The sequence below is a fragment of the Ranitomeya variabilis genome, chromosome 1, assembly GCF_051348905.1.
Source record: "Ranitomeya variabilis isolate aRanVar5 chromosome 1, aRanVar5.hap1, whole genome shotgun sequence".
In the NCBI taxonomy this organism is placed as follows: Eukaryota; Metazoa; Chordata; class Amphibia; order Anura; family Dendrobatidae; genus Ranitomeya; species Ranitomeya variabilis.
The window spans coordinates 250,606,203-250,678,291 of NC_135232.1; the positions used below are offsets into that span (position 1 = coordinate 250,606,203).

A 72,089-nucleotide genomic window follows, 5' to 3' on the forward strand; every position below is an offset into this window, starting at 1 on the left:
GAAGTCCCTGAGTTCTTGTCGGATTACCGGGATGTATTTGATGAGCCCAAATCCAGTGCCCTACCTCCTCATAGGGATTGCGATTGTGCAATTAATTTGATTCCTGGTAGTAAGTTTCCGAAGGGCTGACTGTTCAATTTGTTTGTGCCAGAACACGCCGCTATGCGGAGTTACATAAAGGAGTCCTTGGAGAAAGGGCATATTCGCCCGTCGTCGTCACCGTTGGGAGCAAGGTTCTTTTTTGTGGCCAAGAAGGATGGTTCTCTGAGACCTTGTATAGATTACCGCCTTCTCAATAAAATCACCGTCAAATTTCAGTACCCTTTGCCTCTGCTGTCTGATTTGTTTGCTCGGATTAAGGGGGCTAGTTGGTTCACTAAGATAGATCTTCGAGGGGCGTATAACCTTGTGCGTATTAAACAGGGCGATGAATGGAAAACAGCATTTAATACGCCCGAGGGCCATTTTGAGTACCTGGTGATGCCATTCGGGCTTTCTAATGCTCCATCTGTGTTTCAGTCCTTTATGCATGACATCTTCTGAAAGTACCTGGATAGATTCATGATTGTATATTTGGATGATATTTTGGTCTTTTCGGACGATTGGGAGTCTCATGTGAAGCAGGTCAGAATGGTGTTCCTGATCCTTCGTGCTAATTCCTTGTTTGTGAAGGGATCTAAATGTCTCTTTGGAGTTCAGAAGGTTTCATTTTTGGGCTTCATTTTTTCCCCTTCTACTATCGAGATGGACCCTGTTAAAGTTCAGGCCATTTATGATTGGACTCAGCCTACTTCTGTGAAGAGCCTTCAGAAATTTCTGGGCTTTGCTAATTTTTACCGTCGCTTTATCGCTAATTTTTCTAGTGTTAAACCATTGACTGATTTGACCAAGAAAGGTGCTGATGTGGTCAATTGGTCCTCTGCGGCCGTTGAGGCTTTTCAGGAGTTGAAGCGTCGTTTTTCTTCTGCCCCTGTGTTGTGTCAGCCAGATGTTTCGCTCCCGTTTCAGGTCGAGGTGGATGCTTCTGAGATTGGAGCAGGGGCTGTTCTATCTCAAAGAAGTTTTGATGGCTCGGTGATGAAACCATGTGCTTTCTTTTCTAGAAAGTTTTCGCCTGCTGAGCGCAATTATGATGTGGGCAATCGAGAGTTGTTGGCTATGAAGTGGGCGTTCGAGGAGTGGCGACATTGGCTTGAAGGAGCCAAGCATCGCGTGGTGGTCTTGACGGATCACAAGAATCTGACTTATCTCGAGTCTGCCAAGCGGTTGAATCCTAGACAGGCTCGATGGTCGCTGTTTTTCTCCCGCTTCGATTTTGTGGTTTCGTACCTTCCGGGTTCTAAGAATGTGAAGGCTGATGCCCTTTCAAGGAGTTTTGTGCCTGATTCTCCGGGAGTTCCTGAGCCGGCTGGTATTCTCAAAGAGGGGGTAATTTTGTCTGCCATCTCCCCTGATTTGCGGCGGGTGCTGCAGGAGTTTCAGGCTGATAGACCTGACCGTTGTCCAGCGGAGAAACTGTTTGTCCCTGATAGATGGACTAGCAGAGTTATCTCTGAGGTTCATTGTTCGGTGTTGGCTGGTCATCCTGGAATCTTTGGTACCAGAGATTTGGTGGCTAGATCCTTTTGGTGGCCTTCCTTGTCACGGGATGTGCGTTCTTTTGTGCAGTCCTGTGGGATTTGTGCTCGGGCTAAGCCCTGCTGTTCTCGTGCCAGTGGGTTGCTTTTGCCCTTGCCGGTCCCGAAAAGGCCCTGGACGCATATTTCCATGGATTTTATTTCGGATCTCCCTGTCTCTCAAAGGATGTCGGTCATCTGGGTAGTTTGTGATCGCTTCTCTAAGATGGTCCATTTGGTACCTTTGCCTAAATTGCCTTCCTCCTCTGATTTGGTTCCATTATTTTTCCAGCATGTGGTTCGTTTGCATGGTATTCCGGAGAACATCGTGTCGGACAGAGGTTCCCAGTTTGTTTCAAGGTTTTGGCGGTCCTTTTGTGCTAAGATGGGCATTGATTTGTCTTTTTCTTCAGCTTTCCATCCTCAGACAAATGGCCAAACAGAACGAACCAATCAGACTTTGGAAGCATATCTGAGATGCTTTGTTTCTGCTGATCAGGATGATTGGGTGTCCTTCTTGCCTTTGGCTGAGTTCGCCCTTAATAATCGGGCCATCTTGGCCACTTTGGTTTCGCCCTTTTTCTGTAATTCTGGTTTCCATCCTCGTTTTTCTTCAGGGCAGGTTGAGCCTTCGGACTGTCCTGGTGTGGATTCTGTGGTGGACAGGTTGCAGCAAATTTGGACTCACGTGGTGGACAATTTGACATTGTCCCAGGAGAAGGCTCAACGTTTCGCTAACCGCCGTCGCTGTGTTGGTCCCCGACTTCGTGTTGGGGATTTGGTTTGGTTGTCGTCTCGTTATGTTCCTATGAAGGTTTCGTCTCCTAAGTTTAAGCCTCGGTTCATTGGTCCTTATAAGATTTCTGAAATTCTTAATCCTGTGTCATTTTGTTTGGACCTTCCAGCTTCTTTCGCCATCCATAATGTGTTCCATAGGTCATTATTGCGGAGATATGTGGCTCCTATGGTTCCCTCCCTTGACCCTCCTGCCCCGGTGTTGGTTGAGGGGGAGTTGGAGTATGTGGTGGAGAAGATTTTGGATTCTCGTATTTCGAGACGGAAACTTCAGTACCTGGTCAAGTGGAAAGGTTATGGTCAGGAGGATAATTCCTGGGTTGTTGCCTCTGATGTTCATGCTGCCGATCTGGTTCGTGCCTTTCATTTGGCTCGTCCTGATCGGCCTGGGGGCTCTGGTGAGGGTTCGGTGACCCCTCCTCAAGGGGGGGGGGGTACTGTTGTGAATTCTATTCTCGAACTCCCTCCTGTGGTCATGAATGGTACTTCGGCGAGTTCTGTCCATGGACTCCCTCTGGTGGCTGTGGGTGGAGCTGCTGGTTCTGAGGTTCCTTCTCCAGCTGACCTCATTTAGTTCTAGGCTGGCTGCTCTATTTAACTTCACTCAGATCGTTACTTGATGCCAGCTGTCAATGTTCTAGTACTGGTTCAGTTCTCTCTTGGATCTTGCAGATGACCTGTCTACTCCAGCAAAAGCTAAGTCCCTGCTAGTTAAATTGTTTATCTCTGTTTTCTGTCCAGCTTGCTATCATGATTTTGCCAAGCTAGCTGGAAGCTCTGGGATGCAGAGTGGCACCTCCGCACCGTGAGTCGGTGCGGGGGTCTCTTTTGCACACTCTGCGTGGTTTTTATAGTTTTTTGTGCTGATCGCAAAGTTGCCTTTTCTATCCTCAGTTTGATTAGTTAAGTCTGGCCTCCTTTGCTGAAACCTATTTCATTCCTGTGTTTGTGACTTCCATCTTAACTCACAGTTAATATTTGTGGGGGGCTGCCTGTTTTCTTTGGGGAATTTCTCTGAGGCAAGGTAGGCTTTATTTTCTATCTTTAGGGGTAGTTAGCTCTTAGGCTGTGAAGAGGCGTCTAGGCAGAGTCAGGTACGCTCCACGGCTATTTCTAGTTGTTGTGATAGGATTAGGCTGGTTGCGGTCAGCAGAGCTCCCACTTCCCAGAGCTGGTCCTGTATTACTAGTTTGCTCATCAGGTCATTCCTAGTGCTCCTAACCACCAGGTCACCATAACAGAAAACTACTGTTTGGGTGCACAGCAGAGCTCGAAAGGGAAGGAGCAGCATTTGAATTTTGGAGTGCCATTTTGGTGGTATGACGCTGAGTCACTACTCACGGGCAAGCTGTGAGGAAGGGTAGTCAGCAGGTCTGAGGTCAGCTACCAGGAGGGCTCGTAGAACAGAGGGGTAAGTCAAAGGCATGATCAGGAAACAGTCCGAGGTCAAATGCCAGAAGGGTATGTCAAAACCAGGGAGTACAACAAACAAAGTCAGAGGCCAAGTCGGGATCAAATACCTGAAGTCAGAGAGCATCAAAAGCAGAAGGCATAATCCACAAGAAATGTCACAACAGATCCAAGATCATAAGCAAGATCAGATGTCAGACATAGGGCTAAGCACACACACCTACTTAGTGCAAAGCTAGAAATGACAATCTGCTGCTCACTGCAAACCAGATAAATACCTAGCAAATAATCTGAGAAGGGAGGCACCTGGGGAAACCCCCGCAGACCAGATTAAGAAAGCAGGGTTGTCAATCAAAATGCTGACAATCCAGCACACCCCAGGACCAGATTGGATGACTGGACTGTCACTCACAAAACATACAGTCCAGCACATTTCAAATTCCATTGGGTGGCTGAGCTGCCACTCACAGCATTTCCAGGCCACTGTCAGTTATGAAACCGTGACAGATGGAAATAGATTGGGGACACCATTTGAAGAGCTCCTGAAATGCCAAAACCGCATAAGACCCGCACAAGTAACCCTATTTTGGAAACTACACCTTTTGAGAAATTCATCTAGGTGTGTAGTGAGCAGTTTTAAACCTCAGGCGATTCGCAGAATTTTATAACATTGGGTTGAGCAAATGGAAAATTACCATTTTTTTCACGGAAATATTGCATTGGCCCCAAGTTTTTAATTTTCAGAATGGGTAATAGGAGAAAACAAATGTGACAATTTGTTATGCAAATTCTCCTGAGTGCACCAATACCTCATATGTGGTCAAAAACTACATTTGAGGCACAGTGCAAAGTTCAGAAGGAGAGCCATATTTGAGAGCAGATTTTGTTGGACTGGTTTGAGGGTGTCATGTTGCATTGAAAGAGCTCCTGACATGCCAGAAAATCAACATGAGCATGAATGACCTCGGGGAGATCAAAACATCCAACACCACGGAGACACCATCACGTGTTTCTCAACGCAGTGATCCAGAACACTGCCCCCATCCCTTATGGGAAATATGCAAATGCGTGTAGATGGCTCCTAATAGCCAGTTTCCTACTCCACACTGATGAGGGGCAATATCCGAAACAGCTGTCTGTGGATGGATACCATGTTTTGGCATAGGTGGTTTTCCTTTATTGGATGCTGCCCTTCCCGTGGTTGTTCCTTCCCGGTGAAAGACCTGGCTATTCATTGCTTGCGTTGAGAAACACTTGATGGTGTCTCCGCGGCTTTTCTACATGCCAGAAAATCAGACTTCCCCCCGATAAGTAACTCTACTTTACAAACTACAACCCCCCCCAAAGGATTAATCTAGAGGGACAGTGACCATGTTGACAGCACATGTGCCTTACAGAATGTTTTACCATTGCGTAATGAAGAATTAAAAATTAAATTTTTAACCCAAGAAGAGCCCCAAGTTTTTAATTTTTATAAAGGCTAATATGAAAAAATGGACCTCACAGTTAAACAAAAGAAGCAGTTGAGAAAAACCAGCATCAAACAACGTTTAGCATACCTTCTAGAGCTTAATCATTGGACCAGCAGGGAGTGGGCTTTCATAATCACAGGTGCAGCACCTGAAACGCACGGCGTTGTGAAAACTCCAAGCCAGAGAGAAATTAATAGGTGGCACTCCGTGATCCAATAAAACAGTTCTTTATTCGGGACAATCATTACATTGATGCAATTAAAAACAGGTATTTTAACACGTGAGGAGCAGATATAAATTGTGTTGATGTCTGGTGAAATCAGTACCCGGGTCATTGCAGCAGATTTCAATGCAAGACACCCTACGCAAGAAAACTGTCACCATTCCCATTTGATTTAGGTGCATCCATATAAATGGCCCACCCAAAAAAGTTTGCCTTATCGTTGAACATAATGTTCTGTGTAAACTGAGGGTCCTGTTCCAATTTTTGTATTGTCCATTCTGCAAATTCAGCGCGCCGATCTCGCATCGGTCGAACATCCCTTCGGCAGATATTAGCTGCTCACAAATGGCACCATTACAAAATCCAGCTGCTGCAGCCTCTCAATGAGAATGACCCAGATCGGGCACTGAATTTGCAGAATGGCCAAAACAAAAATTGGGACAGGACCCTCGGTATACACAGAACATTATGTTCAGTGATGAGGCAAACTTTTTTGGGTGGGCCATTTATATGGATACACCTAAATAACATGGGAATGGTGACAGTTTTCTTGCGTAGGGTGTCTTGCATTGAAATCTGCTGCAATGACCCGGGCACTGCGTTCACCAGACATAAACACAATTTCTATCCGCTCCTCACGTGTTAACCCCTGCGACATGTCAATGGCTGTAAACAAAGGGAGACTTGTAAATAACTCATGAAAGAATAAAGTTATGTTAAAACCAAGCACACCATTGTTTTTCTTGTGAAATTCTCAATAAGTTTGTCGTGTCACATGACTCTCTTCCCATTGGAAAAAATACAGTTGGATCCAAAATGGCTGACTTCAAATTGGCCGCCATGGTCACCACCAATCTTGAAAAGTTTTCCCCCTCCCATATACTAATGCACCACCCTGTGTGCTCATAGCAAGTCTGTAATTCTACTACCTAGGAGCAATCTGAGCATCGCTCCTATGTAGCTGAGCCGATCAAGTGGTGCCAGCTTCTAGTCTCCCATGGAGGCTATGGAAGCATGGCAAAAGTAAATTAAAAAAAATGTTTTAAAAATTATGAAAATAATTAAAACAAAATAAAAGTTTAAATCACCCCCCTTTCGCCCCATTCAAAATAAAACAAAAAAAATCAATCATACACATATTTGGTATCGCCGCGTTCAGAATCGCCCGATCTATCAATAAAAAAAAAAAGCATTAACCTGATCGCTAAACAGCGTAGCGAGAAAAAAATTAGAGACGCCAGAATTACTTTTCTTGGTTGCCGCGACATTGCATTAAAATGCAAAAAACGGGCGATCAAAAGAACGTATCTGCACCAAAATGGTATCATTAAAAACGCCAGCTCGGCACGCAAAAACTAAGCCCTCAACCGACCCCAGATCATGAAAAATGGAGACGCTACGGGTATCGGAAAATGGCGCAATTTTTTTTTTTTACCAAAGTTTGGAATTTATTATCACCACTTAGATAAGAAAGAACCTAGACATGTTTGGTGTCCATGAACTCGTAATGACCTGGAGAATCATAATGGCAGGTTAGTTTTAGCATTTAGTAAACCTAGCAAAAAAGCCAAGCAAAAAACAAGTGTGGGATTGCACTTTTTTTGCAATTTCACTGCACTTCGATTTTTTTCCCGTTTTCTAGTACACGACATGGTAAAACCAATGAGGTCGTTCAAAAGTACAACTCGTCCCGCAAAAAATAAGCCCTCACATGGCCATATTGACGGAAAAATAAAAAAGTTATGGCTCTGGGAAGGAGGGACGCGAAAAACGAACACGGAAAAACGAAAATACCCCAGGTCATGAAGGGGTTAAGACTCAAGTAATTGATATAAAACATTTTTATGACATTATGTAAAAAAAGCGCCACTTTGGGTATTTTTTCTTTGCAGACCAATGTGTAGGAGCTCTATGTGTGAACGTCGCCTTAGCTGATCAATCCCCACTTCTCAATGTTTTCCCATTCAGTGATTAATCTTTAGCTAAAATAAAAAATCCGACAGGAAGGCGGCGAATTACTGAAATATTCACATCCTGTATTTGTGGCTAGAAAAAAAGAAAACTGCGAAAAACTCCTACAAGACAAGTCAGCGGTGGGCTGCACCTGCGCGGAGTGGTACCCAGTAGTACCCAGCAGGGGGCGCAGTAGCTCCTGTAGCCATAGATGTAAGTGACGCTTCTCGCTGAGTTTGATCCTCCCCGGCTGCCGTAGCGCTCAGAACTCCAGACGAGCAGTCTCCCCACGTGTTGAAGCCGGATACAGAGCAGAAGCTGCCGGGTGTGCTGCCCAGATCCCCGCAGGTTAGCGTCGTGCCAGGGGCTGCAGGCACCGCTGGATGAGGACAGTGCTGTATGGTGTGTGCAGAGCCCGGACACGGGTCCCCCATGTGTGTGCTGGGGCGCAGGTGGATACAAGTGATGGCAGGAGGGGCTGCAGGGTCCTTGTATTCACCATTGGGAATAATAGTGGTGACCTCTTAGGCTCTCCAGCTGTGTGTCCCGCCGACCAGTCCCGTCAGACAGCTCTCCAGCTGTGTGTCCCGCTTACCAGTCCCGTCAGACAGCTCTCCAGCTGTGTGTCCCGCTGACCAGTCCCGTCAGACAGCTCTCCAGCTGTGTGCCCCGCTGACCAGTCCCGTCAGACAGCTCTCCAGCCCTGCGTCCCGCCGACCAGTCCCGTCAGACAGCTCTCCGACTCTGTGTCCCGCTTACCAGTCCCGTCAGACAGCTCTCCAGCTGTGTGCCCCGCCGACCAGTCCCGTCAGACAGCTCTCCAGCTCTGTGTCCCGCCGACCAGTCCCGTCAGACAGCTCTCCTGCTCTGTGCCCCGCCGACCAGTCCCGTCAGACAGCTCTCCAGCTCTGCGTCCCATTGACCAGTCCCGTCAGACAGCTCTCCAGACCTGCGTCCCGCCGACCAGTCCCGTCAGACAGCTCTCCAGCTCTGCGTCCCGCCGACCAGTCCCGTCAGACAGCTCTCCGGCTCTGTGTCCCGCTTACCAGTCCCGTCAGACAGCTCTCCAGCTGTGTGCCCCGCCGACCAGTCCCGTCAGACAGCTCTCCAGCTGTGTCCCGCCGACCAGTCCCGTCAGACAGCTCTCCAGCTCTGTGCCCTGCCGACCAGTCCCGTCAGACAGCTCTCCAGCTCTGTGCCCCGCCGACCAGTCCCGTCAGACAGCTCTCCAGCTCTGTGCCCCGCCGACCAGTCCCGTCAGACAGCTCTCCAGCTGTGTGTCCCATTGACCAGTCCCGTCAGACAGCTCTCCAGCTCTTTGTCCCGCTGAACAGTCCCGTCAGACAGCTCTCCAGCTCTTTGTCCCGCTGAACAGTCCCGTCAGACAGCTCTCCAGCTCTTTGTCCCGCTGACCAGTCCCGTCAGACAGCTCTCCAGCCCTGCGTCCCGCTGACCAGTCCCGTCAGACAGCTCTCCGGCTCTGTGTCCCGCTTACCAGTCCCGTCAGACAGCTCTCCAGCTCTGTGTCCCGCTGACCAGTCCCGTCAGACAGCTCTCCTGCTCTGCCCCGCCGACCAGTCCCGTCAGACAGCTCTCCAGCTCTGTGTCCCGCCGACCAGTCCCGTCAGACAGCTCTCCTGCTCTGTGCCCCGCCGACCAGTCCCGTCAGACAGCTCTCCAGCTCTGCGTCCCATTGACCAGTCCCGTCAGACAGCTCTCCAGACCTGCGTCCCGCCGACCAGTCCCGTCAGACAGCTCTCCAGCTCTGTGTCCCGCTGACCAGTCCCGTCAGCGGGACACAGCTCTCCAGCTCTGTGTCCCGCTGACCAGTCCCGTCAGACAGCTCTCCAGCTCTGCGTCCCGCTGACCAGTCCCGTCAGACAGCTCTGCGTCCTGCTGACCAGTCCCATCAGATAGCTCTGCATCCCGCTGACTAGTCCCGTCAACAGCTCTCCAGCCCTGCGTCCAGCCGACCAGTCCCGTCAGACAGCTCTCCAGATCTGCGTCCCGCCGACCAGTCCCATCAGACAGCTCTCCAGCCTTACGTCCCGCCGACCAGTACCGTCAGACAGCTCTCCAGATCTGCGTCCCGCCGACCAGTCCCATCAAACAGCTCTCCAGCCTTACGTCCCGCCGACCAGTCCCGTCAGACAGCTCTCCAGATCTGCGTCCCGCCGACCAGTCCCGTCAGACAGCTCTCCAGATCTGCGTCCCGCCGCCAGTCCCATCAGACAGCTCTCCAGATCTGCGTCCCGCCGACCAGTCCCGTCAGACAGCTCTCCAGACCTGCGTCCCGCCGACCAGTCCCGTCAGACAGCTCTCCAGCCTTACGTCCCGCCGACCAGTCCCGTCAGACAGCTCTCCGGCTCTGTGTCCCGCTTACCAGTCCCGTCAGACAGCTCTCCAGCTCTGTGTCCCGCTGACCAGTCCCGTCAGACAGCTCTCCTGCTCTGCCCCGCCGACCAGTCCCGTCAGACAGCTCTCCAGCTCTGTGTCCCGCCGACCAGTCCCGTCAGACAGCTCTCCTGCTCTGTGCCCCGCCGACCAGTCCCGTCAGACAGCTCTCCAGCTCTGCGTCCCATTGACCAGTCCCATCAGACAGCTCTCCAGCCTTACGTCCCGCCGACCAGTCCCGTCAGACAGCTCTCCAGATCTGCGTCCCGCCGACCAGTCCCATCAAACAGCTCTCCAGCCTTACGTCCCGCCGACCAGTCCCGTCAGACAGCTCTCCAGATCTGCGTCCCGCCGACCAGTCCCGTCAGACAGCTCTCCAGATCTGCGTCCCGCCACCAGTCCCATCAGACAGCTCTCCAGATCTGCGTCCCGCCGACCAGTCCCATCAGACAGCTCTCCAGCCTTACGTCCCGCCAACCAGTCCCGTCAGACAGCTCTCCAGATCTGCGTCCCGCCGACCAGTCCCATCAGACAGCTCTCCAGCCTTACGTCCCGCCGACCAGTCCCGTCAGACAGCTCTCCAGACCTGCGTCCCGCCGACCAGTCCCGTCAGACAGCTCTCCAGCCTTACGTCCCGCCGACCAGTCCCGTCAGACAGCTCTCCGGCTCTGTGTCCCGCTTACCAGTCCCGTCAGACAGCTCTCCAGCTCTGTGTCCCGCCGACCAGTCCCGTCAGACAGCTCTCCGGCTCTGTGTCCCGCTTACCAGTCCCGTCAGACAGCTCTCCGGCTCTGTGTCCCGCTTACCAGTCCCGTCAGACAGCTCTCCAGCTCTGTGTCCCGCCGACCAGTCCCGTCAGACAGCTCTCCTGCTCTGTAACCCGCCGACCAGTCCCGTCAGACAGCTCTCCAGCTCTGCGTCCCATTGACCAGTCCCGTCAGACAGCTCTCCAGCTCTGCGTCCCGCTGACCAGTCCCATCAGACAGCTCTGCATCCCGCTGACTAGTCCCGTCAACAGCTCTCCAGCCCTGCGTCCCGCCGACCAGTCCCGTCAGACAGCTCTCCAGATCTGCGTCCCGCCGACCAGTCCCGTCAGACAGCTCTCCAGATCTGCGTCCCGCCGACCAGTCCCATCAGACAGCTCTCCAGATCTGCGTCCCGCCGACCAGTCCCATCAGACAGCTCTCCAGCCTTACGTCCCGCCAACCAGTCCCGTCAGACAGCTCTCCAGCTCTGCGTCCCGCCGACCAGTCCCGTCAGACAGCTCTCCAGCTGTGTGTCCCGCTTACCAGTCCCATCAGACAGCTCTGCGTCCCGCTGACCAGTCCCGTCAGACAGCTCTCCAGCTCTGCGTCCCGCTGACCAGTCCCGTCAGACAGCTCTCCAGCTCTGTGTCCCGCTGACCAGTCCCGTCAGACAGCTCTCCAGCTCTGTGTCCCGCTGACCAGTCCCGTCAGACAGCTCTCCAGCTCTGTGTCCCGCTGACCAGTCCCGTCAGACAGCTCTCCAGCTCTGTGTCCCGCTGACCAGTCCCGTCAGACAGCTCTCCAGCTCTGTGTCCCGCTGACCAGTCCCGTCAGACAGCTCTCCAGCTCTTTGTCCCGCTGACCAGTCCCGTCAGACAGCTCTCCAGCCCTGCGTCCCGCTGACCAGTCCCATCAGACAGCTCTCCAGCCTTACGTCCCGCCGACCAGTCCCGTCAGACAGCTCTCCAGATCTGCGTCCCGCCGACCAGTCCCATCAAACAGCTTTCCAGCCTTACGTCCCGCCGACCAGTCCCGTCAGACAGCTCTCCAGATCTGCGTCCCGCCGACCAGTCCCGTCAGACAGCTCTCCAGATCTGCGTCCCGCCGACCAGTCCCATCAGACAGCTCTCCAGATCTGCGTCCCGCCGACCAGTCCCATCAGACAGCTCTCCAGCCTTACGTCCCGCCAACCAGTCCCGTCAGACAGCTCTCCAGATCTGCGTCCCGCCGACCAGTCCCGTCAGACAGCTCTCCAGACCTGCGTCCCGCCGACCAGTCCCGTCAGACAGCTCTCCAGCTCTGCGTCCCGCCGACCAGTCCCGTCAGACAGCTCTCCAGCTCTGCGTCCCGCCGACCAGTCCCGTCAGACAGCTCTCCAGACCTGCGTCCCGCCGACCAGTCCCGTCAGACAGCTCTCCAGCCTTACGTCCCGCCGACCAGTCCCGTCAGACAGCTCTCCAGCTCTGCGTCCCGCCGACCAGTCCCGTCAGACAGCTCTCCAGCTCCGCGTCCCGCCGACCAGTCCCGTCAGACAGCTCTCCAGCTCTGCGTCCCGCCGACCAGTCCCATCAGACAGCTCTCCAGCTCTGCGTCCCACCGACCAGTCCCGTCAGACAGCTCTCCAGCTGTGTCCTGCCGACCAGTCCCATCAGACAGCTCTGCATCCCGCCAACAGCTCTCCAGCTCTGCTTCCCGCCGACCAGTCCCGTCAGACAGCTCTCCAGCTCAGCGTCCCACTGACTAGTCCCGTCAGACAGCTCTCCCCCAAATCTCCCCAATCTGGAGCAGCGGGATAAGCAGCTGTCAGACTCCCCTGGAGCCGCTGATCTCTGTGGTGCACAACAGCCATCATGTACCAGATTCCCGTACAGCGCAGCCATATGTTGTGGTTTTTCCTCATAGTAAAACATGTCAGGATGGATCTCACACCGGTGGTCCCAGTCTCTAACTGTTCAGTGATCACGTGCCATCTACACATGTCACGGCTGCATCCAATCGCTTTTCATCCACATGATGCCACTGTAAGGGTATGTGTCCACGTGCCGTTTTACTTCCGGAATAGCAGCGGATTGAACGTGCGTGGAGCCACAGCATTCAATCCGCAGCGTCCAGATGTTCCAGCATAGTGGAGGGGATTTTATGAAATCCCGTCTCCACTATGCGTGGTAACACGCACCCGGCGGCCCTGCGATTCCGGACATGCGGGACGTCTTTTTAGATCGCAGCATGTCCGTGTACCTTTCGGCGCCGCAAGGTAAAACACAGGGCCCTATGTGTGGGGTGCGATGATTCCGGATGTGTGCAATGAACACATCCGGAATCATCGCGTCTACAGAAGGGGGCGGAACAAGATTGCCGCTCCATCCAAACCGCCGGCCATCCTGAAAGTGGACACATACCCTGAGGCTGCCGTCACACTAGCAGCATTTGGTCAGTATATTACCTCAGTATTTATAAGCCAAAACCAGGAGTGGAACAATTAGAGGAAAAGTATAATAGAAACATATGCACCACTTCTGTATTTATCACCCACTCCTGGTTTTGGCTTACAAATACTGAGGTAAAATACTGACCAAATACTGATAGTGTGAAGGCAGCCTCAGGTTGTGTTCACATGTAGTGTAAATGCGGCTTTATATCGATGTTTCCTGAAGCAAAATACGCAATAGCAAACTGCTCTGTATATTGTGTTTTTTCTCTCACCACTGGAGTGGCGCTTTAAATGTAAGTCACCTGCCCCTGGTCATATACTCACCCGCCAGTGTCTTCACCATTTTTGGGGTCCCGCGTCGCCATCTTGTGAGTGATTTTGAGGTCTGCAACATGTTAATTCCTCTCGCGTTTTTGTGGATTTTCCGCATAGACTTGAATGAGATGAAGAAAATGTAATCTGCACAAGTTTATCAAAGTTAAGTAACTGGAAGTTTCCATAACAAACCAACTGTAATTAAAACATGATGTAACAAAGAGACAAAAATCGCAGCTAAAAACAATGCAATATCAAAAATGCACCAAATGCTCATAATGCAACGTTAGCCATGGGATACATGCACACATTGGGGATTTGATGCAGATCTTCCATAACAGAATCCAAATGTGTTACATGCAGATTTTATTGAGCATTTCACCCATTTGCAGCAGTGAAGACCGCAATAAACTCCGCACAAAGAATTCACATGCTGCAGATGTAAATCGGCGCTGCGGTCAGCTTTTGTGGTGACTATTTTCACAATGTGTGGGTAACATTATTAGCATCACATTAACTCAGGAGGTGCTGCAGATTTTCCACACAGAAGATACCGTACATACCACAGATGCAATGTGTGTATCCGCCCCAAGGTGGTTCCGGCAAGCTGTTGTAACCGTACATACTGCTTGTGTATAGGTCTACCATACGTCTACCTCTGTAACAGCTGCAAGTATGACACACAAATGTAGCATGCCTAGTTACAGGCAGGGCTGTGGAGTCAGTAAGCCAAACCCCCAACTCCTTAATTTCCTGACTCCGACCCCACAGCCCGGCCTCACTACTGAGCATGTCCATAAAGTGCAGCACAGATTCAGCTCAACTAGAAGCCGAGATCCTTAGATCAGGAACAGAACAGACATTAATAGGACATTTCATAACTTTCCCAAATTGTTATTAAAACTTCTACAGCACATCCTGCACTGTAGTACTGTACCCAATTTATTATATATTGTTTGAGTCGGTTCATTTTATACCAACTCCACCAAAATGGCCACCGACTCCGACTCTACTGCCCTGGTTACAATGGTGCTATGTGAATGTCTTCCAGGAAGGGTTCCTGACAGCTCTTGTACATTTTGCCTGTTACTGGAGTCCTTCTGACTTCTCCTCATGGCTGACCTGCTGTCCGCGGAGCCAAAACGACAAGCAAGTGGTGGAGGAGAAACCAGGAAATCCTCCTATCTCCAAGAGGAATCGGAGAATTTGGAAGAAAATGGACATGATGCGAAAAGATTCAAAGTGGATCATGACGATCAGAATAAGAAGCATCCAAAGAGGAAAGTGGTGCTGCTGATGGCGTATTCAGGGAAAGGCTACCATGGGATGCAGGTGAATAATATTGCATATTAATGGAGGTAAAAATGGGAAAAGTTGAAACTGGTTATTCCGGTTTTAGACTTAGTAGGGCCGGCTATAATTGAGAGCATGGCCTAGTCTCTTCTAATACACTGGTAAACCCAGGACCTGATATGTCAGACTCGAGGCCGGAGCGTATTCACTACCCCGATAATCTGATATAATTACATAAGGGTATGTGCACACGATCAGGGATGCGCTGCGTCCAAAGTGCTGCCAGGTCTTGAACGCAGGTGAATCAGCGTGTGATCATTGAACCGTGCGGATTTACATAGTCCAATACATTATACTGGTGACATTTATCTTGTGGAGGCTCGCATCTCTGCAAGATAAATAGACATGCTGCAGTCTGGAAAGACGCACCACATGTCCGTCTCCACAGGTGAGCCACGGGCCTCTCTGGACGCATAGTGGGCATGGGATAATTACATTCACTATGCTGTAACATCTGGACGTTCCACAAGTACGCAGTGTCCAACCCACTGCGTTTACTGACCGTGTGCACCTACCCTAGGAGTATTGCTCTGACTGGATACAATTAGCAAATTCCCAACTGGGAGAGAAGAGGTATTTGGTGTATAAGGGTGTGTGCACACGATCAGTAAATGCTGCGGGTTGGACACTGTGTACTTGTGGAACGTCCAACCGGCAGCGTCCATCCCTGCTCTGCACACTGTTGGAGCTGGCCAAAGTGAGAATGCCAAAACTCGCATAATTTTAGCGCAGCCGCCACTTGCTCCAAAATGATGCAGCTTTTCAATGCATTTTAGGAAAGAATACTGGCATAAAAGCTTTGATGGATTGGGCCCATGGTCTGTGGCAGGCTGCCTAAAGTTCTAAAGTATGTTTACTTTGAAATACTGTGTGTTGCGTCTCAGAATAAAACCTATCTGGCTGCAGATGTGCAGCAGTGTCCCATTCATGTTGCCGGAGTATCGGGCAGCATGAATCTGATAATGGGTTGCCTTTAAAAAGATGAAACAGTCCCTTTAAGGATTGCTGTTGGCAAGGAAAGGAACTGGGTTTGTGAATGCTTTATTTTGGTTCAAATGGGTTGTCTGCCACTTTATTTTATCTTAATGAAGGGCTTGTAGTTGGCCTAAAATAAAACCGATAAACTTGCCTCCTGGACCCCTGCCGATGCACGATACAGCAGGCCGTGTTGCCCCCTTTTTGGCGGTGGATTCCACTCATTTCTATAGGTACCGTTACACTAAACGACTTACCAACGATCACGACCAGCGATACGACCTGGCCGTGATCGTTGGTAAGTCGTTGTGTGGTCGCTGGGGAGCTGTCACACAGACAGCTCTCTCCAACGATCAGGGGAACGACTTCGGCATCGTTGAAACTGTCTTCAACGATGCCGAAGTCCCCCTGCAGCACCCGGGTAACCAAGGTAAACATCGGGTTACTAAGTGCAGGGCCGCGCTTAGTAACCCGATATTTACCCTGGTTACCATTGTAAAAGTAAAAAAAAAAAACACTACATACTCACATTCTGATGTCTGTCACGTCCCCCGGCGTCAGCTTCCCGCACTGACTGTGTCAGCGCCGGCCGTAAAGCAGAGCACAGCGGTGACGTCACCGCTGTGCTCTTCTTTACGGCCGGCACTGACAGTCAGTGCAGGAAGCTGATGGCGGGGGACGTGACAGACATCGGAATGTGAGTATGTAGTGTTTTTTTTGTGTTTGATTTTTTTTTTAACTTTTACAATGGTAACCAGGGTAAATATCAGGTTACTAAGCGCGGCCCTGCGCTTAGTAACCCGATATTTACCCTGGTTACAAGTGAACACATCGCTGGATCGGCGTCACACACGCCGATCCAGCGATGACAGCGGGGGTGATCAGCGACCAAATAAAGGTCCTGATCATTCCCTACGACCAACGATCTCCCAGCAGGGGCCTGATCGTTGGTCGCTGTCACACATAACGAGATCGTTAGCGGGATCGTAGCTACGTCACAAAAAAGCGTGACGTTGCAACGATATCGTTAACGAAATCGTTATGTGTGAAGGTACCTTTTCTCTTTTGGTCCAGACTCCATATGATGGCTGCTGCCACCGCTGTGGCCATTATAAAGTAAAATCAAAGTGGTGGACAACCCTTTTAAGGTACCATACAGTTCTACATCTGGTTGAGTAATTTTGTCGTCCCTTGCTGACATTTGGCTGCCTTGTTCTGCAGAGAAATGTGGGATCGTCACAGTATAAAACGATTGAAGATGTACTTGTGCAGGCTCTTGTCCTGTCGGGCTGTATTCCTGAGAATCATGCCGATGACATGAAAAAGATGTCCTTTCAGCGATGTGCGCGCACCGATAAGGTAGGTCTTATGCCGGTAATCTTATGTCTTTGGTTATTTTTTAATACTATAATTTGCGTCATGAAAAACAATAAAAAGCACAATGGCTGTCTCATCCGGGATGCTCACAGGTTATTATGGTAACATCACTACATAAGAAGTATATGAATGATTTAGAGATTATTACTTTGATGCCTTTTTTTCTGGGTTAAAAATGGTTCTAATAGTGGCTTTTTTTATTTGTGCCTTTTTTGTTAAAGAGGTTGTCTAAATTTGAGAAAAAGACTAATGAAAGATTTGCAAAGTTTCCCTTAAAGGAGGAGTATGAAAATAGCAAGTTTGCAATTGATTTGCTTTTTCAATCTGTTTTGATTCTTCTGCTATGAGAGTTTTTATCTTAGGTAGTGTACAGCTTGTTGCTAAGGAGACCGACCACCAGAGCATTTCTCTCTTGTGTTGAGATATTGGCTTGTAAAATTTAGGTTATAATTTCAGTCCAAGGAGGCATTACCAGATATTTTTCACTGGGGTCATGGACTTCTTCCCCTGTATGATGTTGACCAGTCATAGACAGGCAGCAACATACTGAGTTAAAAAAAAGTACATCCACACAAAATGAGCTTGGAGCAGGTTTTTCAGTGTGAAACATGTAATGACAGACAGTCTGCTCCCACTGGTCTCACTGCAGATTGATTACAAGTGTTGGGAGTAGAGTAGAGACTAAGAACACATTTCAGCTTTCATCTCACTGTAGCCAATGTGGGGGAGGGGTAGTACAGCAGACCTGAGCTTTGTTTTATTGCAAATGCCTCTACAGCTCTCCTCACTGTACTGTCCGTTCAGCAGAACTCTCCTGCACCCACACTGACTGCCATGAGATGAAAGGTATTGATGAGCTGTGGTTTACCCCCGAAACTTTGTAATTACACACAGCTCTGCAGTGAGATCAGACCATCTGTCATTACATGTCTCACACAAGAGAAAGCCTGTCATAAACTATTGTGGGGGCATTTTCTTTTTTCCCTTGTGTGTTGCTGACTACTTGATGCTCAATGTCACACAGGGGAAGAAGTACACGCCTCCTGAAACAAATCTCTTGTAATGCCCCCATATTCATAACATAAACTATAACCTAAACTTTAGAAGCGAATATCTCTACAACACAGAAATTTAAAAAGTAAAAAAAGACATTTTGTTCAGCTCTGCAGCCACTATTCCATGATGTGGGCATTTTAACATGCTCAAACTGGTGAAAGGTCCTGTTTAACTCCTGAGATCCCAGCCTATTGATTTTTATACAGCGGTTTGCTGCTCACCTCCCTCTCAGCTCCTGAGCTTTTATCAGGCCTGCAAAATCACTATCCCTCAGCCCCCACTATCAGCATTTTCCAGAATTGTTCTATTCATTGCTTAAGCCATGTGCTTGTTCAACGGCCTTGTTATATCTGGATCCAAATCTAGTGATCGTTTTGTAGATTTCAGAACCAGCCACTGACAGACCTGAGCATGTCACATTAGCAGGATAAGCTTAGCTACTGAACCAGACAACCGTCACCCCCAGCATCAGGAAAGTGAGAGTGTAGAGCTTTGTGCTGCGCACGACATAACTTGTGTATAACCCTTTAAGACTGTCAAAGCAAGCTTGCTTATGGATTCTCCATTGGATGGAGCCTTTCACAGGCAGCATTAATCAGAGCCAGGCTTCAGGATGGCAGATAAATATGTCTTTGGCCGGTTTCACACGTCAGTGTCTCCAGTACGTGAGGTGACAGTTTCCTCACGTACCGGAGACACTGACACACGTAGACCCATTAAAATCAATGCATCTGTGCAGATGTCATTGATTTTTTGCGGACCGTGTCTCCGTGTACCAAACACGGAGACATGTCAGTGTTCGTGGGAGCGCACGTATTACACGGACCCATTAAAGTCAATGGGTCCGTGTAAAACACGGACCGCACACGGACGTTCTCCGTCTGCAGTCCGTTTGCGTGCAGGAGACAGCGCTACAGTAAGCGCTGTCCCCCCCACATGGTGCTGAATCCGCGATTCATATCTTCTCTCCAGCAGCGTTTGCTGCAGAGAAGATATGAATAATAGTGTTTAAAAGACAGATCTATGTGTCCGCCGCCCCCCCACCCCCTGTGCGCCCCCCCGCTGTCCTGAAAATACTCACCCGCTCCCTCGTTGGCTGTAGCTTCTTCCTGGTCTGGCCGCGGCTTCTCTACTGTATGCGGTCACGTGGGGCCGCCGATAACACTCATGAATATGTGGCTCCACCTCCAATAGGGGTGGAGCCGCCTATTCATGAGTGTAAATGAGCGGCCCCACGTGACCGCATACACTAGAAGCCGCGGCCAGACCAGGAAGCAGCGAGGGAGGCGGGTAAGTATTTTCTGACCAGCGGGGGGGCGCACAGGGGGTGGGAGGGCGGCGGACACATAGATCTTTATTTTAAACACTATTATTCATATCTTCTCTGCAGCAAACGCTGCTGGAGAGAAGATATGAATCGCAGCTTCAGCACCAGATGCTGGTACGTGTGGTACCCAGCACGGTGCGTGTGGTACCCAGTGGGCACACGGGCGGCACATGTGTGCCGCAAGTGTGACACACTGATGTACACAAGAAACGTAGGGGCACACGGACACGGATAATTCCGGTACCGATTGTTTCCGGTACCGGAATTATCTGGACGTGTGGGACAGCCCTTTAACATAGTTCAAAATACGAAAGACGTGACTAGTCAGCCGTAGTCTCCCCCAGGTTCTCTCCACCCCACTCCAGATGATTGACCAGCCTCTCTGTAATCCCCGGGCAGCTTTTCCAAACTATGCTTTCTGTGGAATGCCGCAGTGATTCTGAGAGAGACCTATTTAGCTGCAATCACGCAGCCAGACTTTGATCCATGTTGTCCGCAGTTCAGGCAGCAAGAATCCAGTTATAGGTTCCCAATCACTCGTTCTGCAGCTATCAACAGAAAGGAAAATGGTGCAAAATATTTAATGAAGGCCAATTGTAAAAAAAATAATAATTTTTAGCTCCAAATATTTGCATTTAAGTTAAAAAGAAGAAAAAATAATGTGCCCAATGCTGGACACTCCCTTTAACTGTACTTGGCTTCATCTGTTTTTGCATTGTGGGCCTGGTTTTCTTTATCCAGATATTTTAGCCTAATTCATCATTTGCGACTCTACGAAATATCGTAACCTTTTTGCACAGCTGTACTCCAGCACCATTCTGGAGTACATAATCACGTCTAATCTTATTTTTGCGCAGTTGAAGACTAAGATGTAAGATTTTAACGGAATGTGACTTTTTGTTCTAAAAAGATAGGACAAAAAAAATGACATTTTTGATTTTGAATGACGTCAATTTGAAGAACTGGCTGTTTCCTCGCTGCCTAATAGTTGCCACTCCCAGACCTGTGCCATTGTGACTAGATAATCACCCTTTCCCTGAAAGAGGTTTATGTTCCAGCTGATCAGTAGCAGTCTCAGAGCATGTCCATTCTTTTCCGCGTTTTTTTGCAGCGGTTTTCACCCATTCAAAAAAGTGGTGAATAAAAACACATGAAACATTTTTCCTGCTAAGAGACCGTTTTGGTGCAGAAATTTCTGTTGTAAATACTCAAAGTGCACTTACCCTAAAGTTATATATTGCTTCTATTTTAGGGAGTGTCTGCTGCTGGGCAAGTTGTGTCCCTGAAGGTATGGCTGATCGACAACATAGTGGAAAAAATTAATGGTCACCTGCCTTCCCAAATAAGAATAATAGGTAAGGACGTTCTTTGTAGTGTGGAAGGGCCTTGTCATTTATTCTTTTATTAAAGTGACTGTGATTTAAAGGGACTGATTTTGTAATGTAAAGACATGGCGGTAATAAATGTGTTGCTGTTTTTCGCTAATCGTCATTTGAAGTTCTGTGATTAGATTTTGGTGCACAGGGGCCGGACTGTACTGGGGGTCTTTTCCTCCTTGTCTTTGATTCCCCGGCCCCTCCGCCTGCCTATGGTCTCTGAATGACCTGCCTCCTCTGTGTGAAATCTCAGCAGTGACCTGTCATCCAGAGACCGGAGGCAGCAGAGGGGTCGGGAGTTACAGACGAGGAGAAGACCCAGTGCACAGTCCGGCCCCTGTGCACCCAAATCTAATTAGCTGAGTAAGGTATCAATCTAATCAATATTACAGCTCCATTACAGCCATGTTTAATGCATAGATAAAATATAACTTCGATTTTTGTGAAGAACTGGGTCTTTTATGCAGCACAAACTTTTGACTTTGTACATTGTTCTCACATTTCATTTCTTCATCTAAGGACTGAAACGAGTTACGGGACGGTTTAACTCCAAGAACTCGTGTGATGCCCGTACCTATTCCTACACGCTACCTACTTTTGCCTTTGCTCATAAGGACCACGATCTGCAGGAGGAAAGCTTCCGGCTTGGCCAAGAAACTTTAGATAAAGTGAATGAACTGCTTGCGCTCTACAAAGGTACACACAATTTCCATAATTTCACATCACAGAAAGGACCTCGGGACCCCAGTGCTAAACGTTATATCATGGAGATGAATTGTGAGCCGCCTTTCCTGCAGGGCGGTCTGGAGCTGGCCGTGATTAAGGTGAAAGGACAGAGTTTCATGATGCATCAGATACGCAAGATGATTGGACTGGTTATTGCGGTGGTGAAAGGATATGCTCCACCATCTATAATGCAGAGGAGCTGGGGAGAGGAAAAAGTAGACATACCCAAAGCTCCAGGCCTGGGACTGGTACTAGAGAGGGTCCACTTTGAGAAGTACAATCGGCGTTTTGGGAATGACGGCCTTCATGAGTCATTGGACTGGGCAGAGGAGGAGGAAAAAATTGAGGCATTTAAGAAAGCACATATCTATCCTACAATTATTCAGACTGAAATTGAAGAAAAGTCCATGGCAAGCTGGCTAGACACTTTACCCATTCATGACTACGATGCAACTTCTCAGGGGCAGAATATTGTCAATCACAAGGTAAACCATTTTTATAAATATATTATAAGGGTGAAGGTGCATGCAGAAATGGCTGTCAAATTAGGAATCCCCACGCCACTGGTCGCCGAATGGCCCTATTCGATAAGCCAATTATCAGGAAACAAGCTGTCGTCTGTTCTGACTATCAGAACCTCTAAATAGGCGGGCAGTTGTCCAATGAATGAGCTTTTGGGTGCAATGATTTTTAAGCCAGCTTCAAAGTTACTGCTATTAGCAGAATATAGTGCTGTGTGAAAGGGGAATGTGCTGCCGATAACATTATTTGTGCAAAGAACAATCATATTAGCAAGCATCAGGGCCGGACTGGAACTAAAATTCAGCCCTGGCATTTGAAGTTACACAGGCCCACTTGTCACATGGTGAATATATATTTGTGCGCTGCCAATCGCAGTATGCTGCCATTGTTCTCTCATGCCGATTCAGCATGAGAAAATAATCGCTGAACTGCTCTGCCCCATAGAATAACACTGGGCCAAGTGCTATACGATAAAATATCACATAGCACTACACCCCAAACAAACTTCACTTTATTCACACTCCGCAGATCCAGTGTCTACAGTTCTGATGTCACATCAATAGTGCTGCAGCCAATCAGGGAGCTCAGCAGCTAATCCTTTGTAGCACTACCGACGTGATGTCAGAGATGCAGACAATAATAGACGCCAGCGCAGCAGAAGTTTGTATTCTTTTACAATAAACTGTAGAGGGGTAAGACTTCAATTGTATATATGTATGTGCAATATAATATATATGCATTATATATATATATATATATATATATATATATATATATATATATATATATATATATATATATATATATATATATATATATATAATTTGTTTTTTAAGCTGACTGTGAAGTATAAATGACAAGTTAACTTAATTCTGGTGTTTCATACGATTACAAAGATATCAAAATAAATTTTATATTTTTCTTTACATTTTTCATTTCTACAAAAAAAGAAATGAAAAAAAAAATCATTGACCACTAACTGTAATTTTTCTGTTTAGAGTTGCTATTGTTATACAGTTGGGTTAAAGGGTTTCTCCAGCTCTGTTTATTTCCACATTGGGAACTGATTGGTGCTGATATCCTGTGTGAAACCATACCCACAAGACACGGCCATGATAGCTGCCATTCATGCATCTGTCCTGTCAGGTATCTGTAGAATGTCTTCAATGCTGCTCACCTCCCAATGCAGAAGTAAGCAGCGCTGAACAAACACTTCAGGGTATGTTCCCATCGTCAGTAAACGCTGCGGGTTGGACGCTGCGTATACCTGCAGCGTCCAACCCACAGCGTCCAGATGTTACAGCGTAGTGGATGGGATTTCAATAAATCCCATGTCCACTATGTGTGCACCGGCGCCTGCGCCTTCCCTGCGGAGATGGACATGTGGCACGTCTCTCCAGACCGCAGCATGTTAATTTCTCTTGCCAAGACGTGAGTCTCCACAAGATAAATATCACCCATACCATGTATTGGACGTGGTGATTCCGCACAGTTCAGTGAACACATGCGGATTCACCTGCGTTCAGAAGCTGGCAGCGTTTTGGACACAGCGGACATGCACTGCGTCCAAAGCGCTGCCTAATACTGAATGTTTACACGTACACTTAAAGTGAACCTGACCGTTGATATCTGCTGTGTGACCCATGGGCAGCATGTGTCCGGCACTGGCTGTACGATCTAAGGGTACTGTCACACAGTGAAATTTTGATCGCTACGACGGCACGATCCGTGACGTCGCAGCGATCGTATGATTATCGCTCCAGCGTCGTAGACTGCGGTCACACGTTGCAATCACGGCGCTGGAGCGATGCCGAAGTCCCCGGGTAACCAGGGTAAACATCGGGTAACTAAGCGCAGGGCCGCGCTTAGTAACCCGATGTTTACCCTGGTTACCAGCGTAAACGTAAAAAAAACAAACAGTACATACTTACATTCCGGTGTCTGTCCCCCGGCGTTCTGCTTCTCTCCACTGTGTAAGCGCCATAGCCGGAAAGCACAGCGGTGACGTCAGACGTCACCGCTGTGCTCGCTTTCCGGCCGGCAGGCGCTCACACTGCAGAGAAGATGAGACGCCGGAGGACAGACACCGGAATGTGAGTATGTACTGTTTGTTTTTTTTTAACTTTTACGCTGGTAACCACGGTAAACATCGGGTTACTAAGCGCGGCCCTGCGCTTAGTTACCCGATGTTTACCCTGGTTACAAGCGAACACATCGCTGGATCGCTGTCACACACAACGATCCAGCGATGTCAGCGGGTGATCAAGCGACGAAAGAAAGTTCCAAACGATCTGCTACGACGTACGATTCTCAGCAGGATCCCTGATCGCTGCTGCGTGTCAGACACTGCGATATCGTAACGATATCGCTAGAACGTCACGAATCGTACCGTCGTAGCGATCAAAATTTCACTGTGTGACAGTACCCTTAGTCAGGTATGTTTGTCTCTGAAACGCTGCGGCATCACAGAGAAAAACATGTCTGACTTCTTCCCTCCGGCTGCCAATGACTGGTGTGTCTCTGTACTCGCACGCAGGAACAAACTTGTCCCTCAGTGGGAGAGGATGGGGAGAAGCCACCAGGGGCCCGCCTGTCTGACTAGTCACCCGTGTGGCTTTTACAGTATGTTTTTGCATTTCAGAGTCAGCCATACCTTTCTGGACTCACACAGCCAATGTCTGACACATGCGGCCTGTGGAACCAGCAGCATGCATCAGCCATCAGATTCCCTTTAAGATTCCATAGGTGCTATGGCATTGGGAGTGCGGTGAAATTAACATCTGTGCGCGCACCCCCACCCCCACCTGTCTCAGTTACCTCACTGCACACCACAGCTGGGGATCAGGACATCACAGGGCAGCCGCCAACTTCATCCTGCGTGGCGGCAGTGATTTTAATAGAGCAGCTCGATCGCTTCTCACTGCAGGAGCTGACAGTATGAAGGGAGGCAAAAGATCGAGCGGCCCACTACAGGGACCGGCCGTTCTGGCATTTGCCAGAACTGCCCGATGGCCAGTCCGGCCCTGGCAAGCATTCTGGTCGCCTAGAATGTTTGTCAGCCTATATACACAGGACAGTAAACCACCACTGATTGGCTTACAAATAGGTGATCGACGGTCATTTAATGGCTTAGATCGCCTCATCTAATGGGGGCCCAAGTCCGGCATGAGCAGGGATTTCAAAGATCAAATTACAAGTTCTACTAGATCCTCCCTAGACGCCTAAAACAGATGTATGGCTAATGAGACGGCATCTTCAATATGACAGGTTTCCTAGAACATGTTGGTTCCAGTTATTTCTGCTGCTGTTTTGAGAATCTTTTACTGCAGCAAATGTAATAATCATTTCTATCCTCCGCCTTTTCGACTAACCCCTCCGCCTTTTCGACTAACCCCTCCGCCTTTTCGACTAACCCTCCGCCTTTTCGACTAACCCCTCCGCCTTTTCGACTAACCCCTCCGCCTTTTCGACTAACCCCTCCGCCTTTTCGACTAACCCCTCCGCCTTTTCGACTAACCCCTCCGCCTTTTCGACTAACCCTCCGCCTTTTCGACTAACCCTCCGCCTTTTCGACTGATCCTTTAGTTCATCTTCGTGCATTCAGATACCATATCCCGCATGTTCTGCACTTTTGATATGAAGTTTTAGATTTACAGTTTGTCTTGCATTGAAATATTTTAGTTAGAAAACCGTATATAATGATATTCTCCCATTGCATTTTAGGTGTGTTTCATTACACAATCTAACACTGTCCATCCATTATTGTTAGGCCATGTTCACAAGACCGTATTTTCAGTCGAAGTTTTGTCCATGAAAAAAAACAGAAGGCACTCGGACCAAAGTTATTTGATAGGACTGTTCAGATATGCAGGGTTTTTTCTACTGACTGGATCTGCGAACAAATCGCAGCGTGCAATAGTTTTTCTCCTTATGTTGGATGAGACTTATCTATTCAAGTCTATGGTTGTGCAAACAAATCGGATCCCATACAGATCCACCATAGCATCCAATTTTTTACCGATACATTGCAATTGCTTAAGATATAAAACTGCTTTTGGTTTTGTAAATGTTAATAACTGCTGATGGATAAAAATGGCTGCCATATGGAAGGCAAAGGATGAGAACGGAGATGACTCTCAGGTGATTTTTTTATGCACTCATGCACACTTTGCCTTGGTGTCAGATTGCCTGTTAGACATCCTAATGGTAGAGGGAATTGCAATAGCTAGTGGTCAGTTCATTCATATATTTCCAGGAGGAATGACACAATGCTTTTATTTAGACATTAGATTGAATCTTTCCTTTGTTTGTTATTTTGCTAATTGTGTAACCTTTTACTACAGGTGGAAGCAGCGGTGCAGAGTGATGATGATGATGGAGGCTCTGACTGATGGTTCGGAATCGTCATATCTAACGTTGCATCATTCCACAATTTGAAGTTGCCTTACAGGAGGCACTTTATGTAATACTGGGCACAGTAATGACTAGCAATTTAATTGGGGCACGAGGTGTATAAACCATGATCCTCTTTCAGGATCCTGCCCTGTTTTATTTTTTATTTATTTTTTTTTTCCTTTCATGAAAGGTTTATACCTGTGGATAATCAGAAGGAAAGGAAAGTTAGGTGAGACTTGGCATAACAGAAGGGTAAATGCCAGGAAGAACTGAGCAGGGCATGATGAATTCGTAGCCTCAGCCAAGTGATGACCTTCCAGAGGTCAGAGGATTTTCTGTGCCGTGCCTTGGGGATAAATGGTCTCCTAATAAATATTGTACGTTTTTATTTTTGACTTAAAGGGGTTGTCCACTTCCTGGACAACCCCTATTTAAATTAAGTAGTCCTGCTGATTGACAGCAGGGCTCAAAAGCCTGGCAGACCCAGTGTCGCCATAACTGGAATGGCGCTGGTGTGGGAGATGCATATATGTTGTTTTTATTTAACAAAGGGGACTACTTCACTTGAAAAGGGGTGATCCAGGTACTGGATTTATCATTTAGAGAGCTATTTGTAATCTCTAGGCTGGAGAAATCAACCATTACTGTAAGATGTCCTACCATCTGATTGTAAATCCATGTGCCTACTTCATCTGCGATTTGTAACTTACACTACCGTTCAAAAGTTTAGGGTCACCCAGACAATTTTATGTTTTCCATGAAAACATACTTTTATTAATCCAATGAGTTGTCAAATGAATTAAAAATCTAGTCCAGACATTGACAAGGTTCGAAAAAAAGATTTTTATTTGAAATAATTTTCTCCTTCAAATTTTGCAGCAATTACAGCATTGCGGACCTTTGGCATTCTAGAAGTTAATTTGCTGAGGTAATCTGGAAAAATGTCACCCCATGCTTCCAGAATCCCCTCCCACAAGTTGGTTTGGCTTGATGGGCACTTTTTGCGTACCATACGGTCAAGCTGCTCCCACAACTGCTCAATGGGGTTGAGATCTGGAGACTGTGCTGGCCACTCCATTACAGATAGAATACCAGCTGGCTGCTTTTTCCCTAAATGGTTCTTGCATAATTTGGAGGTGTGCTTTGGGTCATTGTCCTGTTGTAGGATGAAATTGGCTCCAATCAAGCGCTGTCCATAGGGTATGGCATGGCATTGCAAAATGGAGTGATAGCCTTCCTTATTCAAAATCCCTTTTACCTTGTACAAATTTGCCACTTTACAGCACCAAAGCAACCCCAGATCACATTACCTCCACCATGCTTGACAGATGGCGTCAGGCACTCTTCCAGCATCTTTTCATTTGTCCTGCGTCTCACAAATGTTCTTCTGTGTGATCCAAACACCTCAAACTTGGATTTGTCTGTCCATAACACTTTTTTTCCAATCTTCCTCTGTCCATTGTCTGTGTTCTTTTGCCCATATTAATCTTTTCCTTTTATTAGCCAGTCTCAGATATGACTTTTTCTTTGCCACTCTGCCCTCAAGGCCAGCATCCTGGAGTCGCCTCTTCACTGTAGATGTTTGCACTGGCGTTTTCCGTGTACTATTTAATGAAGCTGCCAGTTGAGGACCTGTGAGGCATCGATTTCGCAAACTACAGACTCTAATGTACTTGTCTTGTTGCTCAGTTGTGCAGCGGGTCCTCTCACTTCTCTTTCTACTCTGGTTAGAGCCTGTTTGTGCTCTCCTCTGAAGGGAGTAGTACACACCCGCTTAGTGATGAGTGTACTCGTTGCTCGGGTGGTCGATGAAAACTAAATCCCCGAGCACTTACAAATACTCGGAGATCACCTGAGCGTGCTCGGGAGAACCTGAGCAATGAGTATACTCGCTCATCACTTGCCTCTATACAAATATGCAGATATTGCATTACAAACCAGACTATTGAAGCTAGAACAGTCATTTATCACACTAACAATGTTTAGAGTGTATTTCTGAATTATTTAATGTTGGCTTCATTGGAAAAAAACTGTGCTTTTCTTTCAAAAATAAGGACATTTCTAAGTGACCCTAAACTTTTGCGGTACACAGGACTGTCTACTCGAATCACAATAGGAGCTGTATGGGATGAAACATCTTTTTATGTTTTCCTTTTTAATAAATTCATCATTTTACCATTTCGAATTTGTGTTTTATTCACTGTTAATCACTTCCTCAGCTCAGATGCTTGAATTTACCTTGTTCCCAGACCCCCTTCTTTGGGCAAATCAAACATTTTGTCTTAGTACTTAAAAATGTGTCACTGACTCTTCGTTTCACTACATGACTTTCCCTTAATGATTAAAGTTGGCAGGGTCACTCACCTAGTGCTTGAGCTCATGCCGTAAAAGACAGGGAAAAAAGTATCACGTACTGATTGATTAGCCGAGCTAAATTGCCATTCCATTCACACATTATTATTACACGTGTGAGAAACCAGCCACAAGACTCATTTAAAGGTCATTATTTTGGGCACAACATACAAGCACTAAAATATGAGTACATAAAAAATGGTTTCTTCACAATTAAGTGGTCTTGAGCTGCAATGACACTGTCGATTGGGGAGCTGCGCATGTTCCGTTACAAGCGGCTCCCCACGTGTGCACAGTGAAGCTGTGTATAGTACCCAGCTTTATTAACTGTTGTCATGTGTGCACACAATCAGTGAAGCAGGGTACTAGCAAAAAAAAAAAGGGAGAAAAAAACCAATGCATAAAATCGCGCACACCTAAATGAAAAACAATAACAAATTTACTTTATTGACGACCAAAAAGCACTCACAGTAGCGAAAAACATTTTAAAATCAAGAACAATCCCCCATCCCTGGTGCCAGTATAATCCATATGGATATATAGGTTTTCACAAGGATATGATGTGGTGGTCCTTCATCCACACCTCAATTGACCTATGTTGGCTGGAATTGGGCAGGTTGTTCTTTGCGGAGGACGTATGAATGAAGCCTCATACAAGGTTATCCTGGAAAAACAGTTGATTCCTTCTCCTCAGGCAATGTTCCCTAAGGCCAGTCTCACACGTCCAGATAATTCCGGTACCGGAAACAATCGGTACCGGAATTATCCGTGTCCGTGTGCCCCTACATTTCTGGTGTACATCAGTGTGGCACACGTGTGCCGCCCGTGTGCTTACTGGGTACCACACGCACCGTGCTGGGTACCACACGTACCAGCATCTGGTGCTGAAGCCGCCATTCATATCTTCCCTGCAGCAGCGTTTGCTGCATAGAAGATATGAATAATAGTGTTTAAAAGAAAGATCTATCTGTCCCCCGCCCTCCCACCCCCTGTGTGCCCCCCCACCCCCTGTGCGCCCCCCCGCTGTTCTGAAAATACTTACCCGCCTCCCTCGTTGGCTGTCGCTGCTTCCTGTCCTGGCCGCACCTTCTACTGTATGCGGTCACGTTGGGCCGCTCATTTACAGTCATGAATAGGCGGCTCCACCCCTATGGGAGGTGGAGCCACATATTCATGACTCTAATCGGCGGCCCCACGTGACCGCATACAGTAGAAGGTGCGGCCAGGACAGGACAATGCGAGGGAGGCGGGTGAGTATTTTCAGAACAGCGGGGGGGGGCACACAGGGGGTGGGGGGGCGGGGGACAGATAGATCTTTCTTTTAAACACTATTATTCATATCTTCTATGCAGCAAACGCTGCTGCAGGGAAGATATGAATGGCTGCTTCAGCACCATGTGGGGGGGACAGCGCTTACTGTAGCGCTGTCTCCTGCACGGCACAGGCACTGCACACGGAGACCGTCCGTGTGTGGTACGTGTTTTACACGGACCCATTGACTTTAATGGGTCCGTGTAATACGTGCGCTCCCACGAACACTGACATGTCTCCATGTTTGGCACACGGAGACACGGTCCGCAAAAAATCAATGGCATCTGCACAGATGCATTGATTTTAATGGGTCTACGTGTGTCAGTGTCTCCGGTACGTGAGGAAACTGTCACCTCACGTACCGGAGCCACTGACGTGTGAAACCGGCCTAACACTGGGGACTGTTTTTTCCAGCAGGACAATGTGCCATGCCACACAGCTAGGTCAATCAAGGTGTGGATCAAGGACCACCACATCAAATCCCTGTCATGGCCAGCCCAATCTCCAGACCTGAAAGCCATTGAAAACTTATGGAATATAATCAAGAAGATGATGGATAGTCACAAGCCATCAAAGTACCAGGAGTGGCATAATGTCACCCAAAAGCAGTGTGAAAGACTGGTGGAAAGCATGCCAAGACGCATTAAAGCTGTGATTAAAAATCCTGGTTTCCTGAGTTGAACCATTAGTATTGTAGTATTGTTTCTAAATGTTTATTATTATTATACATAGCGCCATTTATTCCATGGTGCTTTACATGTGAAAGGGGCAAATATAGACAAGCACAATAAACATGAGTAAAACAAGGCACACACAAGTACAGAAGGAGAGAGAACCCTGCCCGCGAGGGCTCACAGTCTACAGGGGATGGGTGAGGTTACACTAGGAGAGGGTAGAGCTGGTTGTGCGGCGGTTCAGCAAACTAAGGATCACTCCAGGTTGTAGGCTTGTTGGAAGAGGTGGGTCTTCAGGTTCTTTTTGAAGGTTTCTGTGGTAGGCAAGAGTCTGATGTCTTGGGGTAGAGAGTTCGAGTGTGGGGGAATCACGGGAAAAGTCTTGTATGCGGATGTGCGAAAAAGATGAGGGGCAGTAGAGAAGATCATCTTGAGAGGAACGTAGGTAAGTACCGGGAGACCATGTCACAGATGTATGGAGGAGACAGGTTGTGGATGGCTTTGCATGTCATAGTTAGGGTTTTGATCTGGAGCCTCTGGACAATACGAAGCCAGTAAAGGGCTTGGCAGAGAGGAGAGGCTGGAGAATAATGTGCAGTCAGGTGGATTAGTCGGGCAGCAGAGTGTAGGATGTAATGGATTGGTGCCAGAGTGCTAGAGTGGAGGCCAGAGAGTAGGTTGCAGTAATCGAGGTGAGAGATAAGGGGTGCACTAGTGTTTTTGTGGTTTCATGGTCAAGGAATGCACTGATCCGGAAAATATTTTTGAGTTTGAGTCAGCAGGACGAGGCAAGGGCTTGGATATGAGGCTTGAAAGAGAGGGCAGAGTCGAGGATCACCCCGAGGCACCGAGCATGCGGGATTGGGGAAAGTGAGCAGCCATTGACATTGATGGATAGGTCTCGTGGAGGGGCAGAGTGAGATGGGGGAAAGATGATGAACTCTGTTTTGTCCATGTTCAGTTTTATAAAGCGAGCAGAAAAGAAAGGTGAAATAGCAGACAAACATTGTGGGATTTTGGTCAGTAAGGACGTGAGGTCGGGTCCAGATAGGTAGATCTGCATGTCATCAGCGTAGAGATTATACTTCAAACCGTGGGATTCTATGAGCTGTCCCAGGCCGAAGGTGTAAATGGAGAAGAGCAGGAGCCCTAAGACTGAGCCTTGGGGAACACCAACAAGACGGGGCGAGGTGAGGAGGTGATGTTGGAGAGGGAGACACTGAATGTTTGGTCTGTTAGATACGATGAGATCCAGGATAGAGCCAAGTCTGTGATACCAAGAAATGAGAGAATCTGTAGCAGGAGGGAATGGTCAACAGTGTTGAAGGCAGAAGACAGGTCCAGGAGAAGGAGGACAGTAGTTTCGCTTGCTCTTGGCGGTTAGTAGATCGTTGGTGACTTTAGAGCAGATTCAGTTGAGTAATGCGGTCGGAAGCCAGATTGTAACTGGTCAAAGAGGGAGCAGGAGGACAGTTCAAGATGGACATGCTGTTCCAGTAGTTTTGAGGCATAAGGGAGAAGAGATATTGGGCGATAGCAAGACACAGAGGATGGGTCGAGGGAGGGCTTTTTCAGGATGGGTGTGATCGAGGCATGCTTGAAACATGAGGGGAAGACACCAGTTGTGAGTGAGAGGTTGAAGAGGTGTGTTAGGGTTGGGATGAAGACTGGCGAGGTTGGATGAGGTGGGACGGGAGCGGGTCAAGTCTGCAAGTGGTGAGATGTGACCTTGACAGAAGGGCGGAGAGCTGATCTGTAATGGAGAAACTGGCTTTGGAGGAACAGGGTTGAGCAGCGAATAGGGGCATTGGGGGCAGCGGGCCAAAGCTTTGATAGTATCAATATTCTGCTTAAAGAAAGAGGCAAATTCTTCAGTAGAAATGAGGGGGGAAGTGCTGGGGGACGAAGTAGAGAATTGAAAGTGTTGAAAAGCTGTTTAGGGTTGCGAGTCAGGGAGGATATGTGAGATGAGAAGTAAGTTTGTTCTGCGGCAGTGAGTGTGGACTTGAAGCTGGCGAGGGACTGCTTGTATGCGATGAAGTGCTCAATAGAGCGGGATCGCTTCCTTCTCCGCTCAGCGACCCTGGAAGCCTGTCTCCGTTCTTTTGTCAGGCTGGTCAGCCAGGGCTGCCTGTTGATTGTAAGAGTTTTGCTATGTGTGAGGGGGTGCGGCTGAATGAAGTGTTGCTGTTATTGTGGTGTTACAAAAAGTGGCAGCAGCATCTGTGTCATGAAGGGAAGCTATGTCTGTAAGAGGGAGAAGGGACTCAGAGAGTGTTTGTAAATTGAGGTGTTTGAGATTTCTGCAAGGGTGAGTGAGTTTGTGGAGTGGGGGTTGCCCACTAGGGGAGGAGAGGGAAGAGAATGTCAGTAGCTTGTGGTCAGACGGGGAGAGGCGAGTTAGTGAGATTAGTAAGGGAACAGAGGCGGGTGAAGATAAGGTCCAGCGTGTGACCATCTTTGTGAGTGGCCGTGGAGGACCACTGAGTGAGGCCAAAGGATGCAGTGAGTGATAGAAGTTTAGAGGCAGCTGGGGTGGAAGCGTCAATGGGGATGTTTAAGTCGCCCATGATGATAGTGGGGATGTCAGGAGAGAGGAAATGAAGTAGCGAGGTGGTGAAGTGGTCAAGAAAGGTGGAGATGGCTAGTTCTGGGGGGGCGGTAGATGACAGCAAGCTGGAGGTTGGAAGGGGAGTAGATGTGGATGGAGTGCACATCAAACAAGGGAAGAGTAGTGGAGGGTGGTAGCGGAATTGGGGTAAAGGAGCAGGTATCGGACAGGAGCAAGCCAACTCCTCCACCACGTTTGTTGCTGGGGCGAGGGGTGTGAGAGAGATGGCGGATTCCATAAAGTGCAGCTGGAGAGGCTGAGTCAGAGGGGGTGAGCCAGGTTTCAGTGATGCCAAGGAAGGAGAGTTTGTTGGTGATAAAGAGGTCATGGATGAATGGCAGTTTATTGCAGACAGAACGTGCGTTCCATAGTGCTCCAGGTAAGGGGAGTGGGGGCTGGATGAATGGGTATGAGGTTATCATTATTGTGAAAATGTGTAGAGGATCGTGGCAGGGTGTTAGAAATGAGTGTGGGGATGTGTTGAGGAGGGCCAGGATTTGGGGATACATCGCCAGCAATGAGGAGTAGTAGACAGCGTTAGAAGGTGGGAGCAGGATAGGACATGATGTGGCCGTGTGAGTCTGGAGAAAAAGAACTACGCTTTACATGTGAAAACGAGGCAAATATAGACAAATACAATAAGCATGAGCAAAAAAAAAACAAGGCACTAACAGGTACAGAAGGAGGGAGGACCCTGCCCGCGAGGGCTCACAATCTGCTGGGGATGGGTGAGGATACACTAGGAAAGGGTAGAGCTGGTCATGCCGCGGTTCAGTATGTTGAGGATCACTGCAGGCTGTAGGTTTGTCAGAAGAGGTGAGTCTTTAGGTTCTTTTGGAAGGTTTGTATGGTAGGCGAGAGTCTGATGTGTTGGGGTAGAGAGTTCCAGAGTATAAGGGAAGCAGGAGAAGTCTGGGATGCGGTTTGGGGAAGAAGAGATGAGAGGGGAGTAGAGAAGGAGATCTTGTGAGGATCGAAGGTTGTGTGTAGGTAAGTACCGGGAGACCATGTCGCAGGTATATTGAGGAGACTGGACTGGTTGTGGATGGCTTTGTATGTCATAATAAGGGTTTTGAACTGTAGCCTCTGGACGATAGAAAGCCAGTGAAGGGCTTGGCATAGGGGAGAGGCTGGGGAATAGCGGGGAGACAGGTAGATTAGTCGAGCAGCAGAGTGTAGGATGGATTGGAGTGGTGCCAGAGGGGAGGCCAGAGAGTAGGAGGTTGCAGTAGTCATGGCGGGAGATAAGGGCGTCCACTAGTGTTTTTGTGGTTTCGTTGTCGAGGAATGCACGGATCCGGGAAATATTTTTGAGTTTGAGATGGCAGAAGGAGGCAAGGGATTGGATATGTTGCTTGAAAGAGAGGGCAGAGTGGAGGATCACACCGAGGCACCGAGCATGCGGGACTGGGGAAAGTGAGCAGCCATTGACATTGATGGTTAGATCTGGTGGAGGGGACGGGAGTGAAATGGAAAGATGATGAATTTTGTTTTGTCCATGTTCAGTTTTAGAAAGCGAGCAGAAAAGAAGGCCGAGATAGCAGACAGTGTGGGATTTTGGTCAGTAAGGAGGTGAGGTCAAGTCCGGATAGGTAGATCTGCGTGTCATTGGCATAGAGATGATACTGCAAACCGTGGGATTCTATGAGCTGTCCCAGGCCGAAGGTGTAAATGGAGAAGAGTAGGGGTCCCAGAACTTAGCCTTGAGGGACACCGACAGACAAGGGGCGAGGTGAGGAGGTGGTGTGGGAGGAGGCACTGAAAGATCGGTCTGTTAGATATGACGAGATCCAGGATAGGGCCAAGTCTGTGATGCCAAGAGATGATAGAATCTGTAGCAGGAGGGAATGGTCCACAGTGTCAAAGGCAGAAGACAGGTCCAGGAGAAGGAGGACAGAGTAGTGTCGCTTGCTCTTGGCGGTTAGTAGGTCATTGGTGACTTTAGTTAGGGCAGTTTCAGTTGAGTGATGGGGTCGGAAGCCAGATTGTAACCAGTTAAAGAGGGAGCAGGAGGAGAGGTGGGAGGACAGTTGAAGATGGACATGCTGTTCCAGTAGTTTTGAGGCATAAGGGAGAAGAGATATCTGGCAATAACTAGACACAAAGGATGGGTCGAGGGAGGGCTTTTTGAGGATGGGTGTAATCTTAGCATATTTGAAGGATGAGGGGAAGACACCAGTTGAGTGAGAGGTTGAAGAGGTGTGTTAGTGTTAGGGCTCATTTCCACTGGCGAGACACAAATCGGTCCGTAATCTGGACCGAAAAAAGGGATGTAGCGTATGCGATTGTCATGAGATTGTCATGCGAGTGTAATGCGAGTGCAATGCGATTTTTAATCGCACCATCCGTTTTACATCCGTATGACATCCGTATGCAATCCCTTTTTTTTCTCTGCAACTATTTTTTTACAGTCATTTACAGGACCATGGACAGTGTTCTAGGCCACAGAATGGTGATGTATCCGTAAAAAACGGATGGTCCGTATTCCGTCCGTTTTTTTTCTCGCACCCATTGACTTGCATTGGTGAGTCTCGTCCGAGACTTGCAGCAAATCGCAGCATGCTGCGATTTTTTTCTCAGTCCGATTTCGGCTGAGAAAAAAATCGCAAATGAAAAGACACCTATTGAATAACATTGGTCCGAGTGCAATCCGATTTTTTATCGGATTGCACTCGTCCGTTTTCCTCGCCAGTGGAAATGAGCCTTTAGGATGATTGTATGTGCAGGAACAGCTGTGAGGAGAAGGTGAGACAGCTGGGGAGGATGGAGGGGGAAATTACTATTTCCTTACTAGGTGGAGGGATTACAGGAGGTATGGAAAAAGTACTGCAGGTGTGAAAGAGAAAAGGAACCGAAACATTGTAGTGCTTTTATATTCCCTTACCCTACAGTGAACATTCCAGTCAAATTCTAGTCTAATTCAGAGTAGTGTAATTGGAAATCTGTAATGTGAAAGATGGCTGGAGGAGACTGCGTCTGGAGCAGACGCATGGCTCTGAATTTATCTGAAAACTAAGGACATTCAGGTGTGTGAGGGGTTGAGTGTGAATGGCCAGACCAGATGCTCATAGAGAAACAATGGTCATAAAAAGAGGGAGAGGTTGGAGTGACCGCTCAAAGATATGCATGAAAACACACGAGAAATTAAACAGGTTATGGAAACTATATGATGGGTAAGTGTTATGATCCCAATGGCAGAGGATCTCTGATATTCCGGCAAGATAGCAAAAATATAAATACTGCTCTAGGAAGGTGGAAACTGGGCTAACCGCATACCTGATCCTGACACAAACAACTAAAAGTAGCTGGTGAACGTGCCTACGTTGGTTCTAGACGTCTCGAGCCAGCCGGAGAACTGACTACCCCTAGAGGGAAAAAATAAGACCTCGCTTGCCTCCAGAGAAATTGAACCCCAAAGATATAGAAAGCCCCCAACAAATAATAACGGTGAGGCAAGAGGAAAACACAAACGTAGAGATGAACTAGATTCAGCAAAGTGAGGCCCAATAGTCTAGATAGCAGAAAAAAGATAGTGGACTATGCGGTTAGCAGAAAACCCTACAAAACATCCACGCTGAACATTCAAGAACCCCCACACCGACTGACGGTGTGGAGGGAGAATATCAGCCCCCTAGAGCTTCCAGCGAGTCAAAAATCAAATGTAAAGCAAGCTGGACAAAAACACTGAATAATGCAAACGATCCAAATTGTACAAAACAGACTTAGCTTTTCTTGCATGAGGCAGACTGAAAGGAATCCGGAGGAGACCAAATAGGTCTGGATACAACGATGCCAGGCAAGAGACTGAGTCCAGAGGAGACTCAAATAGGAAACACCCGCTGCTTAACGACCCAGCTGGAGCTCAGGCCTGCAACAAGACATACCTAACACAATACCGTTAGTGACCACCAGAGGGAGCCCAGAAACACAGTTCACAACAGTACCCCCCCCTTGAGGAGGGGTCACCGAACCCTCACCAAGACCCCCAGGGCGATCAGGATGAGCAGCGTGAAAGGCATGAACCAAATCAGCCGCATGAACATCAGAGGCGACAACCCAGGAATTATCCTCCTGACCATAGCCTTTCCACTTAACTAAATACTGGAGTTTCCGTCTAGAGATACGAGAATCCAGAATCTTCTCCACCACGTACTCCAACTCGCCCTCAACCAAAACCGGGGCAGGAGGCTCAACAGCAGGAACCATAGGCACCACGTACCGCCGCAACAAGGACCTATGGAACACATTATGAATAGCAAAGGACGCTGGAAGGTCCAAGCGAAAAGACACCGGGTTAAGGATTTCCAAAATCTTATAAGGACCGATAAAGCGAGGCTTGAACTTAGGAGAGGAGACTTTCAAAGGAACATGCCGAGAAGACAACCAAACCAAATCCCCAACACGAAGTCGGGGACCCACACCGCGGCGGCGGTTGGCAAACCGCTGGGCCTTGTCTTGTGACAATTTCAAATTGTCCACCACATGGTTCCAAATCCGCTGCAACCTATCCACCACAGAATCAACCCCAGGACAGTCAGAAGGTTCAACCTGACCCGAGGAGAAACGAGGATGAAAACCAGAGTTGCAGAAAAAGGGTGAAACCAAGGTGGCAGAACTAGCCCGATTATTAAGGGCAAACTCGGCCAGTGGCAAAAAGGTAACCCAGTCGTCCTGATCAGCAGAAACAAAACATCTCAAATAAGTCTCTAACGTCTGATTAGTTCGCTCGGTCTGGCCATTAGTCTGAGGATGAAAAGCCGACGAAAAAGACAAATCAATACCCATCTTAGCACAAAAGGATCGCCAGAATCTGGACACAAACTGGGATCCTCTGTCAGATACAATATTCTCAGGGATGCCATGCAAACGAACCACATTCTGAAAGAACAAAGGAACCAAATCAGAGGAGGAAGGCAACTTAGGCAAGGGCACCAAATGGACCATTTTAGAAAAACGATCACACACCACCCAGATGACAGACATCTTCCGAGACACCGGAAGATCCGAAATGAAATCCATGGAAATGTGTTATGACCCCAATGGCGAGGGTCTCAGAGGAACGTGGAAGTCTGCAGATTACAAAAATCCAGCTCATAGGGCAGTGGTAACTGGGTTGACCATATATCTACTCCTAACGCCAACACTAGAAGTAGCCGGGGATCATTCCTACGTTGATTCTAGATGACACGCGCCAGCCGGAGAATCTAGCTACCCCTAGTAGAGGAAAACAAAGACCTTTCTTGCCTCCAGAGAAGGGGACCCCAAAGCTGGATAGAAGCCCCCCACAAATAATGACGGTGAGGTAAGAGGAAATGACAAACACAGAAATGAACCAGGTTTAGCACAGAGAGGCCCGCTTACTGATAGCAGAATAAAGAAAGGTAACTTATATGGTCAACAAAAACCCTATCAAAATCCACACTGGAAATTCAAGAACCCCCGAACCGTCTAACGGTCCGGGGGGAGAACACCAGCCCCCTAGAGCTTCCAGCAAAGGTCAGGATATAGATTTGGAACAAGCTGGACAAAAATACAAAACCAAAACAAATAGCAAAAAGCAAAAGGCAGACTTAGCTGATATAACTGGAACCAGGATCAGTAGACAAGAGCACAGCAGACTAGCTCTGATAACTACGTTGCCAGGCATAGAACTGAAGGTCCAGGGAGCTTATATAGCAACACCCCTAACTAACGACCCAGGTGCGGATGAAAGGAATGACAGAAAAACCAGAGTCAAAAAACTAGTAACCACTAGAGGGAGCAAAAAGCAAATTCACAACAGTACCCCCCCCCCTTAGTGAGGGGTCACCGAACCCTCACCACGACCACCAGGGCGATCAGGATGAGCGGCATGAAAGGCACGAACTAAATCGGCCGCATGAACATCAGAGGCGACCACCCAGGAATTATCCTCCTGACCATAGCCCTTCCACTTGACCAGGTACTGAAGCCTCCGCCTGGAGAGGCGAGAATCCAAGATCTTCTCCACCACGTACTCCAACTCGCCCTCAACCAACACCGGAGCAGGAGGCTCAGCAGAAGGAACTACAGGCACAATGTACCGCCGCAACAAGGACCTATGAAATACATTGTGAATAGCAAACGACACAGGAAGATCCAGACGAAAAGATACAGGATTAAGGATTTCCAATATCTTGTAAGGCCCAATAAAACGAGGTTTCAATTTGGGAGAGGAGACCTTCATAGGAACAAAGCGGGAAGAAAGCCATACCAAATCCCCAACGCGTAGTCGGGGACCCACACCGCGGCGGCGGTTGGCAAAGCGCTGAGCCTTCTCCTGTGACAACTTCAAGTTGTCCACCACATGATTCCAGATCTGCTGCAACCTATCCACCACAGAATCCACCCCAGGACAGTCAGAAGGCTCCACATGACCCGAAGAAAAGCGAGGATGGAAACCAGAGTTGCAGAAAAAAGGCGAAACCAAGGTGGCGGAACTAGCCCGATTATTAAGGGCAAACTCAGCCAACGGCAAGAATGTCACCCAATCGTCCTGATCAGCAGAGACAAAACACCTCAAATAAGCCTCCAAAGTCTGATTGGTTCGCTCCGTCTGTCCATTAGTCTGAGGATGGAAAGCAGACGAAAACGACAAATCAATGCCCATCCTACTACAAAAGGATCGCCAGAACCTGGAAACGAACTGGGATCCTCTGTCTGACACAATATTCTCAGGGATGCCGTGCAAACGAACCACGTTCTGGAAAAACACAGGAACCAGATCGGAAGAGGAAGGCAGCTTAGGCAAAGGAACCAAATGGACCATCTTGGAGAAGCGATCACATATCACACAGATAACGGACATGCCCTGAGATAGCGGAAGATCAGAAATGAAATCCATGGAGATATGTGTCCAAGGTCTCTTCGGGACAGGCAAGGGCAAGAGCAAACCGCTGGCACGAGAACAGCAAGGCTTAGCTCGAGCACAAGTCCCACAGGACTGCACAAATGACCGCACATCCCTTGACAAGGAAGGCCACCAAAAGGACCTGGCCACCAGATCTCTGGTGCCAAAAATTCCCGGGTGACTTGCCAACACCGAGGAATGAACCTCGGAAATGACTCTGCTGGTCCACTTATCCGGGACAAACAGTCTGTCAGGTGGACAAGACTCAGGCCTATCAGCCTGAAATCTCTGCAACACACGTCGCAGATCCGGAGAAATAGCTGACAAGATAACTCCATCTTTAAGAATACCAACAGGATCAGCGACTCCAGGAGCATCAGGCACAAAGCTCCTAGAAAGAGCATCGGCCTTCACATTCTTAGAACCTGGTAAATACGAGACAACAAAATCAAAGCGGGAGAAAAACAATGACCAGCGGGCCTGTCTCGGATTAAGGCGTTTAGCAGACTCGAGATACATCAGATTTTTGTGATCAGTCAAGACCACCACACGATGCTTAGCACCCTCGAGCCAATGACGCCACTCCTCAAATGCCCATTTCATGGCCAACAACTCCCGATTGCCCACATCATAATTTCGCTCGGCAGGCGAAAACTTCCTAGAGAAAAAGGCACAAGGTTTCATAACAGAGCAACCAGGGCCTCTCTGCGACAAAACGGCCCCTGCCCCAATCTCCGAAGCATCCACCTCAACCTGAAAGGGAAGTGAGACGTCAGGCTGGCACAAAACAGGCGCCGAAGTAAACCGGCGTTTCAACTCCTGGAAAGCCTCCACGGCAGCAGGAGCCCAGTTAGCTACATCGGAGCCCTTCTTGGTCATATCCGTCAAAGGTTTCACAATGCTAGAAAAATTAGCGATAAAACGACGGTAGAAGTTAGCGAAGCCCAAGAACTTCTGAAGACTCTTAACTGACGAGGGCTGAGTCCAATCAAGAATAGCTCGGACCTTGACTGGGTCCATCTCCACAGCAGAAGGGGAAAAAATGAACCCCAAAAAGGGAACCTTCTGTACACCAAAGAGACACTTTGAGCCCTTGACAAACAAAGAATTTTCACGCAAAATTTTAAAGACCAACCTGACCTGCTCCACATGCGAATCCCAATTATCAGAAAAAACCAAAATATCATCCAGATAAACAATCAAAAATTTATCCAGATACTTCCGGAAAATGTCATGCATAAAGGACTGAAAAACTGAAGGCGCATTGGAGAGCCCAAAAGGCATCACCAAGTACTCAAAATGACCTTCGGGCGTATTGAATGCGGTTTTCCATTCATCACCTTGCTTAATGCGCACAAGGTTGTACGCACCACGAAGGTCTATCTTGGTGAACCACTTGGCACCCTTAATCCGGGCAAACAAGTCAGACAACAGCGGTAAAGGATACTGAAATTTGACAGTGATCTTATTTAAAAGCCAATAATCAATACAAGGTCTCAAAGATCCGTCCTTTTTTGCCACAAAAAAGAATCCCGCACCAAGAGGGGAAGAAGACGGACGAATATGTCCTTTCTCCAGAGACTCCTTGATATATGAACGCATAGCGGTATGTTCAGGTACCGACAGATTAAACAGTCTTCCCTTAGGAAATTTACTGCCTGGGATCAAATCTATAGCACAGTCACAGTCCCTATGAGGAGGCAGTGCACTGGACTCAGACTCACTGAAGACATCCTGATAATCAGACAAATACTCCGGAACTTCCGAAGGCGTAGAAGAAGCAATAGACACAGGCAGGGAATCCCCATGAATACCACGACAGCCCCAACTAGAGACTGACATAGCCTTCCAGTCCAGGACTGGATTATGGGTCTGTAACCATGGCAGCCCTAAAACAACCAAATCATGCATTTTATGTAAAACCAGGAAACGTATCACCTCGCGGTGTTCAGGAGTCATGCACATGGTAACCTGTGTCCAATACTGTGGTTTATTTGCTGCCAATGGCGTAGCATCAATACCCCTAAGAGGAATAGGATTCTCTAATGGTTCAAGAGTAAAACCACAGCGCTTAGCAAATGAGAGATCCATGAGACTCAGGGCAGCACCTGAATCTACAAACGCCATGACAGGATAAGATGACAGTGAGCAAATCAAAGTTACAGACAGAATAAATTTAGGTTGCAAATTACCAACGGTGACAGGACTAACAACCTTAGCTATACGTTTAGAGCATGCTGAGATAACATGTGTAGAATCACCACAGTAGTAGCACAAGCCATTCTGGCGTCTATGAATTTTCCGCTCATTTCTAGTCAGGATTCTATCACATTGCATTAAATCAGGTGTCTGTTCAGACAACACCATGAGGGAATTTGCGGTCTTTCTATCACATTGCACCGAATTAGGTGTCTGTTCAGACAACACCATGAGGGAATTTGCGGTTTTGCGCTCCCGCAACCGCCGGTCAATTTGAATAGCCAGTGCCATAGTATCATTCAGACCTGTGGGAATGGGAAAACCCACCATAACATTCTTAATGGCTTCAGAAAGGCCATTTCTAAAATTAGCGGCCAGTGCACACTCGTTCCAATGTGTCAGCACGGACCATTTCCGAAATTTTTGGCAATACACTTCAGCCTCGTCCTGCCCCTGAGACATAGCCAGCAAGGCCTTTTCTGCCTGAATCTCAAGATTGGGTTCCTCATAAAGTAAACCGAGCGCCAGAAAAAACGCATCAAGATCAGCCAATGCCGGATCTCCTGGCGCCAGCGAAAAAGCCCAATCCTGAGGGTCGCCCCGTAAGAACGAAATAACAATTTTTACTTGCTGAGCAGAATCTCCAGATGAACAGGGTCTCAGGGACAAAAACAATTTACAATTATTCACGAAATTCCTAAACTTAAACCTGTCTCCGGAAAACAGTTCAGGAATCGGTATTTTAGGTTCTGACCTAGGATTTCTGATAACATAGTCTTGTATGCCCTGCACACGAGTAGCCAGCTGGTCCACACTTGTAATCAAGGTCTGGACATTCATGTCTGCAGCAAGCATAGCCACTCTGAGGTAAAGGGGAAGAAGAAAAAAAAAACTCAGAATCTTCTTTCTTATAATCCCTCTTCTGCAATGCATTAAACATTTAATACTGGCCTGGCAAACTGTTATGACCCCAATGGCGAGGGTCTCAGAGGAACGTGGAAGTCTGCAGATTACAAAAATCCAGCTCATAGGGCAGTGGTAACTGGGTTGACCATATATCTACTCCTAACGCCAACACTAGAAGTAGCCGGGGATCATTCCTACGTTGATTCTAGATGACACGCGCCAGCCGGAGAATCTAGCTACCCCTAGTAGAGGAAAACAAAGACCTTTCTTGCCTCCAGAGAAGGGGACCCCAAAGCTGGATAGAAGCCCCCCACAAATAATGACGGTGAGGTAAGAGGAAATGACAAACACAGAAATGAACCAGGTTTAGCACAGAGAGGCCCGCTTACTGATAGCAGAATAAAGAAAGGTAACTTATATGGTCAACAAAAACCCTATCAAAATCCACACTGGAAATTCAAGAACCCCCGAACCGTCTAACGGTCCGGGGGGAGAACACCAGCCCCCTAGAGCTTCCAGCAAAGGTCAGGATATAGATTTGGAACAAGCTGGACAAAAATACAAAACCAAAACAAATAGCAAAAAGCAAAAGGCAGACTTAGCTGATATAACTGGAACCAGGATCAGTAGACAAGAGCACAGCAGACTAGCTCTGATAACTACGTTGCCAGGCATAGAACTGAAGGTCCAGGGAGCTTATATAGCAACACCCCTAACTAACGACCCAGGTGTGGATGAAAGGAATGACAGAAAAACCAGAGTCAAAAAACTAGTAACCACTAGAGGGAGCAAAAAGCAAATTCACAACAGAAATGTGCGTCCAAGGCCTCTTTGGGATAGGCAAGGGCAAAAGCAACCCGCTGGCACGAGAACAGCAAGGCTTAGCCCGAGCACAAATCCCACAGGACTGCACAAAAGAACGCACATCCCGCGACAAGGAAGGCCACCAAAAGGACCTGGCCACCAAATCTCTGGTACCGAAAATCCCAGGATGTCCCGCCAACACCGAAGAATGAACCTCAGAAATAACTCTGTTGGTCCATCCATCAGGGACAAACAATCTCTCTGGTGGACAACGATCAGGCCTATCAGCCTGAAATTTTTGCAGCCCTCGTCGCAAATCTGGGGAAATGGCAGACAAAATTACTCCCTCTCTGAGAATACCAGCCGGCTCAGAGACTCCCAGAGAATCAGGCACAAAACTCCTAGAAAGTACATCAGCCTTCACGTTCTTCGAACCAGGCAGGTACGAGACCACAAAGTCAAAACGGGAGAAAAACAACGACCAACGGGCCTGTCTAGGATTCAGGCGCTTGGCAGACTCGAGGTAAATCAGATTTTTATGATCAGTCAAGACCACCACACGATGTCTAGCTCCCTCGAGCCAATGTCGCCACTCCTCAAATGCCCACTTCATGGCCAACAACTCCCGATTACCAACATCGTAGTTCCGCTCAGCAGGCGAAAATTTCCTTGAAAAGAAGGCGCATGGCTTCATCACGGAGCCATCAGAACTTTTTTGCGACAAAACAGCCCCTGCACCAATTTCAGAAGCATCAACTTCAACCTGGAAGGGAAGAGAGACATCCGGCTGGCACAAGACTGGCGCTGAAGTAAACCGACGCTTCAGCTCCCGAAAGGCCTTCCCGGCCGCAGGAGACCAATTCGCAACATCAGAACCCTTCTTGGTCATATCCGTCAAAGGTTTAACCACGCTGGAGAAATTAGCGATAAAACGACGGTAAAAATTAGCAAAGCCCAAGAACTTCTGCAGGCTCTTAACAGACGTGGGCTGAGTCCAGTCATGAATGGCACGGACCTTAACTGGGTCCATCTCCACAGTAGAAGGGGAAAAAATAAAACCCAAAAAAGAAACCTTCTGTACCCCAAAGATACATTTTGAGCCCTTCACAAATAGAGCATTCTCCCGCAAAACCTGAAACACCATCCTGACCTGGTTCACATGGGACTCCCAATCATCAGAAAAAAAAAAATATCATCCAGATAAATAATCATAAATTTATCCAGATATTTCCGGAAGATGTCATGCATGAAGGACTGAAACACAGAAGGAGCATTAGATAATCCGAAAGGCATCACCAGGTACTCAAAATGACCCTCAGGCGTATTAAATGCCGTTTTCCATTCATCTCCCTGCTTTATGCGCACAAGGTTATACGCACCACGAAGATCTATCTTGGTGAACCAACTGGATCCCTTAATCCGAGCAAACAAATCAGACAACAATGGCAAAGGATACTGAAATTTAACAGTGATCTTATTCAGAAGACGATAATCAATACAAGGTCTCAGAGACCCGTCTTTCTTGCCCACAAAAAAGAATCCTGCACCAAGAGGGGACGAGGATGGGCGAATATGTCCCTTCTCCAAAGACTCCTTTATATAACTCCGCATCGCGGCATGCTCTGGCACAGATAAATTAAAGAGTCGTCCCTTAGGAAACTTACTACCAGGAATCAAATCTATAGCACAATCACAGTCCCTATGAGGAGGAAGGGCACTGGACCTGGCCTCATTAAATACATCCTGAAAGTCTGACAAAAACTCAGGGATCTCAGAAGGAGTAGAAGAAGCAATAGACACCAATGGAGAATCGCCATGAATCCCCTGACACCCCCAACTAGACACAGTCATAGCTTTCCAATCTAAAACTGGATTATGGGCCTGTAACCATGGCAGACCCAAAACGACAACATCATGCATTTTATGCAGTACCAAAAAACGAATCACCTCCTGATGTACAGGAGTCATGCACATGGTCACCTGCGTCCAATACTGAGGTTTATTCTCTGCCAATGGCGTAGAATCAATTCCTCTAAGAGGAATAGGATTTTCCAAAGGCTCCAGGACAAAACCGCAGCGCTTGGCAAACGACAAATCCATCAGACTTAAAGCAGCACCAGAATCCACAAAAGCCATAACTGAGTAAGAAGATAATGAACAAATTAAAGTCACAGACAAAATAAACTTAGGCTGAAAAGTACCAATGGCGACAGGATTAACTTTTTTCTTTAAACGTTTAGAGCATGCTGAGATAACATGTGTTGAATCACCACAGTAGAAACACAACCCATTTTGACGTCTATGATTTTGTCGCTCGGCTCTGGTCAGAATTCTGTCACATTGCATAGAATCAGGTGACCGTTCAGACAGCACCGCCAAAGGATTATCAGATTTGCGCTCCCGCAAACGTCGATCAATTTGAATGGCTAGAGCCATTGAATCATTTAGACCTGTAGGGATAGGAAACCCCACCATCACATCTTTAATGGCTTCAGAAAGACCATTTCTGAAATTTGCGGCCAGTGCACACTCATTCTATTGAGTAAGCAGTGCACGGACCATTTCCGAAATTTTTGGCAATATACCTCAGCTTCGTCCTGACCCTGAGAGATAACCAGCAACATTTTTTCAGCCTGATTTTCAAGATTAGGCTCCTCATAAAGCAAACCAAGTGCCAGAAAAAACGCATCAACATTCACCAATGCAGGATCTCCTGGCGCCAGAGAGAAGGCCCAATCCTGAGGGTCGCCGCGCAAGAAGGAAATAACAATCTTAACTTGCTGAGCGGAATCACCAGAGGAACGAGGTTTCAGAGACAGAAACAATTTACAATTATTCCTAAAATTCAGGAATTTAGATCTATCTCCAAAAAACGGCTCAGGAATAGGTATTTTTGGTTCAGACATAGGGCTATGGATAACAAAATCCTGAATGCTTTGCACCCTAGCAGCAAGCTGATCCACACTAGAAGTCAAAGTCTGGACATTAATATCTGCAGCAGAGTTTCAGCCACTCAGAGAAAAAGGGGATGGAAGAAGCTAGGCAAACTGCAGCAAAAAAAAAAACAAAAAAAACTCAGAACTTCTTTTTAATCCCGCTTCTGCGATGCATTAAACATTTTCTTTAGGCCTGGCATTCTGTTATGATCCCAATGGCAGAGGATCTCTGATATTCCGGCAAGATAGCAAAAATATAAATACTGCTCTAGGGAGGTGGAAACTGGGCTAACCGCATACCTGATCCTGACACAAACAACTAAAAGTAGCCGGTGAACGTGCCTACGTTGGTTCTAGACGTCTCGAGCCAGCCGGAGAACTGACTACCCCTAGAGGGAAAAAATAAGACCTCGCTTGCCTCCAGAGAAATTGAACCCCAAAGATATAGAAAGCCCCCAACAAATAATAACGGTGAGGCAAGAGGAAAACACAAACGTAGAGATGAACTAGATTCAGCAAAGTGAGGCCCAATAGTCTAGATAGCAGAAAAAAGATAGTGGACTATGCGGTTAGCAGAAAACCCTACAAAACATCCACGCTGAACATTCAAGAACCCCCACACCGACTGACGGTGTGGAGGGAGAATATCAGCCCCCTAGAGCTTCCAGCGAGTCAAAAATCAAATGTAAAGCAAGCTGGACAAAAACACTGAATAATGCAAACGATCCAAATTGTACAAAACAGACTTAGCTTTTTTTGCATGAGGCAGACTGAAAGGAATCCGGAGGAGACCAAATAGGTCTGGATACAACGATGCCAGGCAAGAGACTGAGTCCAGAGGAGACTCAAATAGGAAACACCCGCTGCTTAACGACACAGCTGGAGCTCAGGCCTGCAACAAGACATACCTAACACAATACCGTTAGTGACCACCAGAGGGAGCCCAGAAACACAGTTCACAACAGTACCCCCCCCCTTGAGGAGGGGTCACCGAACCCTCACCAAGACCCCCAGGGCGATCAGGATGAGCAGCGTGAAAGGCATGAACCAAATCAGCCGCATGAACATCAGAGGCGACAACCCAGGAATTATCCTCCTGACCATAGCCTTTCCACTTAACTAAATACTGGAGTTTCCGTCTAGAGATACGAGAATCCAGAATCTTCTCCACCACGTACTCCAACTCGCCCTCAACCAAAACCGGGGCAGGAGGCTCAACAGCAGGAACCATAGGCACCACGTACCGCCGCAACAAGGACCTATGGAACACATTATGAATAGCAAAGGACGCTGGAAGGTCCAAGCGAAAAGACACCGGGTTAAGGATTTCCAAAATCTTATAAGGACCGATAAAGCGAGGCTTGAACTTAGGAGAGGAGACTTTCAAAGGAACATGCCGAGAAGACAACCAAACCAAATCCCCAACACGAAGTCGGGGACCCACACCGCGGCGGCGGTTGGCAAACCGCTGGGCCTTGTCTTGTGACAATTTCAAATTGTCCACCACATGGTTCCAAATCCGCTGCAACCTATCCACCACAGAATCAACCCCAGGACAGTCAGAAGGTTCAACCTGACCCGAGGAGAAACGAGGATGAAAACCAGAGTTGCAGAAAAAGGGTGAAACCAAGGTGGCAGAACTAGCCCGATTATTAAGGGCAAACTCGGCCAGTGGCAAAAAGGTAACCCAGTCGTCCTGATCAGCAGAAACAAAACATCTCAAATAAGTCTCTAACGTCTGATTAGTTCGCTCGGTCTGGCCATTAGTCTGAGGATGAAAAGCCGACGAAAAAGACAAATCAATACCCATCTTAGCACAAAAGGATCGCCAGAATCTGGACACAAACTGGGATCCTCTGTCAGATACAATATTCTCAGGGATGCCATGCAAACGAACCACATTCTGAAAGAACAAAGGAACCAAATCAGAGGAGGAAGGCAACTTAGGCAAGGGCACCAAATGGACCATTTTAGAAAAACGATCACACACCACCCAGATGACAGACATCTTCCGAGACACCGGAAGATCCGAAATGAAATCCATGGAAATGTGCGTCCAAGGCCTCTTTGGGATAGGCAAGGGCAAAAGCAACCCGCTGGCACGAGAACAGCAAGGCTTAGCCCGAGCACAAATCCCACAGGACTGCACAAAAGAACGCACATCCCGCGACAAGGAAGGCCACCAAAAGGACCTGGCCACCAAATCTCTGGTACCGAAAATCCCAGGATGTCCCGCCAACACCGAAGAATGAACCTCAGAAATAACTCTGTTGGTCCATCCATCAGGGACAAACAATCTCTCTGGTGGACAACGATCAGGCCTATCAGCCTGAAATTTTTGCAGCCCTCGTCGCAAATCTGGGGAAATGGCAGACAAAATTACTCCCTCTCTGAGAATACCAGCCGGCTCAGAGACTCCCGGAGAATCAGGCACAAAACTCCTAGAAAGTACATCAGCCTTCACGTTCTTCGAACCAGGCAGGTACGAGACCACAAAGTCAAAACGGGAGAAAAACAACGACCAACGGGCCTGTCTAGGATTCAGGCGCTTGGCAGACTCGAGGTAAATCAGATTTTTATGATCAGTCAAGACCACCACACGATGTCTAGCTCCCTCGAGCCAATGTCGCCACTCCTCAAATGCCCACTTCATGGCCAACAACTCCCGATTACCAACATCGTAGTTCCGCTCAGCAGGTGAAAATTTCCTTGAAAAGAAGGCGCATGGCTTCATCACGGAGCCATCAGAACTTTTTTGCGACAAAACAGCCCCTGCACCAATTTCAGAAGCATCAACTTCAACCTGGAAGGGAAGAGAGACATCCGGCTGGCACAAGACTGGCGCTGAAGTAAACCGACGCTTCAGCTCCCAAAAGGCCTCCACGGCCGCAGGAGACCAATTCGCAACATCAGAACCCTTCTTGGTCATATCCGTGAAAGGTTTAACCACGCTGGAGAAATTAGCGATAAAACGACGGTAAAAATTAGCAAAGCCCAAGAACTTCTGCAGGCTCTTAACAGACGTGGGCTGAGTCCAGTCATGAATGGCACGGACCTTAACTGGGTCCATCTCCACAGTAGAAGGGGAAAAAATAAAACCCAAAAAAGAAACCTTCTGTACCCCAAAGATACATTTTGAGCCCTTCACAAATAGAGCATTCTCCCGCAAAACCTGAAACACCATCCTGACCTGGTTCACATGGGACTCCCAATCATCAGAAAAAACCAAAATATCATCCAGATAAATAATCATAAATTTATCCAGATATTTTCGGAAGATGTCATGCATGAAGGACTGAAACACAGAAGGAGCATTAGATAATCCGAAAGGCATCACCAGGTACTCAAAATGACCCTCAGGCGTATTAAATGCCGTTTTCCATTCATCTCCCTGCTTTATGCGCACAAGGTTATACGCACCACGAAGATCTATCTTGGTGAACCAACTGGATCCCTTAATCCGAGCAAACAAATCAGACAACAATGGCAAAGGATACTGAAATTTAACAGTGATCTTATTCAGAAGACGATAATCAATACAAGGTCTCAGAGACCCGTCTTTCTTGCCCACAAAAAAGAATCCTGCACCAAGAGGGGACGAGGATGGGCGAATATGTCCCTTCTCCAAAGACTCCTTTATATAACTCTGCATCGCGGCATGCTCTGGCACAGATAAATTAAAGAGTCGTCCCTTAGGAAACTTACTACCAGGAATCAAATCTATAGCACAATCACAGTCCCTATGAGGAGGAAGGGCACTGGACCTGGCCTCATTAAATACATCCTGAAAGTCTGACAAAAACTCAGGGATCTCAGAAGGAGTAGAGGAAGCAATAGACACCAATGGAGAATCGCCATGAATCCCCTGACACCCCCAACTAGACACAGTCATCATAGCTTTCCAATCTAAAACTGGATTATGGGCCTGTAACCATGGCAGACCCAAAACGACAACATCATGCATTTTATGCAGTACCAAAAAACGAATCACCTCCTGATGTACAGGAGTCATGCACATGGTCACCTGCGTCCAATACTGAGGTTTATTCTCTGCCAATGGCGTAGAATCAATTCCTCTAAGAGGAATAGGATTTTCCAAAGGCTCCAGGACAAAACCGCAGCGCTTGGCAAACGACAAATCCATCAGACTTAAAGCAGCACCAGAATCCACAAAAGCCATAACTGAGTAAGAAGATACTGAACAAATTAAAGTCACAGACAAAATAAACTTAGGCTGAAAAGTACCAATGGCGACAGGATTAACTTTTTTCTTTAAACGTTTAGAGCATGCTGAGATAACATGTGTTGAATCACCACAGTAGAAACACAACCCATTTTGACGTCTATGATTTTGTCGCTCGGCTCTGGTCAGAATTCTGTCACATTGCATAGAATCAGGTGACCGTTCAGACAGCACCGCCAAAGGATTATCAGATTTGCGCTCCCGCAAACGTCGATCAATTTGAATGGCTAGAGCCATTGAATCATTTAGACCTGTAGGGATAGGAAACCCCACCATCACATCTTTAATGGCTTCAGAAAGACCATTTCTGAAATTTGCGGCCAGTGCACACTCATTTTATTGAGTAAGCAGTGCACGGACCATTTCCGAAATTTTTGGCAATATACCTCAGCTTCGTCCTGACCCTGAGAGATAACCAGCAACATTTTTTCAGCCTGATTTTCAAGATTAGGCTCCTCATAAAGCAAACCAAGTGCCAGAAAAAACGCATCAACATTCACCAATGCAGGATCTCCTGGCGCCAGAGAGAAGGCCCAATCCTGAGGGTCGCCGCGCAAGAAGGAAATAACAATCTTAACTTGCTGAGCGGAATCACCAGAGGAACGAGGTTTCAGAGACAGAAACAATTTACAATTATTCCTAAAATTCAGGAATTTAGATCTATCTCCAAAAAACGGCTCAGGAATAGGTATTTTTGGTTCAGACATAGGGCTATGGATAACAAAATCCTGAATGCTTTGCACCCTAGCAGCAAGCTGATCCACACTAGAAGTCAAAGTCTGGACATTCATATCTGCAGCAGAGTTTCAGCCACTCAGAGAAAAAGGGGATGGAAGAAGCTAGGCAAACTGCAGCAAAAAAAAAACAACTCAGAACTTCTTTTTAATCCCGCTTCTGCGATGCATTAAACATTTTTTTTAGGCCTGGCATTCTGTTATGATCCCAATGGCAGAGGATCTCTGATATTCCGGCAAGATAGCAAAAATATAAATACTGCTCTAGGGAGGTGGAAACTGGGCTAACCGCATACCTGATCCTGACACAAACAACTAAAAGTAGCCGGTGAACGTGCCTACGTTGGTTCTAGACGTCTCGAGCCAGCCGGAGAACTGACTACCCCTAGAGGGAAAAAATAAGACCTCGCTTGCCTCCAGAGAAATTGAACCCCAAAGATATAGAAAGCCCCCAACAAATAATAACGGTGAGGCAAGAGGAAAACACAAACATAGAGATGAACTAGATTCAGCAAAGTGAGGCCCAATAGTCTAGATAGCAGAAAAAAGATAGTGGACTATGCGGTTAGCAGAAAACCCTACAAAACATCCACGCTGAACATTCAAGAACCCCCACACCGACTGACGGTGTGGAGGGAGAATATCAGCCCCCTAGAGCTTCCAGCGAGTCAAAAATCAAATGTAAAGCAAGCTGGACAAAAACACTGAATAATGCAAACGATCCAAATTGTACAAAACAGACTTAGCTTTTCTTGCATGAGGCAGACTGAAAGGAATCCGGAGGAGACCAAATAGGTCTGGATACAACGATGCCAGGCAAGAGACTGGAGCTCAGGCCTGCAACAAGACATACCTAACACAATACCGTTAGTGACCACCAGAGGGAGCCCAGAAACACAGTTCACAACAGGTAAGCAAAGCATACCAGTAAGAGTGTAAATGCAATTCACAAACAGGAGCCGGGGAAAGATGAGTACATTCAGAGCATACCAGGGAGAGTGTAATGACTCTATACAGCTCTGGCAAAAATGAAGAGACCACCACATCAAAACCCTGTCATGGGCAGCCCAATCTCCAGACCTGAACCCCATTGAAAACCTCTGGAATGTAATCAAGAAGATGATGGATAGTCACAAGCCATCAAAGAACTGCTTACATTTTTGGACCAGGAGTGGCATTGTGTCACCCAAAAGCAGTGTGAAAGACTGGTGGAAAGCATGCCAAGACGCATGAAAGCTGAACCATTAGTATTGTAGTATTGTTGTTTCTAAGCGTTTATGAACTTGTTTTTTGTGCATTATTTGAGGTCTGCAAGCAATGCATTTTTTTGGAATTTTTAACCATTTCTCATTTTCAGAAAATAAATACAAAATTTATTGTTTCGAACTTCGGAGACATGTTGTCAGCAGTTATAGAATAAAAGAACAATTTACATTTTACTCAAAAATATACCTATAATGAGAAACATTAGACAAACTGAACATTTTGCAGTGGTCTCTTAATTTTTGCCAGATATAGATATATATATATATATATATATATATATATATATATATATATATATATTTGCTTTGATGACTGCTGAATTAACCCCATATTGTTTTTTTCGTGGAACCTCATGAGGAACAATTTCCTCACAAAGAGGTGAATGTCCTTTATGGCCATGAAGGCATATAAAGGTTGGGGGGGAGAAAATGTTAGACCTTTTTCTAATATAGTAATTTGTTCGGTGGAGAATATATAGGATGAAAGATTTATTACCTTGGGTTGGTCATTTCTTTTACTACCGGGGTTCAATCCCCGCCGCTCAGAATATCTCTCCCTTTCCATAAATCTTGTTTTAATGCGTTTGGGGTTGTGATATTCATTTTCATGTACTGAGGTAGCATTGCTGGGTCCTGCTTTGCCAGCGGTAAACTGTCTTTTGGTCATAATCCTGTATATCCCGTTGGAGTTTTTTTTCATGCTAATTTGTTGTTCCAATTTCTCCAAATCTTGGCCTACATCATGGTAAAATTTATCAAGTTGTTCAGCAGTCATTTTGAACGTGTTTTTGATGTTGATAATCTCCATGAAGGACAGAGAGCATTTAGATAAAACAGTTTTCCCATTTAGTGATGGGCTTAGTATCATCTAGCCCAAATGTGGGATATAGTTGTACTCTTAATGGGATCCTGTCACCCCCAAATCGAAGGTGAGCTAAGCCCACCGGCATCAGGGGCTTATCTACAGCATTCTGGAATGCTGTTGATAAGCCCCCGATGTATCCTGAAAGATGAGAAAAAGAGGTTAGATTATACTCACCCAGGGGCGGTCTCTGTTCTGTTCTAGTCCGATGAGTGTCACGGTCCGGGGCCTCCCATCTTCTTACGATGACGTCCTCTTCTTGTCTTCATGCTGCGGCTCAGGCGTACTTTGTCTGCCCTGTTGGGGGTAGAGCAAAGTACTGCAGTGCGCAGGCGCTGGGAAAGGTCAGAGAGGCCCGGTGCCTGTGCACTGCAGTACTTTGCTCTGCCCTCAACAGGGCAGACAAAGTACGCCTGCGCCGGAGTCGCAGCCTGAAGACATGAAGAGGACGTCATCATAAGAAGATGGGAGGCCCCGGACCGCGACGCCCATCGGATTGGACCGCCCGCCCAGGTGAGTATAACCTAACCTCTTTTTCTCATCTTTCAGGATACATCGGGGGCTTATCTATAGCATTACAGAATGCTGTAGATAAGCCCCTGATGCCGGTGGGCTTAGCTCACCTTCGATTTTGGGGGTGACAGGTTCCCTTTAAACCACCAGGAATGATTTTTTTGTTTAATGCAACTATCCAAGGACGCCTTTGTCCACCATATGCAGATTTTTTTTTTATTTAAAAGGATTTTATATTTCTGCATGAGTCCTTTATAATCGGTACCGTTATGGGTGTCTAACATTAGTTGATAGCATTATAATGAATTTGGTGGTGGGAGGAGACGCTATCAGGTATTAAGTATCCTCCGCCACCTCCCAATTCATTACAAGTCCCTGACAGTGCCTCCTCCCACCTTTCAATTAATTATAAAGTGTCCTATACACATTTCCCCATCCTCTCACCAATAAATTTTATAAAGTCCCTGATAGTGTCATAGTGAATTGTAAGATGGAGAATGCTATGAGAGGCTTAGCACCCTCCTCCACCACCCAATTTATTTTACATCCATATCGAACATCCTCCTCCCCCTCTTCATAAGTCCATTATAAGCCCCTTACTCCCATCCTAACTCCCCATCCCCATCATTGCCCTCTTCCTCCCCCACCCCCTTATTGTCCTCTCCACCACCCCATCATTGTTCTTCCAACAACTGTGTCCTCTCCACCACCCCATCATAGTTCTCCCCCAAATTTGTGTCCTCTTCACCAGCCCCATTGTTCTCTCCAACCCTTATCATTGTTCTCCCCACCACACCTGTCCTCTCCCCCACCACACCTTAGTGTCCTTACTCCCACCAAACCTTAGTGTCCTCTACACCACATTCATCATTATCCTATTGCCCACACCCAATCATTGTTCTCTCCCCCTCATTGTTCTTTCCACCACACCTGTGTCCTCTCCACCAGCCCTATCATTCTTCTCCCCCACCACACTTCAGTGTCCTCTCCACCACCCCATGAGTGCTTTCCCCACTACACCTTAGTGTCCTCTCCACCAGCCCCATCATTGTTCTCCCCCACCACACCTGTGTCCTCTCCACCAGCCCCATCATTGTTCTCCCCCATCAGACCTATGTCCTCTCCACTAGCCCCATCAATGTTCTACACCCTCATTATTATCCCCACCACGCCTATCCTCTCCCCCACCACACCTTGATGTCCTCTCCACCAGCCCCATCAGTGTTCTCAACCATATCTGTTCTCTCCCCCACTACAACTCGGTGTCCTCCCCCATCCTTATCATTGTTCTCCCCACCACCTTCCAGTGTCCTCTCCTCAGTGCATTGCTTAAAATAAACACATAGCACCACTCACCTCTCCGTCTGTTCCCCCGCAACATCGCAGGAAGCAGAGATTTCTTCCAGGCACCGCACGTCCCGAAGCCTGGAAGACATCATTAACAAAGAAAGCATATAACAACTCTCAGCATCAAGACCATTAATATGAGGCATACAGGTAGGACTACAGTCATGGCCAAAAGTTTTGAGAATGACACCAAAATTGCCGTATATTTTCACATGATCTGCTGCCCTCTGGTTTTTATTAGTGTTTGTCTGATGTTTATATCACATACAGAAATATAATTGCAATCATATTATGAGTACCAATAGGTTATATTGACAGATAGAATGAGTTAATGCAGCAAGTCAATATTTGCAGTGTTGACCCTTCTTCTTCAAGACCTCTGCAATTCTCCCTGGCATGCTCTCAATCAACTTCTGGACCAAATCCTGACTGATAGCAGTCCATTCTTGCATAATCAATGCTTGCATTTTGCCAGAATTTGTTAGTTTTTGTTTGTCTACCCGTCTCTTGATGATTGACCACAAGTTCTCAATGGAATTAAGATCTGGGGAGTTTCCAGGCCATGGACCCAAAATCTCTATTTTTTCTTCCATGAGCCATTTAGTTATCACCTTTGCTTTATGGCAAGGTGCTCCATCATGCTGGAAAAGGCATTGTTGGGCGCCAAACTGCTCTTGGACGGTTGGGAGAAGTTGCTCTTGGAGGACATTCTGGTACCATTCTTTATTCATGGCTGTGTTTTTAGGCAAGACTGTGAGTGAGCCGATTCCCTTGGCTGAGAAGCAACCCCACACATGAATGGTTTCAGGATGCTTTACAGTTGGCATGAGACAAGACTGGTGGTAGCGCTCACCTCTTCTTCTCCGAATAAGCTGTTTTCCACATGTCCCAAACAATCGAAAAGTGGATTCATCAGAGAAAATGACTTTGCCCCAGTCCTCAGCAGTCCACTCCCTGTACCTTTTGCAGAATATCAGTTGGTCCCTGATGTTTTTTCTGGAGAGAAGTGGCTTCTTTGCTGCCCTCCTTGAAACCAGGCCTTGCTCGAAGTGTTGCCGCCTCACAGTGCGTGCAGAAGCACTCACACCAGCCTGCTGCCATTCCTGAGCAAGCTCGGCACTGCTGGTAGTCCAATTCCACAGCTGAAACAGTTTTAAGATACAGTCCTGGCGCTTGCTGGTCTTTCTTGGGCGCCCTGGAGCCTTTTTGACAACAATGGAAGCTCTCTCCTTGAAGTTCTTGATGATGCGATAGATTGTTGACTGAGGTGCAATCTTTGTAGCTGCGATACTCTTCCCTGTTAGGCCATTTTTGTGCAGTGCAATGATGGCTGCACGTTTCTTTAGAGATAACTATGGTTAACTGAAGAGAAACAATGATACCAAGCACCAGCCTCCTTTTAAAGTGTCCAGTGATGTCATTCTTACGTAATCATGACTGATTGATCGCCAGCCCTGTCCTCATCAACACCCAAACCTGTGTTAATGGATCAATCACTAAAACGATGTTAGCTGCTCCTTTTAAGGCAGGACTGCAATGATGTTGAAATGTGTTTTGGGGGTTAAAGTTCATTTTCGGGGCAAATATTGACTTTGCAAGTACAGTAATTGCTGATAAGCTGATCACTCTGACATTCAGGAGTATATGCAAATTGCCATTAGAAAAAATGAAGCAGTAGACTTTGGAAAAATTAGTATTTGTCTCATTCTCAAAATTTTTGTCCATGACTGTAGAGTAACATTTCTATTACGTGTATGCACATATTAATAGGTCATATATGTCCTGGGGGTGACAGATTCCCTTTTCAATTTTGTCATACAATTCCAGAGTCATGCATTGTGATGGCCACCAGCTGCTAACCTGGCATGTCCCCTGGGCTGTTTAGTTCACAGCTGTCGGGGGAGCCAGGTGCCTTTTTGGTGTAGTCAAGAGTGGTGATCTGAACTAAAATTTCCCCGTAATGCTTACATTGTTCAGTGGAAGCGGTGACAGGGTACTGCCGGCGTGTACAGGATGTACAGGCCGCAGTGGTGAGCACAGGTCAGACAGCCTGGAATTGTACTATTAAGGGTGCAGTCAGACGGCCATGTTACTCGGACGAGGATCGCATCGCAATACTCAGACTGGCCGTCAGCTCTCCTGACCTTACTATGCAGCCTTCATGCTCAGGTCAAGAGAGTCGACGGCCAGTCTGAGGATTGTGATGTGATCCTCCGGCGAGTAATATAGCCGTCTGACTGTACCCTTAATACCAGGCGACCGAGCTGGAAGAAGTCATCTCCGCAGGGCGGCTCTGAATGATAAGAGCAGCGCTGCTGCAGTAACTTCTTCCAGCTTGGTAGCCTGGTATTAGTAGTACAATGCCAGGCTGCCCGACCTGTGCCCTCCGCCACTGTCTCCGCAGTGTGCAGCAGTGAAATCATCCCACTGCTGTGCTCTGAACACTGTGTCTATGTGCAGAGACGTCTAAATGAGAATTTACTGCTGCGGCTGGAAAGCTCATCAGAAGTCCTCAGGAAAAACTTGTTTATAAGTCCCTGCATTACAGACATCTGAATGAGGGCTGGCACTGAATGAACAAAGCCATGCATCTAATCCCATCGTGTGTACACGGTTTATTGGGCCATGCAACTCATCCCATCACGTGTGGTATGGTCCCCTGGGCTGTGCATCCAGTCTCATCATATGTAATACATTATGCTAAGCCCTGTATCTAACCCCACCCTGTGTGATACTCTCCATAGATCTAATCCCAGAGCGTGATAATCTGTGTATCTAATCCCATCCATTGTGATACATTCCTTGTATCAAGTAGAAGCGTGAAAGTCTGTATCTAATCCCAGCCTGTGTGATACACTCTGCTGAGCCCTGTACCTAATCTCATTATGTGATACTCTCTGATGAGACCTGTATCCAATCTGTGTGATACAATCCATATATCTCATGCCATCCTATGTGATACAGTCCGCTTATCTAGTCCCAGCACGGGACACAGTCTGCGTATCTAATCAGAGAGTGGGATACAGTCCGTGTATCTGATCTCAGCGTGTGTATAGTCCACATATCTAATCCCAGCACGGGATACAGTCTGTATATCTAATTCCAGAGCAGGATACAGTTTGTGTATCCAATCCCAGTGCGGAATAGTCCACGTTTCTAATCCCAGCGTGGGATACAGTCCATATATCTAATCCTAGTGCGGGATACAGTCCATTTATCTAATCCTAGTGCGGGGTGGTCCATGTATCTAATACCAGCATTGGATACTATCTGCGTATCTAATCCCAGTATTGGATACAGTCCGCGTATTTAATTCTAGTGCGGGATAGTCCACGTATCTAATCCCATCGAGGGACACAGTCCCCTTATCTAATCCCAGCATGGGATACAGTATGTTTATCTAATCCTAGATAGGATACAGTTTGTGTATCCAATCCTAGCACGGAATAGACCACGTACAGTGGGGCAAAAAAGTATTTAGTCATTCAGCAATAGTGCAAGTTCCACCACTTAAAAATATGAGAGGCGTCTGTAATTTACATCATAGGTAGACCTCAACTATGGGAGACAAACTGAGAAATAAAAATCCAGAAAATCACATTGTCTGTTTTTTTATCATTTTATTTGCATATTATGGTGGAAAATAAGTATTTGGTCAGAAACAAACAATCAAGATTTCTGGCTCTCACAGACCTGTAACTTCTTCTTTAAGAGTCTCCTCTTTCCTCCACTCATTACCTGTAGTAATGGCACCTGTTTAAACTTGTTATCAGTATAAAAAGACACCTGTGCACACCCTCAAACAGTCTGACTCCAAACTCCACTATGGTGAAGACCAAAGAGCTGTCAAAGGACACCAGAAACAAAATTGTAGCCCTGCACCAGGCTGGGAAGACTGAATCTGCAATAGCCAACCAGCTTGGAGTGAAGAAATCAACAGTGGGAGCAATAATTAGAAAATGGAAGACATTCAAGACCACTGATAATCTCCCTCGATCTGGGGCTCCACGCAAAATCCCTCCCCGTGGGGTCAGAATAATCACAAGAACGGTGAGCAAAAATCCCAGAACCACGCGGGGGGACCTAGTGAATGAACTGCAGAGAGCTGGGACCAATGTAACAAGGCCTACCATAAGTAACACACTACGCCACCATGGACTCAGATCCTGCAGTGCCAGACGTGTCCCACTGCTTAAGCCAGTACATGTCCGGGCCCGTCTGAAGTTTGCTAGAGAGCATTTGGATGATCCAGAGGAGTTTTGGGAGAATGTCCTATGGTCTGATGAAACCAAACTGGAACTGTTTGGTAGATACACAACTTGTCGTGTTTGGAGGAAAAAGAATACTGAGTTGCATCCATCAAACACCATACCTACTGTAAAGCATGGTGGTGGAAACATCATGCTTTGGGGCTGTTTCTCTGCAAAGGGGCCAGGACGACTGATCCGGGTACATGAAAGAATGAATGGGGCCATGTATCGTGAGATTTTGAGTGCAAACCTCCTTCCATCAGCAAGGGCATTGAAGATGAAACGTGGCTGGGTCTTTCAACATGACAATGATCCAAAGCACACCGCCAGGGCAACGAAGGAGTGGCTTCGTAAGAAGCATTTCAAGGTCCTGGAGTGGCCTAGCCAGTCTCCAGATCTCAACCCTATAGAAAACCTTTGGAGGGAGTTGAAAGTCCGTGTTGCCAAGCGAAAAGCCAAAAACATCACTGCTCTAGAGGAGATCTGCATGGAGGAATGGGCCAACATACCAACAACAGTGTGTGGCAACCTTGTGAAGACTTACAGAAAACGTTTGACCTCTGTCATTGCCAACAAAGGATATATTACAAAGTATTGAGATGAAATTTTGTTTCTGACCAAATACTTATTTTCCACCATAATATGCAAATAAAATGATAAAAAACAGACAATGTGATTTTCTGGATTTTTTTTTCTCAGTTTGTCTCCCATAGTTGAGGTCTACCTATGATGTAAATTACAGACGCCTCTCATCTTTTTAAGTGGTGGAACTTGCACTATTGCTGAATGGCTAAATACTTTTTTGCCCCACTGTATTTAATCTCAGTGTGGGATACAGTCCACATATCTAATCCCATAGAGGGATACAGTCCATTTATCTAATCCTAGTGTGGGATGGTCAATGTGTATCTAATACCAGCATTGGATACTATCTGCGTGTCTAATCCCAGCATTGGATACAGTCCGCGTATCTAATTCTAGTGCGGGATTGTCCACGTACTGTAGCTAATCCCTCCGAGAGATACAGTCCCCTTATCTAATCCTAGTGCGGGATGGTCCATGGATCTAATAACAGCAGGGAATACAATCTGCTATCTAATCCCAGCATTGGATACAGTCCACATATCGAACCCCAACGCGAGCACCAACTAATCAGTAATGATGCTACCAGCCATCCTCGTTCCATATGGCTCTTTACGGAGATCCTAAACTTCGTGCTCTCTTATCCTTTTGCAGACACATAGGCCGGCCTCACACTAGCAAGTTTTAGGGACGTATGAGCGCATAAACTACATCCGTAAAATTCGCATTACACACGGCCCAATGAATCTCTATGGCCCAGCTCCTATCTGCCATATATTACGCATCCGTAATATACGGTCTTGTACGGCCATAGAAAATCGCAGCATGCTTCGTTTGTCACCGTATTGCGCAAAAAAAATCGCCAATGAAAGTCTATGGGGGCAAGAAAAATACGGATTCCACACGGACCAGCAGTGTGACTTGCGAGAAATACGCAGCGGTGTTAGTGAAAAGCCGGTAATTCAATTGCCGGCTTTTCATTTCTCCTTCACAAACCCGACAGGATATGAGACATGGTTTACATACAGTAAACCATCTCATATCCCTTTTTTTTTTGCATATTCCACACTACTAATGTTAGTAGTGTGTATGTGCAAAATTTGGGTGCTGTAGCTGCTAAAATAAAGGGTTAAATGGCGGAAAAAATTGGCGTGGGCTCCCGCGCAATTTTCTCCGCCAGAGTGGTAAAGCCAGTGACTGAGGGCAGATATTAATAGCCAGGAGAGGGTCCATGGTTATTGGCCCCCCCCCCCCCTGGCTACAAACATCTGCCCCCAGCCACCCCAGAAAAGGCACATCTGAAAGATGCGCCTATTCTGGCACTTGGCCACTCTCTTCCCACTCCCGTGTAGCGGTGGGATATGGGGTAATGAAGGGTTAATGTCACCTTGCTATTGTAAGGTGACATTAAGCCAGATTAATATTGGAGAGGCGTCAATTATGTCACCTATCCATTATTAATCCAATTGTATGAAAGGGTTAAAAAAAACACACATTATTAAAAAGTATTTTAATGAAATAAACACACAGGTTGTTTTAATATTTTATTGCTCTCTCAATCCACCTGAAGACCCTCGCTCTGCAAAATAATAAACCAACAATATACATACCTTCTGATGATCTGTCACGTCCCACGAAGTAAATCCATCTGAAGTGTTTAAATCATTTTACAGGCAGGAGCTGTGCTAAAGCACTCGCTGGTGCCTGTAAACCCCGGGTACTGAAAGGAAAGCTGGGAGATCTGTACTTACATTGAGTCGTGGTGAGGCGCCCTCTGCTGGATGAACTCATATGAACTCGAGCGTGGGAACTTTTCCAAGGCTCCAGTTCATGAGTTCATCCAGCAGAGGGCGCCTCACCGCGACTCAATGTAAGTACAGATCTCCCAGCTTTCCTTTCAGTACCCGGGGTTTACAGGCACGAGCGAGTGCTTTAGCACAGCTCCTGCCTGTAAAATGATTTAACCCCTTCAGATGGATTTACTTCGTGGGACGTGACAGATCATCAGAAGGTATGTATATTGTTGGTTTATTATTTTGCAGAGCGAGGGTCTTCAGGTGGATTGAGAGAGCAATAAAATATTAAAACAACCTGTGTGTTTATTTCATTAAAATACTTTTTAATAATGTGTGTGTGTGTTTTTTAACCCTTTCATACAATTGGATTAATAATGGATAGGTGACATAATTGACGCCTCTCCATTATTAATCTGGCTTAATGTCACCTTACAATAGCAAGGTGACATTAACCCTTCATTACCCCATATCCCACCGCTACACGGGAGTGGGAAGAGAGTGGCCAAGTGCCAGAATAGGCGCATCTTCCAGATGTGCCTTTTCTGGGGTGGCTGGGGGCAGATGTTTGTAGCCAGGGGGGGGGGGGCAATAACCATGGACCCTCTCCTGGCTATTAATATCTGCCCTCAGTCACTGGCTTTACCACTCTGGCGGAGAAAATTGCGCGGTAGCCCACGCCAATTTTTTCCGCCATTTAACCCTTTATTTTAGCAGCTACAGCACCCAAATTTTGCACATACACACTACTAACATTAATAGTGTGGAATATGCAAAAAAAAAAGGGGATATGAGATGGTTTACTGTATGTAAACCATGTCTCATATCCTGTCGGGTTTGGGAAGGAGAAATGAGAAGCCGGCAATTGAATTACCGGCTTTTCACATATATCGCGCTGAATTAAATATAAATACAGAATATATATATATATATATGTGTCTCAATGACATCTAATATATAAAGCTGAATGTGTGTATGTATGTGTGTATGTCCGGGATTGGCATCTGCACCGCCGCGGCTACAGCCACAAAATTTTGCACAGTCACACGTCTGGACCCCGAGAGCGTCATAGGCTATGTTGTGAGGCGAAATTTTAACCCTGCGCATTCCAATTCACCAAACAATTTTGCCCCTATCTACATAATGGGGAAAAAGTGAAAGGAAAAGTGTTTGAGGTAATTTGACAGCCAGGAGGAGATGACATACAGGTATATACTATATACAGGAGATGACATACAGGTATATACTATATACAGGGAAGATGACATACAGGTATATACTATATACAAAAGATGACATACAGGTATATACTATATACAGGGAAGATGACATACAGGTATATACTATATACAGGAGATGACATGCAGGTATATACTATATACAGGGAAGATGACACAGGTATATACTATATACAGGAGATGATATACAGGTATATACAGGATAGATGACATACAGGTATATACTATATACAGGTATACAGGAGGTGACATACAGGTATATACTATATACAGGAGATGACATACAGCTATATACTATATACAGGAGATGACATACAGGTATATAATATATACAGGAGATGACATACAGGTATATACTATATACAGGAGATGACATACAGGTATATACTATATACAGGGGAGATGACGTACAGGTATATACAGGAGATGACATACAGGTGTATACTATATACAGGAGATGACATACAGGTATATACTATATACAGGAGATGACATACAGGTATATACTATATACAGGAGATGACATACAGGTATATACTATATACAGGAGATGACATACAGCTATATACTATATACAGGGGAGATGACGTACAGGTATATACTATATACAGGGGAGATGACATACACGTATATACTATATACAGGAGGAGATGACATACAGCTATATATTATATACAGGAGGAGATGACATACAGGTATATACTATATACAGGAGATGACATACAGGTATATACTATATGCAGAAGATGACATACAGGTATATACTATATACAGGGGAGATGATGTACAGGTATATACTATATACAGGGGAGATTACATACACGTATATACTATATACAGGAGGAGATGACACAGCTATATATTATATACAGGAGGAGATGACATAAAGGTATATACTATATACAGGAGATGACATACAGGTATATACTATATACAGGAGATGACATACAGCTATATACTATATACAGGGGAGATGACGTACAGGTATATACTATATGCAGGAGATGACATACAGGTATATACAGGAGATGACATACAGGTATATACTACATACAGGGGAGATGACGTACAGGTATATACTATATACAGGGGAGATGACATACATGTATATACTATATACAGGAGGTGACATACATGTATATACTATATACAGGAGGTGACATACAGCTATATATTATATACAGGAGGAGATGACATACAGGTATATACTAAATACAGGAGATGACATACAGGTAAATACTATATACAGGAGATGACATACAGGTATATACTATATACAGGAGATGACATACAGGTATATACAGGAGATGACATACAGGTATATACTATATACAGGAGATGACGTACAGGTATATACTATATACAGGGGAGATGACGTACAGGTATATACTATATACAGGGTAGATGACATACACGTATATACTATATACAGGAGGAGATGACATACAGCTATATATTATATACAGGAGGAGATGTCATACAGGTATATACTATATACAGGAGATGACATACAGGTATATACTATATACAGGAGATGACATACAGGTATATACTATATACAGGAGATGACATACATGTACAGTACATACTATATACAGGAGATGACATACAGCTATATATTATATACAGGAGGAGATGACATACAGCTATATATTATATACAGGAGGAGATGACATACAGGTATATACTATATACAGGGGAGATGACATACAGGTATATACTATATACAGGGGAGATGACATACAGGTATTTACTATATACAGGAGATGACATACAGGTATATACTATATACAGGAGATGACATACAGGTATATACTATACAGGAGATGACATACAGGTATATACTATATACAGGAGATGACATACAGGTACATATTATATACAGGAGATGATGTACAGGTATATACAGGAGATGACATACAGGGGTATCCTATATACAGGATAGATGACATACAGGTATATACAGGGGATGACACAGGTATATACTATATACAGGGGAGATGACACGTATATACTATATACAGGAGGTGACATACAGGTATATACTATACACAGGGGGATGACATACAGGTATATACTATATACAGGGGAGATGACACAGGTATATACTATTTACAGGAGGTGACATACAAGTATATACTATATACAGGAGGTGACATACAGGTATATACTATATACAGGGGGATGACATACAGGTATATACTATATACAGGAGGAGATTACTTACAGGTATATACTCTATACAGGAGGAGATGACTTACAGGTATATACTATACACAGGGGAAATGACATACAGGTATATACTATATACAGGAGCAGATGACATACAGGTATATACTGAGGGGAAAATAAGAGGTGTGAGGTGAAAATTAAGAGGTGTGAGTGCCAAAGGAGAGGAGTGAGGGGAAACTAGTGGAGTGATTGGAAAAAGACAGGTGTGAGGTCAAAATGACAGGTGTTGGGGGGGGGGAAAAATGAGAGAAGTGAGGGGAGAAAATGAGAGGTGTGAGGGGGAAAATGAGGTGTGAGGGGGAAAATGAGGTGTGAGGGAAAATGAAAGGAGTGAGGGGAAAATGAGAGACGTGAGGGGGAAAATGAGAGAAGTGAGGTGCTATACCTAACAGTTACTATGCCTGGGCAACGCCGGGCTCTTCAGCTAGTATATATATATATATATATATATATATATATATATATATATATATATATATGTATATATATTGTATATATGTTTTAACGAACATTTGAGCACATAAATCCATTAGATGTCGGTTTTGCAAGCCTGCGAGAAAATATCGCAGTACGGATGCCATTCGGATTACATACGGAGGATGCCATGCGCAAAATACGCTGACACACCCTGCCTACGGATGACATACGGACCACTATTTTGGGGACTTTTCTGCGTATTTACATACGCTGAGTGTGAGGCCGGCCATAGAAGTGGAGGAGAAGAGATGCCACATGTCAGCAGATCCTGCCCACTTCTACTGCTGCTTTATGTGAGCTAGCAGTACGCTACATTTTCATGGCAAATTTCAACAGCTACTCCCCCTAATGTTTAAAAGTGGAAAATATCAAACTTTAAAAAAAATATATTCACATGATGGAAGCTCGTGAAATTCCCAATTCTAAAAGACTCTTCTGGTGGACTTTTTTGGACTCTGAACAAATGTTTCAGCAAGTTGTTTATTATTTTCTGTACAGGCTGTTTTGGGTCGACCAGTTTTTGGAGCATTAAGGATTGAGCCAGTGGCATCGAATTTGTCACGAATGCGGTAAATGATTTGTCTTTTTGGGGCTTGAGTACCAAATGTTTCAACCCAATTTGCTCTAACTGTTTCAGCATTTTTTAGATACTCTTTTAAAATCCATTTTCTTTGATCTGTATTTAAATTATTTGCCATTATGGGTTATCTGAATTATCTGAAAACAGATTTGGGGGAGATTTATCTGTGAAAACTGGATCTGTGAAACTGAAACAGTTGCCCTTAGCAACCAATCAGATTCCATCTTTCATTTTCCAAAGAGTCTGTGAAGAATGAAAAGTGGAATCTGATTGGTTACTAAGGGCAACTGAGTCAGTTTCACTTTACACCATGTTTGATAAATCTCCCCCTTCATAACCCTATTACACATACTGTCCACCTACTTTTCGACCACCCTGTATATTCAGATTTCATATCATTCCATTTTGAAAAGCATTTTTTTTATGACACATACCCTTTAAAGTAGCACTGATGTTTTTTTATCTTCACCTTTACCCATAGTTCTGTGCACAGCAAATGTAATAAAGCGGGGGGGGGGGGGGGGGGGGCTGTAAGTAGCGCAGTTAAATGAAAGCCCCCCATGACTGTGTTGCCAAGGGGAGTGGGAACATCTGAAAGATAGCAAAGGGAGCAGTGGGATTGGTTCAGAGGGAAGAAAAGGGGGCGTGCGCTTAGGTTGTGTGTGTGTGTGTGGGGGGTTGAGGGCAAAAAGTGCGGGAAGGGCCATTACACGTTACACCAGCGGTGAGAGAAGAGGCACTTACCATGACCACAGTGGACTCCATGATGGCGCAACTGCGGGAGATGGCGCCGTCCAGACAGGGCGGCTGGCTGGAGGACCAGCTGGCGACGCTGCTCGGCGGTCAGGGAAGCCAGGGTACCAGAACAAGGAGGACCCGTCCCCCAGAGCGGTTATCCCCTGAGGCAAGTACGCGCGGCAGACGCCGGCCACGGAGCCCCTCCGGGGACCCTGCAGAGAGTGCAGGCCGCGGTGCAGCAACGCAGCCCGGCCCTCCCTCCGGCAGGAATCCATCGGCCGGCGCTGCTGGCGTGGGGCGGCGGACTAGGGCGGTGGCGGTGCAGGCCCGATCAGCAGTGAGGGGCGCAACGGGAGTGGCCAGGGATACTGGGCCTGATGGAGCCACGGCGGCGGTGAGGAGCGGCAGCACTCGGCGGGGAGCGGCACGGACAGTGGCTCTGGTGATGGCGAGGAGGCGGAGCCTTGATGTGATGGCGGCGGAGCAGCAGCGTGAGGATGCCAGCACGGCAGCGGTAACCCGGGACTGAACACCCCGCGGGTGCCTGGCAGGTCTGGCGAAGTTAGTAGCAGGTCGGCGGGCAGGCTGATTACAGGCCTTCAGCCTGGCCCAGTGCGGGGTGGTCGCACAGCAACGGCGGCGGGGGCTCGCAGCAGGGCCCAGCAGGAGGACAGGCATGGTGACAGACTGGCAGCCGCCAGGTCGAGGTCGGCGAGGAGATCTAGAGAGAGGTTTGCTTCTTCTGCTTCGGTCCCCCCTGGTGACAAGAAGGCCAGAGGCGCGGGCCAGGAGCAACACAGCGGCGCGTAGGACTCAGGATCCCACGCAAATATGGTGATCTGCAGGATTCTGGAAGCACGGCTGGTGGGGACACAGCACCTGCGCAGCCTCGTGAGTGTGAGTCTAATCCTTTTACGGCGCTGAATAGTGGAGTTCGGTCTGGGGATTTGGGGGATAGCTGGAGTGGGGGGGGGGGTAGATCCGGCAGGGAGAAGAGGGGCTGGCAATTTGGATGTTCCCGGTGTGAGGGAGCTTTTGTCGGGAATGTCACAGATTTTGAGGAGACTGGATGGGGGGGCGCTGATAGTTTTTGGGCACCCCCTGTGGGAGCATGGTTGCCTACATCGGGTCAGGGTGCAGGAGGGGCTTTTGGGTCGGACAGATTGAGTGGTGTAGAGCAGGCATCGTCAGCTGGGGTATCTGTGTCGGTTCAAACAGAGAAGGAAAAAGGTGATACGGTTAAATTGGACGATAGGGCGAGAGGGGAGGTTTATGTGTGTTTTGAAGGGCCTTTAGGGGCTCATTTGAAAAAAGACGTAAAAGAAAAAATTAGGATGAATATGTGGAGATATTCTCCCTCCTTCCTTTGGAAAAATTTAATCTAGACAAGGGAAAAAAGGATGATAGTAAGAAGGAGGAGGAGGAAAAGAGATGTTGGCGACTAATACCGCAGACATTCGTGAATTGGCAGCAGGCGTTTGCTATTTTGGCGAGTGGTGTTGGGGAAAAGTTTCTGGAAAATTGTTCGGGCCTTTTTTGTTACTTCGATGCTATTAGGGAAGCACATAGGGCGTATGGGGGCCAGGCGTGGCTGCGGTACGACGAACAATTTAGGCAAAGGAAGGCGGTTAGGCCTGAGATAAAATGGGGTCAAAAAGACATAGGGTTGTGGTTGAAAGTTATGGCACCAACGCGGTTTGGGCAGTCCTTTCACGGGGGCGGGGGGAGTGGCGGTCAGCAAGCGGGACAGGGAGGTAGTGGTCAAGGGACACAGGGAACGAAGGACAAAACAGGGACGTGTTGGCAGTTTAATGACGGCCAATGCAAGTACGGCAACACATGTAAGTTCAAGCATGTCTGTTCTCACTGCAACGGGGCCTCACATGGAGCGGCTAAATGTTTTAAAAAGGCAAGGGGTAAACCAGCAGTGGGCGGCGGTCAAGAGGGTGACTCCAGTGAAGGTTCAAAAGATGGCCCCCTATCTAAATAGGTACCCAGATCGGGAAAAAGCGAGGTTACTTTGGGAAGGTTTTTCCGAGGGTTTTCGGATTCCTCATCCTACTCATGCCGTCCCTTTTTCGAAAAAGAACTTGAGGTCGGCCAATTTTCAGGCGGAGGTAGTTACGGCGAAATTGGCAAAAGAGGTGGAGTTGGGGCGAATGGCGGGGCCGTTTAGTCGTTTACCTGGGGAGGGAGTGATTGTTTCGCCTTTGGGGGTTGTTCCTAAGAAGGAGCCTAATAAGTTTTGTTTGATTCAACACCTGTCATATCCAAAAGGGCACTCAGTTAACGATGGCATTGCTGAGGAGCTATGCTCCGTGGTATATACATCTTTTGATGCTGCGCTGCAATGTGTGTGTAGGTATGGCGCAGGTGCGTTAATGGCTAAGACAGATGTTGAATCGGCTTTCAGATTGCTTCCTGTTCACCCTGACAGCATTCCTCTATTGGGTTGTTTTTGGAATGGGGGTTTTTATTTGGATAGGTGTTTGCCCATGGGCTGTTCGATTTCTTGCTCGCTGTTTGAGTCTTTTAGTACTTTTCTTGAGTGGCTTGTTCGAGATGTTTCGCAGGTTCCTTCAGTCATCCATTACTTGGATGATTTTTTTGTTTGTCGGCCCGCAGGATTCTTTTTTGTGTGGGAATTTGTTGGCTACCATGGAATGGGTGGCGGGACAGTTTGGTGTGCCGTTAGCGCAGGAAAAGACGGAGAACCCTTGCACGGTATTGAGCTTTCTTGGAATTTTTATTGATTCGGAGAGGATGGAGTGCAGGTTGCCTGAGGATAAGTTGTTGTCTCTCTGGCAGGAGGTGCTGAGATTCGAAAAGTTGCATAAGGTAACATTGAAGGAGTTACAGTCGCTGTTAGGGCATTTTGCATGCCGTATCATGCCTATGGGTAGAATTTTTTGCCGGAGATTATCCAGAGCGACTGCTGGAGTGCGGTCAGCGCATCATTTTATTCGTTTGAATAAAGAACATAGGGAGGATTTAATTGTGTGGCAGCGTTTTTTGGAAAATTATAATTGGAGGTCTTTGATTCAACAGGAGGAATTGAATGATTTTGACTGCAAGATTTTTACGGATTCGGCCAGTAGTGTAGGTTACGGTGCTTATTGTGGAGGAAAATGGAGCGTTGGCGTGTGGCCTGATTGGTGGTGCACAAATGGTTTTACAAAAAAAATTGGCATTGCTTGAACTGTTTACAATTGTGGTCTCGGTGTTTATCTGGGGCAGCATGTTCAAAGATAGGCGGGTGCGTTTCCATTGCGATAACTCGAGTGTGGTGGCTGTGATTAATAGCCTTTCTTCTTCCTCTCCCCCGGTGATCAGACTGGTTCAGGAGTTGGTGTTGCGGTGCCTGGAGTTGAATGCATGGATTTCAGCTGTACATGTACCCGGCGTTCAAAACTCTATAGCGGATGCTTTGTCTCGTTTGCAGTGGGAGCGTTTCTGGGAGTTGGCACCAGACGCGGGAGGATGCAGGAACAGGATGCCCTTCTCATTTGTGGCAGATTGTTGCGGACGAGGCGGTCGATTGATACAGGCATCGGTGTCAGGACGGACGTGGTCAGGTTATGAATCATCGTGGCATATGTGGGAACGGTGGTTAGAGCAGTTGGGTACGGTGGAATCTGACAGTGATAAGACAATGGCAGTTTTTTTGTTGATAGGGTCGGCGGAGGAATGGGGTTGGTCGGTGTCGAAGTTGAACAAGTTTATAGCTGGTTTGGCTTTTGGTTTCAAGCTTCAAGGTTCTGTGGATGTTACTAAAAATTTCTTGATACGGCAGGCATTAAGAGGTTTTCGAAAAGGCTTCTCGACTTGCGATAAGCGCCGGCCCATATCTTTTGGGATGTTAGAACGTTTGGGGAGGGCGTTGGGAGATTTGTAGTTCTCACTTTGAGGCCGTCCTGTTTCGGTTGGCTTTTTCATTGGCTTTTTTCGGGGCGTTGAGGCTTGGAGAGCTGGTGTCCCCTAACAAGGATAAGTCCGGGGGTTTGTTAGCTGAGGATGTGGATTTTTGGGCTGGAGGTATCGCCTTTTGGATTAGGCGTTCGAAGACTGATCAGCTGGGCAAGGGAAAACGGGTCGTGTTAGGGAGGGTTGTT

General features: G+C 46.9%; 1 protein-coding gene across 2 annotated transcripts; it reads left to right on the top strand.

Moving 5' to 3' along the window:
* The first annotated feature begins 7,624 nt into the window (after positions 1–7,624).
* On the top strand, positions 7,625–28,647 carry PUS1 (pseudouridine synthase 1). Of its 2 annotated transcripts, none has more exons than XM_077293323.1 (6): positions 7,625–7,817; positions 14,407–14,687; positions 16,905–17,042; positions 20,696–20,798; positions 21,339–22,030; positions 26,411–28,647. In XM_077293323.1, exons 2-6 carry the CDS (start codon positions 14,469–14,471, stop codon positions 26,456–26,458), a joined length of 1,200 nt encoding a protein of 399 aa, XP_077149438.1. In that variant the 5' UTR covers positions 7,625–7,817; positions 14,407–14,468; the 3' UTR covers positions 26,459–28,647. The 2 variants fall into 2 exon arrangements, with proteins under 2 accessions (XP_077149438.1, XP_077149439.1); XM_077293324.1 differs by having other exon boundaries at positions 7,741–7,871.
* The last annotated feature ends 43,442 nt before the right edge of the window (positions 28,648–72,089 follow it).

Coding starts and splice junctions, on each gene's coding strand:
- PUS1 (XM_077293323.1), top strand. CDS start 14,469: ATGGCTGACCTGCTGTCCGCGGAGCCAAAACGACAAGCAAGTGGTGGA. Junction 14,688..16,904: donor AAGGCTACCATGGGATGCAG/GTGAATAATATT, acceptor CTTGTTCTGCAG/AGAAATGTGGGATCGTCACA. Junction 20,799..21,338: donor TTCCCAAATAAGAATAATAG/GTAAGGACGTTC, acceptor TCTTCATCTAAG/GACTGAAACGAGTTACGGGA.